At 35.6% G+C, this 72089-nt stretch overlaps 1 protein-coding gene across 1 annotated transcript; it reads left to right on the top strand.

Annotated features, from left to right (window-relative positions):
• The first annotated feature begins 20634 nt into the window (after positions 1-20634).
• On the top strand, positions 20635-47539 carry LOC126967589 (uncharacterized). Its single transcript, XM_050812124.1, has 4 exons — positions 20635-20774; positions 20865-20943; positions 29166-29348; positions 46104-47539. The coding sequence occupies exons 1-4, from the start codon at positions 20764-20766 to the stop codon at positions 46491-46493; spliced, it is 663 nt and encodes a 220-aa protein (XP_050668081.1). The 5' UTR covers positions 20635-20763; the 3' UTR covers positions 46494-47539.
• Positions 47540-72089: the final 24550 nt, after the last annotated feature.

Below are 72089 nucleotides of genomic sequence, written 5' to 3'. Positions count from 1 at the left end.
TCGCGTGGTTAGTCAAATCCATAAACACGTGTCTCAACAATAGGAGACTTTAAAATATGTAGCTAAACGGAACAAAACCTAAAGTGGTTTCTAAATTTGCCGCAAGATATTTTAGCCGCATTTCACCCAGTGTCCATATATTTTAACTTTAGGAACGGGTTATATTTATGAGGGTTTTGCATTGAAAGAGGTTTTGCATTGATATATTTTGAACCAAATGTTGTTTTGCCAGATAAATTTAGTGGCTCATTTAATGAATTGTCAAACCTATGTAATGAAATGTCATTGACTGAATTATTTGTATTTCGAATATACAGCGTGGGGCTACAACGGCGACATTGAGTAAACAAACGGGTAGAAGTACTTACCTAAATGTAATCATAAAAATAAGTCATAAAATTTAAGGATCACCAACAAATGATCAAACTTATATTAAAACCTTCTCTGAAACATGCATCTTATGGTATAAATTTTATATATATTATTATTCCGATCGGTTCTGTAGCTTTCGCAGTATAACCGAATTTCGTAACCTTAGCACGTTTTCGGGTTGACTCAGAGTCCTTACATTAAGGCGAAGAGTAAGCAGAAAACATCCAAACGAGGTGTTTTTGGACAAGTTTTTTGGTGAAAATATAGCATTTCGAGCTATGAACACTACATAATCTGGTTACACATATACTTAAGTCTTATTTGTAGGTTTCTAATGCTTGCTGTTGGTTATAGTTTTCACTCCAGAGCCTTTTTGATCTACCACTTTCCCTTGCAGTTAAACAAGTTTTTTGGCATGGCATGACTGATTTTTTTAGTACAACTCTCAGAAAAGTTATTCTTATAGCTTGTACTTTTTTGTGTAGGTATATTTATTCAGATTAGTAATGAATAACGAGGATTGTAAGCATATAAACTGTTTTCCACGCAAGAATTTTGAAAATATTGGCTTTGTTACATAGATGGCAGCCCGGAAGCCGTGAACTCATATCGCTCAAGGACGCTGGCATTTAGTGTCGCCTTAAAAGTGCAGTTAATATTTATTAAGATATATTTAATTTATATATTTATTAACCATAGGGAGTGACAATAACATAAATTATTGCAACAACACAATATGGTGAACGTCATGCAGCTACATCACTTCGTAAAGAGGCTTTGACATGGGAATAAAAACTTATAAGAAACTCCTACCCTACCTTTTGAATCATATAGCAACTTAGCCTACTAAATATAATATTATTAATTTTTAATTTATATATAATACACAATTTGTGGCCTGCGGAACCAGACAAGAACCATGCATAATTACAATCTATATATAATAATTTACTATACTATCATAAATTAATTAATGTTCAAACAGATAAACTTGAATTTTCCAATTGATTACTATCCTCTCTTAAAATATTAATGAGGATTTTAATATTCCGCCAGACTCCATAACAACGCTATTTTAATTCAATATTTAATGAGTTTACAGTGAAATTATGACCAGTCCTGTCAAACCTAAACCGGGTCAGGATCGTTTTAAAATTTCGTTTACGAATTCGTTACGTGTTCTCATAATATTTCACGACTTATACTTTATGGTTCATTAAACAACACAGTGTAGGAAATTAAACGTCTCATAATATCAAAGGGAACTAACGTACGAGGACCGGCTTTCAGAAACTTGTAAATATTTATACGACAGGTATATTAGCGAAGTTTCATACCTAATTGAATGAGTTTCAGCGGGTTGTGTAATAGATAAAGTTTATTGATAAACTGTTGTTCGTAACACTGTATTTCGTTAAATTATTAACAGAAATAATATATCCAGACGTACACCTATTAGCTCACGTTAAGAGATCTTGAATAATATGACGTGTCACAATAACAGAATTATTAAATATGAAACTTATCAAAAATCCTGCATGAAATTGTGCCAGCTGGACACCCTGCCAGAATGGCTCAAGAAGTGTCGGCTATCGGTGATCGTGGGCAAAACGGACAGGACATTTCGTGGTCCCCGACGGTAAAGCACCTCGGGGTCACCATCGACCGCCGGCTCAACATGAACGAGCACGTCACGAAGACCATCGCGTCGACAAACGTCGCGATGGCCTTACTTCGTCCAGTGCTCTCCTCAAGCCTCCCTGAGGGTGAAGGTCTTGGTGTGGCGCCTGCATTGTACGCGCTCGTGAATCTAACTAACCGGAAAAGGTTGCAAATCGTGCAGAACAAGATCCTCCGCCGCATCACGGGCGCACCATGGTACGTGAGGCACCAAACAATCCAGAGGGACCTAAGAGTCGAGGGCTTGGACGACTTCACTCGTCGTCTCGCCGTCAACATGTTCGCGCGTGCCGACTCGTCCGATCTCTATCATCTACGAGATCTGGCCCCCTGGCACGCGCGGCCACCTGACAGCCGCCGCTACCCGCGTGATCTCGTGCGGGACGAGGATGAAGAGTGACGTGTTTGCGCGCGGCTGATCGTCAAGGCCCGCGCAAACCGGCGACAATCACCGGACCTGAGCTGAGGGAACAGGCGCTCCCTCAGCTCCAAAAAGATGACTACAAAGGGGGGCATCCGCTCCCCCAACAATATACCTTAAATTAAAGAAGACGACCGCAGAGAGCAACCAGCCCCAGTGACCCGTCCGTTTCAACGGGCGGCGAGTGATCCCTGCTGCAGGGGACGAAAAGTCCTGATCAGCATTCCCCCACCGCGCCCATGTGGGCGCGGCGAGAGAATACCACGACGTTTTATCTACCGTGATGGCCAAAAAGACCGTAGTGTCCACAAGTTCCAATCTACTAACTATTATTTGTATGTGCCACCTATTGATAGGTTTAAAGTCGGTAACAAGCCAAATGTAATAGTAGGTACCTACACTAGCCACGCGTAACTTTGGGCGAGATAGCTTCGTCTAGAACAAAACAACCCAAGTGGGCAGACGTCGTTGATAATTACAGAAAGCAATCTGCTTATAATATTAAATTTTATTTTGTTTTGGGCTTGGCACTGACTTAAAACCGATCAATATGTAGCACATACAAATAATAGTATTTTATTAATTTTAAAGGTATTAGGTTTCTATAACAGTTGTATTTAACTAACTATATTAAATTATTTTATAATTTTTAGTTTCTAAAGTCATTTCTTTATTACTCATATATTTGTTCAGTAATACAAAGTGTGAAACCAGTTTTTTTTAAAGAAATAATAATAAATTGTTTCTTTTTTGCGTGCGCATAAGCCCTGCTTATCAATTTTGAAATCGGTTAAATAATTGTCTTGAAGATTACTTCGTACATCCTAATTTAAGGCGACACTAAATGCCGGCAACCTTGAGCGATATGGGTTCACGGTTCCTATGTAACAAAGCCAATATTTTCAAAATTCTTGGGTCGAAAATGTAACATTTTAACAGGCGCAAACTGCTTAATTGCTTACAATCCTCATTATTGATTACTAATCTGAATAAATGTACCTACATAAAAAAGTAAAATCTATGAGAACAACTTTTATGATAGCAGTATACTATACATATGCATGATGCTGAGAAAAAACTTGTTTAACTGCAAAGAAAACTGGTAGTTCATAATAGCTCTGCAGTGCTAACTTTAACCAACAATAAGCATTAGCAACCTACAAGTAGGACTTAAGGGTATGTGTAACAGGATAAAGTAGTGTTCCAAATCCTATATATAGCCTATAGCTCCAAATCCAATATTTTCACCACAAAACTTGTCTAAAAACCTTGTTTGCATGTTTGAGCGAAGCGAGGTCAACCAAGTCTGTGTACAAAACAAAACAAAAATATTAAAAAAATCTTTTGGAATTAGCGCCTTATTTGGTCACATGAGAAACTTGTGCTGATTTGCAAATTCAATAACTAAGAACCTGGCAGTCGAATCACTCTTGAATCTTGATTGATAGCAGTGTTACAATTAAAACTTATTGTGATTTGATCAATCGACTCAATTTTTAAATAAATATAAATAGCGCGTGCTAATTTAGAATAATTTGTAAATCATGTTTGTTTTTAATTATAATAATTGAATTCAAATTCAAATATTTTTATTCAAAATATGATTGAAAATCACTTATTGAGCGTCAAAAACAACTACCCATTCAAAAGAGACTGCCTCATAGCTGAGAAGAATGGGCGCAAGAAACTCAGCGGGCTTTTTTTAAATATAAAAATATGGATTACAATGTGATATCGTACAATAAACATTTATAATTAAAGAGCCTGAGGGTGTTCGCTTTATAGTGGTGGTGTCATTAAGAAAATCGTTTATGCTATAGTACCTTTCCCACACAAACGTTTTTTAACAATTCTTTTAAATTTCGTAACACATTTGTTTTGTACATTTTCTGGGATCATATTGTAGAAGCATATACATCACCCAACTAAAGACTTACTAACTCGACCCAACCGAGTAGTAGGCATAACAAGTTTGTTTGTTCCTCGTATTAACATTATGAATGTCACAGTTTCTACAAAATTCCTCAATGTGCTTATGTACATACAGAACATTATCAAAAATGTATTGAGAAATCAAGTCGAAATTCAAAATTATGTCTCGTCAATAGAAAATTTCGAAAGCTTTCTATAAATTCGATTTTTTTTAAATCGGCCCAGAAATGGTCGAGAAACAATTTAACACAGAAATGAATTGGAGTCACTCGGTGGGAGCTCCGCTCAGCTTCGCTTGCCCAATAATTTATAAACTTCGGAACATGGACAATGGTTTATACAAAACAACAGTGTCTCCATAAAGAGATCTTAAATGTATTCCAGATGTCTTAGCGGCTGTAAAACAGAGTTGAAGAACTTTTGAATCTCTGGACAACTTTTTGAATTTTAGCTGTAACTTAGACGACTACCCAAGTTGCTTAAATTGATTTCCGAGGGCGAACTTTAAATTGTAAAAAGTTTTAACGACAGCGATTTTTACGTGTCATTCCAATTACTTAGTATTTGCATAAATTTAGGTAAAATATATGTGATAACATCTTGAAGTGACTATACTTTTAAATTGCTTAAAGTTATATTATAAAATGTTTTTTTTATGGAATGGGAGGACAAACGAGCATACGGATCACATGGTGTTGTTGGTTACCAGAGGAATCACAGAAGCGGTGCCGGCCTTTAAGGCGGGTGTACGCGCTTTTTTTTGAAGGTGTTCATGTCGTATTGTTCCGGAAACACCGCACAAGGAAGGTCATTCCGCAGCTTTGTAGTACGTGGAAGAAAGCTCCTTGGAAACCGCACTGTGAACGTCCGCCACACATCCAGGTGGTAGGGATGATATCCTAACTTGTGGTGTGTCGTGCGAAGGTGTAATGCGGCGGCAGGAATCAGGTGAAATAGCTCTTATGTTTGAAATGTCTCGATTTAATCTGAACGTTACAAAAAGTATTTAAAAGAAAAACTAATTTTCTTTTTAAAATAAAAGAACATATAGACATTCCATTCTATTGTTTCTTCTGTGGCTTTCAAATCTTTGAAATACTTATTAATATTAGAAATGAGCATGCCATTTGGTTTGTCTATTGGTTACCGCTAAAAGGGCTTGACCAATTGTTTTTCAAGAATTTTGGCACTCTCGTTTTTAGAGATATTCTCATATAGAGTTTAATACCACATTCTTAAATAGATTCTAAATTTAGTTATATTTGCCCTTAGTCCACGGCAAGTGTGATCTTCACTTTACGTTAGATATTCTAACGGCCAGGTGCAGTATTATAGCTAACCGTTCGAGTACCGCCTCGTTATAAAATTCTGTTTGCTTTGTTCAACTCTCAGGTTGTGGCTTCATCTATTTACAGAAATAATATATCCAGACGAGCACCTATTAGAACCTTGAAGATTACTTCGTACACCCTAATTTAAGGCGACACTAAATGCCGGCGACCTTGAGCGATATGGGTTCACGGTTCCTATGTAACAAAGCCAATATTTTCAAAATTCTTGGGTCGAAAATGTAACATTTTAACAGGCGCAAACTGCTTAATTGCTTACAATCCTCATTATTGATTACTAATCTGAATAAATGTACCTACATAAAAAAGTAAAATCTATAAGAACAACTTTTATGATAGTAGTATACTAAACATATGCATGATGCTGAGAAAAAACATTATACATGGTCGGATATGGTACAGGCTGGATACGGTAAGACACAAGTTTGCGCGTTTACCACAAAAAAAAACCCGTTTATCGTATCACCGCTCTTCGACAACACTTCCCTTAAAGCTTCGCCTAGTATCGGAATACTGGGTCTCGAGTGATTGGCAATTACGTAGCCGTCTGGAGGGCAAAGCCAAATTGACCAAATGGAGGGCAATACTTCAAGCCGGCCCACATTCTAGCGCTCTATAAAGCGCAGGTCCGGCCACACATGGAGTATTGCTGTCAGCTCTGGTCTGGCACACCCCAGTATCAGCTCGATCCATATGACCGCGTGCAACGCAATTTAGCTAGAATTGTCGGGGACCCAGTGCTCTGTGAACGGCTGGATCACTTGGCGTTGCGTAGAGACATCTCTTCATTGTGTGTCTTCTACTGCATTTATCGCGGGAAGTGTTCCGAAGAGCTGTTTCACCTGATTCCTGTCACCGAATTCCACCTTCGCACGACCCGCAACAAGTAAGGATATCATCCCTACCATCCGGATGTGTGGCGGTCCTCCACAGTGCGGTTTTCAAGAAGCTTTCTTCCACGTAATACAAAGCTGTGGAATGAGCTCCCTTGTGTGCGGTGTTTCCGGACGATACGACATGGGTACATTTAAAAAAAAAAACGCGTAGGTACACTTTCTTAAAGACCGGCAACACTCCTGTCATTCCTCTGGTGTTGCAAGAGAATGTGAGCGGTGGTGATCACTTAAGGCGCTATAGTCCTAAAAAGTAACTTTTTTGAAAATCTACTTAAAATACTTCTACAAATACTACGGTTCCAATTATTTGACATGTTTATCTTCATTTCTTTATCTAAATTATCTCAGTTTCGAAAACACGATTACGAAAAAAAATCTCGATAGATTTATTTTTTGAAAAATAGTCTTTTTTATTTGAATTGTTTATATTATCATAAAACTATGAAAGCTATAAACACAAAACTTATTTATTCGATAGTTAATTAGTATTTATAAATTTTCCTTGTGGGTTTTATCAATACGCTTTGTGAATTATTTTATATTAATTTTTTTCGTTATAAACCAAACGCGACGCCTTGGTTGCATGCACGCTCATACAAGCAGTACGCCCGTGACCACTGTCAAGGAGGGTACTGTGTTCGTGTCTCTCGGACTCACATTACGTAAGATTTTAGCAAACAAGTACAAAGCGGTTATCATAGTAAAAAAATAATGATCATGCGACAGCGTATTTGTTGAAATATATAGGTAAATGGAAGTCGGAAAGTACTAAAATAAAATTTACAGAATATTATTTTGAATATTATGCCACGCGGGATATTTGTATGTATGTACTTTAGGGAAGTTAGAAATTCTATATTGCTGAAATCATAATTATGAGCGGCGGCCATCTTGGATTTCAATAATAATCACAGAATCGTTATCTGCACCCTCGAGAACCTCGGATTCGATACCCATAATACTGTAATCATAATTTTGCGCGACGGCCATCTTGGATTTCAAAATAGATCCCAAAATCGTTATCTGCACCCTCGAGAACCTCGGACACGATATCCATATTGCTGAAATCATAATTTTGTGCGGCGGCCATCTTGGATTTCAAAAATTATGAGTTGACGCCGGTGCTAACGCGTTTATTCCGGCACTCTTATTCTAAAGGCGTAGTCCCTGACTCATGGAAGTCCGCCCTTGTCCATCCGATCCAAAAAAAAGGAGACAGTTCGGATCCGGCAAACTACAGGCCTATTGCTATTACCTCCCTGCTCTCCAAAATCATGGAGAGCATAATTAGCAGTCAGCTCTTGGTATACCTAGAGGGTCACCAGTTGATCAACGACCGACAATACGGGTTTCGCCATGGCCGGTCGGCAGGTGATCTTCTGGTATACCTAACACACAGATGGGCTGCGGCTATTGAAAGCAAGGGTGAAGGCCTGGCAGTTAGCCTGGATATAGCGAAGGCCTTTGATCGTGTATGGCACAAGGCGCTCCTCTCCAAACTTCCATCATTTGGGCTTCCCGAGAGCTTGTGCAAGTGGACCTCCAGCTTCCTCACTGGGCACAGCATACAGGTCGTTGTCGACGGATATTGCTCGAACCCGAAGCCCGTGAATGCTGGAGTGCCCCAAGGCTGTGTGCTGTCTCCCACGCTGTTTCTTCTGCATATCAATGATATGTTGGACACCTCCAACATTCATTGCTATGCGGATGACAGCACTGGTGATGCCGTATACACGGGCCATGCAGGTCTCTCTCGGGAAATCGTCGACCAGTGCCGGGAGAAACTTTTGTCTTCTATCGAGTCCTCTCTTGAGAAGGTCGCGGAATGGGGAAAATTTAACCTTGTCAAATTTAACCCCCAGAAGACTCAAGTTGGCGCGTTTACCACTAAAAAAACCCCATTTGTCGTGTCACCGCTCTTCGACAACACTTCCCTCAAAGCCTCGCCTAATATCGGAATACTGGGTCTCGAAATCACGAGCGATTGCCAATTTCGTGGTCATCTGGAAGGCAAAGCCAAATTGGCTTCAAAGAAACTGGGCGTCATTAATAGAGCACGGCAATACTTCAAGCCGGCCCACATACTAGCGCTCTACAAAGCGCAGGTCCGGCCACACATGGAGTATTGCTGTCATCTCTGGTCTGGCGCACCCCAGTATCAGCTCGATCCATTTGACCGCGTGCAACGCAGAGCAGCTCGAATTGTCGGGGACCCAGTGCTCTGTGAACGGCTGGATCACTTGGCGTTGCGTAGAGACGTCGCTTCATTGTGTGTCTTCTACCGCATTTATCACGGGGAGTGTTCCGAAGAGCTGTTTAACCTGATTCCTGCCGCCGAATTCCACCTTCGCACGACATGCCACAAGTTAGGATATCATCCTCACCATCTGGATGTGTGGCGGTCCTCCACATTGCGGTTTTCAAGGAGCTTTCTTCCACGTACTACAAAGCTGTGGAATGAGCTTCCTTGTGCGGTGTTTCAGGGACGATACGACATGGGTACCTTCAAAAAAAGCGCGTACACCTTCCTTAAAGGCCGGCAACGCTCCTGTGATTCCTCTGGTGTTTCAAGAAATTGTGGGCGGCGGTGATCACTTAACAACAGGTGACCCGTACGCTCGTTTGTCCTCCTATTCCATAAAAAAAAAAAACAAAAAAATGATCACAGTATCGTTCTCTGCACCCTCCAGAACCTCGGATACGATACCCATAATGTTGTAAATATAATTTTGCGCGGCGGCGATCTTGGAATTAAAAACGAAACCTGCACGATTCACGGCTAGTAGGGAAGATGTTCTACTTACTAGCGGCCGCGTGCTAAACCTGCACGATACAAGGCTAGTAGGGAAGCTCGAGAGTAAGAAATACTCTTCCTCAATCGGTGTCAATCGCTCTCTCCCTTGAACAAAAACGTCTCAAATTTCTGTGACGTTCTTTTCCGTTTCATTTCTAAAAAAAATTACCCTCATGCGCCTAAAGAAGTTTCACTTCAAAATGCATAAAAATATCACAACAATTCGTACTCTTGCGCAACCATTTTTATAAAATATTACGCGGTCCTTCCGGGGTGGGGTCGTTGACCCGCTTCGCTCGGCTAGTGTCTCAGCCATGCCCGTGTCGAACGTATATATATAGCTATAGATAAATACGTTCGATTGTTTTGTGCCTAAAGTGTTGAGAAAACCTCGCCTTAACACCAGGTGACCCGTACGTTCGTTTGTCCTCCTTTGCCATAAATATTAAAGGTGGACCATCCGACGGTCCGGTGGGCGTGGTTGGATTGCTCGCCCCAATTGGCCCGCCGTCGCACTCGGTACGGTCCAGACGGTTATAATACTAATTTTTGTGCAATGGACAATGCGACATATATCGAATATAGTCCGGTATAGAACCGCGTGCGATGGTTCGGCCGAACCAAATCCGACAATGAATAGACACTAACGATTGACGGCGAAATTACGCTATGGAACGAAAGAGAAAGAGTGCACATAGTAAGTCTATTTAAGTTACAACAGCCTACATGAGAAAAAAGTGTAGAAGGGAGACGAACACTTTTTATGAAAATTAGGGACTAGACGAGCAGTAAGCAGTAATTGATACGGCCTGCCCATTACAATTCAAATTACAGGATAATTGAAAAACCCAGAAATTCTGAGCGGCACTACAACTTCGTTCGTCATAAGTTGTCAAGTCTCATTTGCCCAGTAATTTCACTAGCTACGGCGCCCTTCAGACCAGAACACACTAATGCTTACACGTTACTGCTTCACGACAGAAATAGGCGCCCTTGTAGGCTCCCACTGGTAAAACATCTCTAATGGAGATAGAAAAAGATAGTGAATGTATTGCTACGGTAACCGATTTTAATTAACAAGTATTAAACAGTCAGATATAATGCTTAGTATTAGGCCCTTAGTATTATGAATATTGATCGCATTATCGGGCTGTCAGATAGTCTATTAAACTAGTAACTATATTCTAAGTCTGTGTTACAGATTGAACGTAAGGAGATTCTAAAGTCTGTTTCAAATTGCTTCTTAATAAATTACAACTAGTAGTTTTTGGTCAAAATATTCATTACCTAAAAAAAAGACAAAGAAAACGCGTTTTAAATGAATTTTCATGTATTTAATATTATCCAATATTTTCACAAAAAAATAAATCTCAGTTTTCACGTTAAATTCACACTTAAAAATAGCAGATATAATAGAAGGTTGGTTCATTTACTAGGACTCATTGAGACTTGGCATGGCAACCCTATACATATAAAATAAATTGGAACATTGGTCACAAAAGAACTTTAGCGATCCCTAACGAGGATGCAATATGTAGTACGAGATGAAGGCGAGGGCTTCAAAATACACCCGAGTAGTGGAATAGCACTTTCTATCTAGCTAAGCTAGGCGTAGTGAATCACATGAATACAGTGTGTATACACGTTGTTGTCATCGCTTTTTCTAATCTTAATATATATAAATTTCGTTACACGTTGTTTGTCCGCGATGGACTCCTAAACTAATGAACGGATTTAAATGGGGATTACTTCATGGAGTGCAGTTAGGTCCAACTTGAGAGATAGGGTAGTTTTTATTTCGATTTGGGACCCATAATTATTTTTATTTTCAATATTTGTTTTGTATGGACATATTTTCTATGAGAGAATGTTTTGACGAACGGTTTGACAGTTCTGCTATGAAACAATTTCATTATAGCAACAGGGAGAATTTTTTACGAAATAATTCATGATGTTTTGAAATATTTTTCACAAGTTCATAAAAAACAGTATTTTCTTATTATCTACAGAACAACGTCTGTCGGATCAGATAGTTTTTTTTTATAATTTTAGAGACTATTTATAAAAATAATAAGATACCTATGTTTGAAAAACGGACTGCATTGTATTTTTATTCGAAAAAGAAAATCCCATATTGTTTACTTCACATATTTTTTATTTTTATAATTTTTTAGTCTCAATATAGAATCATGGACCAGTTGCAACCCTATTTGAAGGATGTAGTTGCTAATACTATGTATAAATAAAATATAATAATATAATGATGCTCCACTTAAAGACACTTTTAATTTTTTTATAATATTAGGGAGTACCTATTTCTAAAGATAATAAGATAGTTATGAGTGTATGCATTGCATAAATAAAAATTTATTCAAAAAGCTAATAATCTGCATCACATATTTTTTCGTTTTGTAATTTTGAGTTTCAACATGACCTTACCAACATACAAAGATCTTTCTACTAAGTGTTTAAAAACAAATTTTTGGATACTTCTCGTTTGATTTAAAAAAAGTTATACATGTTATTTCACTGATTAAGTAACGTACTTTCGATGTCAGTTTAAAGTTTTTTGTTATCTGTAATAGTTACGACATAAAAAGAATTCAAAAGGAATCAATTCTGGGAAAATAAATGCTCTTTATGTCTTTTAATAATCGCCGGGTCACACTTAAAGATTACACCCTGTATATGAAGCTCCGGAGACAAAGCAGAATTTAAACGAAATAGTCCCCACGAACAAAAAAGGAACAGTTTGTTTCTGGCAGACGTGCGAAGAAGTTATGGTGTCAGAGAGTTGGCATCGAAGCTTGGGCGTTATGCCATAAGTCAATGGCACATTAGGAATCTGTTCCTTAACCTACTTACACTTAACTGACATTTTATTTATAATATCACACTCTATTATTCAGCACCTGCAACAAGAGACAACTAGACGAACTATGACGCAAATAATGTATTTATGTGTGCGTTTAAATAGATAGGATGATATAACTGACCTAGGTTTATTAATGTTGAGATTTATTAATAACAATTGGGGTTACACTAATGAGTTGCATGGAGTTAGAAGTTCCCTGTTGCCTGCTTGTAACAATTCCTAATAAGTAACTTATGGATGTCAAAAGTTTTCTTTTGTCTTTACATTTAAGCTACAAAAAAAACCACATACTGCTTTATCTTTATGATTAACTTTACACCAACTTTCGTGTTTTGGAAAAATCGGTTTAAAGCAAATCGTAAAAAAAAAAGTCTTTTAAGTTCCTAACATACGAAATCCGAAAATCATTACAACTTAATATAACAAAAAGTCTTTTCATCACAAAATGCTAACAGCTATCGTTCCAAAACACTTTTCATAGGTCGTTAATTTGAAATATTTTATGTTGTAGATTATCATTCACAACACAACAAGCGCGTCTTCTGAGATATATTAAAGTCAGCTGTAAAAGAAACCATTTGTTCAGCAACAAGAAGTGACATAACTTATTAAATTTTCAACATTCTCACTGACACGAGTTTAATTTACATTCCGTGCTCCGACGGAAGACATATTATTAATGTTAATTCTGTTTTATTTCCACGATACTTTTGTAGGGGAATAATAGAATATTGCTGTTTGTGTACAGGCAGGGTTTTTTTTAGTTTATTGGCCAATACAGAACAAATACATACATTTTTATGAAATAAGTACCACGAAAACCTCACGGGTTTATCTGGGTACCTAGAGCCATTCAATTCTTTTTTTCCAAATCCTATTCTTTTTTCAGGAAGTATCTTTCTAAGCGAGTTTTGATTTTCGTGGTATTTATGTACATTTCTTGCAGCTCTTGGTTCTTAAAAAAATTAAAACAAGGAGATGATTTCCCTCCGTGTGCATTATTGTGTTTGTTTCAGTCGTTTTTTTTTAGATACGAGATTTATGATACGATTTACATGGTTCTTCTTTAGTTTGATGCGGAATGTTTGCCCTTTGGTCCCATACAAATTGGACATAATTTAGCCCAGTACTTTTCATTTTATGAATATTTTTGTTTACGTGGATGATATAATTATAGTTAGTGTACGGCCTTTTTAGGAGTTTTCATGTAGGTTGATTATATATTAATATTAAGTATTAACCCGTGTCCCGATAAGTGGGTCTTAGGCTACCTGTCATTCAAAGCTAACAAACATTCGTCACGATATTTCAGTGTCTCAGAAGAACGTGATACAGAGTTTCGAACAGCATTTTTTCGGAGTCGATTTCTTTTTTCTGTTCTCATTTGCGGCACCTTTTGTAGGCCTACCCATACTTACTTAAAAAAAACCATTCAATATATTTATGACAATAAAAAGCAACCAAATCTTATAGTTTATCTGCTGTTATCTACAAAAATCCTACTGTAAATTACAAAACAACCTATTACAGACACTAAAAAGTAAAAAATAAAACTACGTTTAAAAACCGACTTTAAAAACTGAAAAATAAAAAAATAACTTAATAAATATTTAATTTAATACTAGTTTTATGCAAACCCTAATACCTTTAATATTAATAAAATACCTTTTGATAGGTTTGAAGTCGGTGCCAAGCCAAATGTAAAACAGGTACCTACACTCGCCACGCGTGATTTTGAGTGGGATAGCTTCGTCTAGAACAAAACAACCCGACTGACTGGTTCCATCATAAAAATATTCAGATGTGATGTTCGAATCTAAGAGTACCTAATTCTAAGGGATCTTATTTTTTTACAAATCGTTTTTAGTAATATCTATATGTCGTCCGATTTAGTGTAAATTTCCACACGTATAAATACCAACGATAATGAGTTATTTTTTTATTAAGAACTTAAATTCAAAGTCAAATATTTTTATTCAAAATAGGACATCAAATTACTACCACCCATTCGACAAAGTATACAAGAGAGCTAAGTTGGTACATAATAATTATGCACGAGGCTGTGGGTTGCAGCCCGAGCCGTAGGCGAGGGCATTAATCAGTCGAGTGTCTAGTGAGCAAGTTGTTCACGAGTTTCATACGCACTTTTTCAACACACTTGCAAGGAACGTGCATTGCTTAAATCGTTTAATTATTAACACAAATGTACAATTTTCAAAACGTAAGAAACAAAAGTAAGCAGCTAAGTACTTTTATTTAAATTTTGCCGGTATTATTAGGGTCTCGATTGTATTTTAATCAGTATTTCTGGCGGGATTAAATCTTTCAATTGTTCTACTTCTATACAAACCTTGACATTTATATTAAGTTTATATTATTATATTAAGTTATTTATCACAAAGCAACAAATACGATACAAACAAAATATGAAAATAATGGGAAATGGCGCGCAAGTTTTTATTTTTCACGCGACAAATGTAAGGTGATTGATTATATAATATACGCTATACAGCCTACTTCAAAATTACAATTTTAGTGATAAATTGCATAATTTTTTTATTAAATTAGGTGTTTAGTGGGGCGATGCATATGCTTTTACAATAAGATCCCAGTAAATGTTCAAAACAAAAGTATTACGTTATTCAAAAGAATTGTTAAAAAATGTTTGTGTGGTAAATGTTACTATAACATATATGAGTTTCTTAATGATACCACAGATTGGGAATGGAGTGACCGCCCTCAGGCTATTAAATAATAAGTTTAATCGTACAATATTACTTTGTAAATATATTTTTTCGATGAAAAAAAAGCCCGCTGAGTTTGTTGCGCCCGTTCTTCTCAGGTCTGAGGCATTCATTTTGGAATGAGTGGTAGTTTTTGACTTTCAATAAGTGATGTCACATCCTATCTATCTATGTATCTATCTTCTATATATATAAAAATGAATTGCTGTTCGTTAGTCTCGCTAAGACTCGAGAACGGCTGGACCGATTTGGCAAATTTAGGTCTTGAATTATTTGTGGAAGTCCAGAGAAGGCTTAAAAGGTGAATAAATAGGAAAATGCTGCTAAATTAAATAAAAACAACTAATTTGTTTTTCTTTTGATGTGTCCATACATAATTTCTATGAGAGAATATATTGACGCACGGTTTGACAGTTCTGCTGTGAAACAATTTCATTATGACAGCAGGGTGCATATTTTACGAAGTAATTTTTGATGTTATGAAATATTGTTGACAAATTCATAAAAACAGTATTTTATTTATTATATACAGAACAACGTCTGTCGGGTCAACTAGTTTTGAATAAAAATATTTTAATTTGATTTTGAAATATAAATAATTAGAAAATAATACAGTTTTGTTCGTCTTAATTTGGGTTTTTGTATTAATTATTATTATCTATTTAATCCAAAAGTGTAAACATATTTTCAGCGGCATTGAATCTCTTTATTGTTACAAAGAAAAGGGTATTACCCGGTTAAATTAAAAATGTTCTGTTTACTCTCATATAATTTGTAATTAGGTAAAATATATATGACTTACATTAAGGATTGGTCTCCGCTGCGCTCCAACTAGATACCGCACTACCTAAGAACAATAGCTTTTTAATTATGGCGAATATTAGAAGCTTGTGTGAGTGGTATCTTGACACTCAATGGCAGCTTTAAAATTTTGTAACGTAGGCTTCGTGTTATTTTACATTGAAATTAATAAAATACTTACTGATAATACATGATCCCAGTGTCTTTCTTATTAAAGTGAAACTTTTATAACATCGTCTCAAACATTTTCGTGTGTGTGTTGCATGTCGCGTGACGTTCGGGCGGCGCCTATAGTTCGGAGCAGCTGACCGTGTAGTGTATAGTTTGTTTTTGTTAGTGTTTAATGTAAATGTTGTTATTTATTAAAGTGAAACTTTTATACAATATTTTTAACAAGGGCTAAGACACAGAGTTCAATAAAAATATTAGTTGGAGACTTAGTCTACTTTTATTACTTCGCATTATCATTCCAATTTTCCAAGTATAAAATTAAGATTGATCATTAGCAAAAATTTTTAGTTAAATGTCTGTAATGTGAAAAAAAGTTTCGCTTTTACCGTGATTTCATAAAACCACACAATCCTTTTTTTCTTTGTAGTATTATTTTTACAAAGTTTTACTACGCAACCCGGCATTTTAGTTGAAATTATTAGCAAAATATAACGGAACATGTGGCACGTTAACGTCACACACTGTTAAATATTCTTATTATATTTCTTATAAATCTTTCTCTAAAATATTTTTCCTGTGTACGGACATAAACACACGCTCACACTCACGCACATACGCAACCACACACATACATACACAGACATACATACACACACACACGCATACATACACTTGCAAGTGTAATCAGACCACTTTTTTTTTCTAATATTACATTTTATAAAAAAAGATAGCTTAAGTAGGTAATCGGGGAGCCACAATACATCCACTCCCACTCAATACCTTAGGGAGGAGGGGATGGCTGAAAAACAGCGCTGCATGGAAACATAAATCCATGATTCCATGTCAGGTGAAGCTGAGCCTTTTCCTTTTGCCTTTTGTTTCATCGCGTATCCTAATTGTTTATTTTATATTTGTAATGATTTGTATGGCAATAAAGAATTTATTATTATTATTAAAGACTTGCTCGAGTACGCCCACTTGAGCTTTGTATTAGTTGCCGCACTATGAGACCAATCCTTAATCTAAGAGATAAGAATTCAATTATTTAACAGTACATACGAAACCTTTTTTGTTGTAATTAAAATCTATTGGTGTACTAGCTGACCCGGCAGACTTAGTACTGCCTCGATCGATAAATAAAAGACCTAAACTTTTGTATAAAATAAACTTAAAACAAAACAAAACGAATCCTTTTGTATAATAAAAAAAAACCACTAAAAAAACCCCATTTGTCGTATCACCGCTCTTCGAGAACACTTCTCTTAAAGCCGCGCCTAGTATCGGAATACTGGGTCTCGAAACCTCGAGCGATTGCCAATTCCATGGCCATCTGGAGGGCAAAGCCAAATTGGCTTCGAAGAAGCTGGGCGTCATCAATAGAGCACGGCAAAACTTCAAGCCGGCCCACATTCTAGCGCTCTACAAAGCGCAGGTCCGGCCACACATGGAGTATTGCTGTCATCTCTGGTCTGGTGCACCCCAGTATCTGCTCGATCCATTTGACCGCGTGCAACGTAGAGCAGCTCGAATTGTCGGGGACTCAGTGCTCTTTGAACGGCTGGATCACTTGGCGTTGCGTAGAGACGTCGCTTCATTGTGTGTCTTCTACCGCATTTATCACGGGGAGTGTTCCGAAGAGCTGTTTAACCTGATTCCTGCCGCCGAATTTCACCATCGCACGACACGCCACAAGTTAGGATATCATCCCCACCATCTGGATGTGTGGCGGTCCTCCACAGTGCGGTTTTCAAGAAGCTTTCTCCCTCGTACTACAAAGCTGTGGAATGAGCTTCCTTGTGCGGTGTTTCGGGGACGATACGACATGGGTACCTTCAAAAAAAGCGCGTACACCTTCCTTAAAGGCCGGCAACGCTCTTGTGATTCCTCTGGTGTTGCAAGAGAATGTGGGCGGCTGTGATCACTTAACACCAGGTGACCCGTACGCTCGTTTGTCCTCCTATTCCATAAAAAAAAAAAAAAAATACTTAAAATGATTCTTATTTTAACAAAAAAAAAAAAAAAGTGTTATTTACCCGTGTTTTAAGGAAGCTTATTTATTATCTCCTCAGAATGTTAGAAAGCTATAGAAGGTCTAATTAGTTATTCATTTTAAACTATTATTTTTATTTGATTTCTAAAGGACGGGGGACACATCAAAGGAAAATCAAAATTGTTGTTTTTATTTCATTCCGAGTATTTTCATATTTATTCAACCTTTTAAACCTTCTCTGGACTTCCACAAATAATTCAAGACCAAAATTAGCCAAATCGGTCCAACCTTTCTCGAGTTTTAGCGAGACTGAGGAACAGCAATTCATTTTTATATATATAGATTATATTATACTGTGTTTAGATAGATAGTAACGTAATGATTTATCTTTAGCTTACTTATATTATCAGATACAATGAAGGGAGAATGGAAAAGTTTACAAATGCCTTAAGACATCGTTTCACTTTCCTGCCATTGAGTTTTATTACCGTCGACGATTTCATTACGGAATATAAACAAGCTTTTACTGCGACTCTACCTTTAAATACTTAAAGTCGTAGACTGTAAATGAAAATTTCTATAACAATACAACTTTAATTTCAGATTGTGTTTAAAGATTACTTGCGTACAACAGACCTATTACCTAATTTCATTAGATTGAAATTCTCACTGAAACTGCCTTTGTGTTAAGGCCAACAAAACAAATTTACGTTTTACTCTAGTTATTTCAATTTTTTTTATTTTTTTTATTTATCTTTATAAATATATTAAGAGATCGCCTAGAACTTGGTAGTAGGTTAAGGGAATGACACTTATGAATTTTTAAAAGTTTTCTTTTGAAGTTATACTTCTTTAGGCGCGTTATGAAAAAATGATGAGAGTTAAATTTTTAAGATGCGCGCGCATCACTGTAACACAAAATTAACAGGGTGAAGGTCCGTAGTCATAAAACTTTCTGACGTTTGTGACATTCGTTATTTTTTTTTGGTTTCTTCGTCCATTATTAGGATAGGCAAAGGGTTCAAGCCCTTACAGACGTTTTCCTTATTTAATAATTAATTGCCAAAGCCATCGTTACAAGATTTTTACAAAATTGTTCTTTCTACTAATGTAGAATAGCAAAAGGATGAAATAATTTTAAGGATTTTTGCTTTGTTCGGCCATATAACTTCTTGCGTGCATACATAAGTACGCACACACACTTTTTTTTACATAAATCACCCCTTCAGAAAAGAAAAGGTTTTAGGTTTAATGAGAAGAAGTTGCAAGAAACTCAGTCCCACTCTTTTAAATCAAAATTTACAGCTTCGTCATTTTACAAATCATTTCAATTACAATATATGTAAAGTGACGTAACAAAAATACTCAAACGTCAAATACACAATACGCCTCATACGAGTAAGTAAAAAAAAATTGTAATGTAAATTAATAAGAAACAGTTATTGAGTACAGTAGTTGCATCAATACCCACTCACCATAAATAAATAAAGAACTATTCTCAAACATTATGTTTATTAAAAGGCATAAAAGGCATTTATTTTCTCAAAATTGATTCCTTTAGAATTCTTTTTGATGTCATTTCTAATAACTACTACATACTACAACCGCTCCGCAAACAAATGGCGCTCTGAGAGAGAAGAAGCGGCGCAAGAAACTCTCCCAGCATTCTTTTTTTTGCGCTCTTTTCAATAAAAATATACAATATTGTACAGTCATTTCTATCGCTATAAAGAAATCATAATCTAGTCCCAGGCTATCCGAACATTTAGATATTCAGCAGTGGATTTACGACAGAGCCATTTTTTTATAAAACATTTAAATTTATTTATAGATAATGCCTGAACAGTGGCTGGGACTTTATTATAGAGGTGTATACATTTACCCTTAAAGCTATTTACATAATAGCTTTAAGGGTAAATCTTTAAGTCTTTTGAAGCCTACTAGAATTAGTTACAAGCCAATCCCTTATTTCTAGTGTTATAATAATGAAAATCACTATTAAGAGCAAAAAGGTGACGATTTTTGTGAACGTATATTAAATTTTCATAAATGTACTGACAATGAACAGTAACATAATATTTATTTCTTTAAATTTTTCTTTGAGAGACTGTCTATAACCAAGCTGATATATAGCACGAACAGCTCTCTTTTGCAGAGCAAACACTATATCAATGTCAGCAGCATGACCCCATAGTAAAATGAGTTAAAATTACAATTGTTAATTCAAAATTTTAACTCCTCGTTACCATAACTTGTGATATAACTGATAAATATTTTAACAAGTCAGATAATGGAACCCACAAATTTAGAACCAAAGGCCAAAACCATAAACCAGCTAAATGCAGAAACCGCAAATTCTCACTCATCGCATAAGCAGTTATGTTCGCGATTTTCGATTGTGGTTTTTGCCGTACGTTTCACGTAAAAATTGTTTATAGTTTGCGAGTATGGTTAGCGTTGGATACTCAATAAAAATGCTCTGGTAAGTCTCAAGCTTCGATATTTACGATCTCAATGATTAATTCTTGAAATTGTATTGTTAGCTTCGCGAAATTATATACGAACTTATAAGTATCTATATTGTTAAACGGATTTTTAACGGCCGGCATAGACAGTTACTCGGCTTCATAATGTATTCGTATTTTCATGCAGTGATCTGACGTCTGTAATTCAGAGTACGCGCAAACGCATTCATTCTCTGGCGAATCTTTTGTGCGTTGTTTATACAAAGTGAATTAATGAATGTGAGGTGTGTACGTGTATTTAAATTAAATCAGAATTATTCTTAGATTTAATTATTTAGTATTCAATGTTAATTCGATTTTCATTTTCATAATAGCGCGATGAAGTTGAAGTTAAACAACGAGGTAAGAGGCTCTGTCAGCTTGCTTCATAAACCGCCTGTTTCTTCTGTAAAGGTAATTAATTTAACTTTTCTATATTAATTTTTCTTATTTAATGAACACACACTAAAATTATTAGCACTCCTAACATAGATGTAATAATTTTATTTAATCAAAAATACAAATTGACGAATTCATTGAGATGGATATTACTTACCTACGTTCTAATTATAATTAAAATTAAAATCTTATAAAAGCAACAAGAAAATTCTGAATTAAAAATCAGTTTAGTATATTAGCTAGTCGTTTGAGTAATTATCTCTTCTAACATGTACAATTTTTTCGCTGTTTTTTAATGTTTTTACAAACTTACTGTTTTTTCATATCTTTCTACTTTGAATAAACTTGCTTCTAAATAAACTTTACAGATTGTAGCAGTATAGGAGTGACTTAGGAGTTGAACTATCTATAAATTGCTTTTTTTTTATTAACTCGAGTGTTACACATTTAAAAAAAACACTTTTAAAGGATACAAAAAGGCGTGTAACGTCGGGTAACTAAAATAAAAATGTAATTTTTACGCAAAAATGTAATGTAAAAACATAGTTAAAATTAAACGCGTTTTAATCCTTTAAAAGTGTTTTATTTAAATATGAATAAATTTTTAAGTCTAGCAGTCAAAAAAAATCTCAAAATTGTATTCCTTAGAATTCTTTTTGATGTCAGTTCAAACACTACCACCGCTTCGGAAACAAATGGCGCTCTGAGCGAGAAGAAACGGCGCAAGTAACTCTCCCATCATTCTTTTTTGCGCTCTTTTTAATAAAATATACAATAATATTGTACTGTCATTGTAATTGCAATAAAAGAATCATAATCTAGTCACAGGCTGTCCGATCACTTAAATTTCAGCTGTGGAGTAGAATTTACGACAGTCCAGTGTTTATTCAACCTTAAATTTTTAAATACACTAGCTGACTCAGCAGACCTTGTATTGCCATATAAAGTAATAAAACATTTTTGGGGTGTAAAAAGTAGATGCAACCGATTCTCAGACCTACCAAATTTATCGTACTACAAATATTGTAAGTATTGATCCATTGCCATCTTGCAACCCTATAGCGGATTTGTGTATGGAACAGAATAATATAAAAATCGCGATACAAAAATAGGGATTGATAGAGACATTAGCAATATGTATCATAAAAAAAAAACAAAAAATTGCGCCCAAGAAAAATTTGGGCCACCCTTAACATTTAGGGGGATGAAAAATAGATAGTAGCCGATTCTCAGACCTACTGAATATGCATATAAAATTTGGTAAAAATCAGTAAAGCCGTTTCGGACGAGTACGGTAACTAACACTGTGACACGAGAATTTTATATATCTATATATATAAAAATGAATTACTGTTCGTTAGTCTCGCCAAAACTCGAGAACGGCTGAACCGATTTGGCTAATTTTGGTCTTGAATTATTTGTGGAAGTACAGGGAAGGTGTAAAAGGTGAATAAATAATATGAAAATGCTCGGAATTGAATGAAAACAACATTTTTGTTTTTCCTTTGATGTGTCCCCAGTCATTCAGAAATCAAATTGAAAGAATAGTTTAAAATGAATAACTAATTAGAATCTTTATATCTTTCTAACTTTCTCAGGAGTTAAAGAACAAATTTTAGCTACTTATAGTTGGTAGATTAATTACAACTATCTATCAGATTATTTTTATGTAGATTGATAAATCTTAAGTTTTGTACAAATTAAATATTTGAACGAAACCATAATATTTGATAAACAACTATATGTAGATAAATCATATTAAACTTTTTCTAGAATCTATTATTTATACCCCAAAAATTATAATTATTGATTTTTTTCTTTTTACTTTATATGGCAATACAACGTTTGCTGAGTCAGCTAGTAAGATATAAAAATCGCCGTGCACCTCCATCTTCATCACACAAGCGTGGAAAGCGTTATTTAACATGAAGGTAGACTATTGAAATCGAATACGATATTTCTAAAATTACCGTTACATGTTAATGAAAATTCTTTATTTAATACCAATAAATAGTAGTGAAAAAAACTAAAATACACGCTATTTATAGAGAACCGAATTAAAAAATATTGTTTTCTTTAAAAAAGTGTGTTTTTTTATGTTTTTTAAACTAATATTTGCATTTTTAAATTCATAATTCTCTTTTGTATTCGAAAATTTCCTAATATTAGATGAATTGGTTAAAGATAATGGTTGAAATTTAAGATTAACTCAAATCAATTCCTGCCTTATAGACGAAAGTATATAAATTAACAAAAATCTTATTTTTTTTTGTATTGTCATCAGTCCTCGATAAATCTATGGCCGTTGAAAGTGGGTCATAATCAAAGTGAGTCGGTAACAAGCAAACATACATATAGGTGAAGCTTATAAAAAGCGTGTAAAAAATTCTGAAAAGATCCTGTAAACTCTAAAGGAACATTATTTCTCAAATGTGTTTTTATGCGAACTTCTATAGCTTTCAAAATTTTTCCATCAAATGTAACTTATGGTTCCCGATATTTATGAAAAGCATTGACGAACATGCTTTTAAATTGTAGATTTACTCCAAAAGCTGTGACAAATTAACAGAGAAACATGTTGAATGTATAATAATCAATTTTTTGTATTTTTAATTTAGGATTACAAGATTAAATGAGTTTAGGATGTGTCATCTATTTTTGTTTGGTAAAATTAATTATAAGCAAGTATTATAAGCCAGATTCCGTAACTATTTCGTTGGTTTACATATTTAGAACTTTTATTTTATTTTTAAATTTACATATTTTTTTTTACTTTATTTTACTATCAACTGATCCAAATAAATCAAAACAATTTATTGAAAGTAGGTAACTATATAAATACACTTTTTAACGGCTTTAAAAAATTACAATAGAATAATTAAATACATTATCGTGATGTCGAGTTGTATTATAAAACTTTAGAAATGCATCACTACATATTATAAAACAAAGTCCTCCGCCGCGTCTATCTGTTTGTCTGTTAACGATAAACTCTAGAACTACTGCGCCGACTGTTGTGTTGTTTTCACCAATGGATAGCGTGAAAGAGAGAAAGAATTTTGGTATATAATTTGATTAGTATTGTTTATATATTTTGTATATATTAACAATATTAATTGAAGGTGTCGGAAAAAAAAAGCATCCGGGAGCTTTCAACGAAACGCTGTTTAAACCCATTGATATATAATAAAGTAATGTATGGCGGAATTGAAGTAGACCAAAATTATAACCGAATAGTACCCTAAAGAAAGACACCGAAGCAGAGGAAGACAGACAAAGAGATGGGAAGATGATTTTCAGAAACCAGCGGACCCAGAATGGTTTCGAATAGCAAAAGAGATAGACAAGTGGAAAGCCTTAGAGGAGGCCTTTGTCGAAGGAGAACAACTGATTGTCAACGATAGCACCTAGTTAGTTTAAGTTAATGATATTTTGTTACCTGTATTAAACTTTATATATATTTTGTTAATTAAGTTAAAAATAACAGCAATAAAGGCTTATTTTATTTTATTTCTGGTGGAATTGTGTATCTTACATAGTTCAACAGAAATATTTTAATACTTTAAAAATTTGCAATTACATATAAAGCGGTGATGTAAAAGTTATTAACAATCTACATATTATAAAATCATTAATTCCCGACGGCTTTAGACTTCATTATTACCGAATACTTAGGTATATTATTATTTTTCTATTGATAGAACAGCGTCTGTCGGGTCAACTAGTTACAAGTAATAATTTTGCTACACCATCAATTTGTTTGGCCCTGCTATGTCACGTTATGTAATGTAGAATATTTCATAGAAAAAGTACCTAACAATTTGTTGAGAAAATTTCTTGAAGCATGGTGTCAAGCTCGGCTAACTTTCGTTATAGTTAATTCTAGTCGAGCTGACTACGGTAGAGCGATCAGTCAGAGAAAATTTTACCAGAGAAATTTATGCAGACCAGTTCATCTCTAGCGTGTCTCATGCCTGAGTATGCATGCCTGGTTAAACATATGCAGCAGTTGTTGAAACTTAGAAAAAATTCTTCAAATAGTTCAAAACAAAGGCACCTTAAATGAACAAAACTACTCTTCAATGTAACTCTATGAAATGTGTGAACTGAATAGGTTTTTCTCATCAAGACCTTTGGGGGTCTGTATCTATGATGAGACTAAAATTTCCTACGCCGTGTTTGTGTTTTATATACATATATAGATATGTTGTAAATTAACTTATGTATACAAACAATAAACATACTTCTATTATTTACGTTTTGAGGAAGTTTTCGCTTCTGCCATGTTTGTGGGCTTATGCCTACACTCTTTTTTAATTGGCTGCTATAATAATAGCTTTAAAATGTATTTACTTAAGAATATTAGTATTTTATGTTTAAGCTGCTATAATACGAGATTAACAATGCATTAACTTATGAACTGATGAAGCATGACGTCTACCATGTATTGTTGCAATTATGTTATTGTCACTCCCTGTAAAAATTTTGTATTAAAAATATAAAAAAAAAGTTATTCTTATTGTGTAGGGAAAAAAAAATATTTTTAATCACCTGAATTTTATTCACTGCTTACTATTTCCCTACAGGAAGTTTCACACGCTTATGAAGTGTCTTAGACTTATATCATGCTCTCATTTCAAAAGCGAGACTCTTATCCGTTCTCGTACTCTTCCCATTATAAAATAAACAAAACCAGTAAATTAAACTGTAAAATCCAATAATGTAACTAAGTACGTACAAAATGAGGACACACGGCAAAATGACACAGGCGCATACCAACCTGCCTTTCATTCGGGTGTCATGACTGACGACAAAAACGTGTAAGTTTTTTGTAAATCACAGATGGTTTAATTTATTTATCTTTTATTTTTCATTGTTTTACCTCAAGTTTACATTTATTGCAACGCTAAGCACTTGTAATTGAATAGATTTTTCCGTGAATAATATGCATTTAGCAATTTTTATTGTATTTTGAATTTTAATTACCCAATATGGCCAAGTATTCTTAAGGTATTTGAACTTTCTACAAAGATACATATAAATGTTTTTCCATTGAATGGATTTATAACATATTATTCTGCAATCTTGTCACATGGGTCGGCTTATCTGAGCCAAAATGTTGTTTTTCTTGTTCCAAAGTTCCACACTTTGTTTCTTTGTAATAGAGTTCTTTGGGAACCTGTTAATCGCCATTAGAAACTTGTATTATGATATGATATAATAAGATTGCGGTAGAACACGTAAATGATTCAACCATACTATGTTTAACTAGATAGGTTAAGCTCACTGGGTTAAGCAAATGATTATACATTTGCTTAACCCAGGGATCTTACGCATATTTTGTTATTATCATTTTTCTGTATTTCCACAGACTTTTGAAGCAAGTTCATAGAGTTAAATTTAAAACGTATTCAATTCAATATTTTTTTATTTCTTACAGATGAATTTACATCACAAAATAACAATTACAATCCATACAAAAGTTCAAATATAATAAATTAAGAATAATACCTATAATTTTATTAAGTCTAGGTAGTATGCATGCCATTTACCTAATTACTATATACCACTATTATTTACAAAAGAATTTGCAACAAGTTGAAATCGCTATGAAATATACAAAATTTATTAAGTGAACTATTTGCTCTGGAAAAGAATTAATTTTGGCGATAATTTGTGTTCACCATTAAAAAGAAATTCAGGGTTTAGTAAGGCGCCATGGTTGCCGTTAATTTTTACAGTTATTTTGACTGATTATAACTACTTATACATTTGTGGCCAGGATATGTATGTTCCTATATCTGTACCCTAACGTATTTGTGTAAAATTGCTTCAATTTTCTGTAAACGCGGCCAGATCGAACTCTTCTAAGAGCAATGAATCGGATATTTTTCCACATTAATTTAATTATAAACGATTTTAATCCTAAATAGTATGTTTTTCGTGTTACTTGAAAAAATCGATTAGAATTTATAATTATGTAAATAATATTCAGAATTACATTGATATTTCAGTAGTTTTTAAGAAATTGGATACCGAAGCAGTATCTATACAAAGGCCTCTCCCGAAGACTTCCACACGATCGATCTTGGCCGACCTGTAATTCCCCTTTAAATATTAAGTTATCAAGGTTATCTATTATAAGTTATTAGGTTATCAATCCATTAGATTATGGGGTCCGACCCATACTTCGTCTACCCAAGACACTTTTTTTTTTACGAGAATAAGTATCTACCCGAATAACCCGATATGCTATTCGGACAAGAAAAATTAAATCAATATATATATTTATATTTATAATTGTAACTGCGTTTTTAGATTAGTATTTCCGTAAAAGTATTTTCATATTATTCAAAGTCAAAGTCAAAATCAAATAAACGTTACTCAAATAGGCTTAAACTAATCGCTTTTGAACCATAACTACAATTATTTCTTTTAAATTAATGAATTTACCATATGTTCGGAAAAGGTTGAGTTCGTGAGAAGAACATACAAGAAACTTAACTCTTTTCAATCAAGTGGTGTATTTGACAATGGCTGTTATATACATAACAATATTATTTCAGCTATCCCGTTTAGTGACCTTTTCAGAGCACCTTTTCGGGGGGACTGCGGTTTACAGGAGTCGAGATAGTCTTTGTCATAGTTGTCATTGTAAAGTCAAAATGCGCCATTTGTTTCCTCGGAGGTGGTAGTTGCTGTAGACCGATGGTTTATGAAATAATTGACTGACAGACTTTGGCTGAGATCTATTTTAAGTGCTCCTAGACTTTGCTCAAACTTTACATGATATACAAGCCAAAAAAAAGTACAAATTAAATTTTCAATTATGGATACTCAAAGTATCGTTAAAAATAATTCTTAAATGTTGTTTGTATCGCTCAAGAAATAATTCTTCAATTTATTTACTGAAAAACAACTCTTTAAAGTCGTAACACAAAATAAACTTAAAATAAAACTTATTTTTTTCCACTCCATTAACTGCTGTTCTGTTTGGTGACGTCAGAATACTCAGCCAAGAATTGCTGCAGTGATAGCAATTCTATACGTCAATTACCCGATAAAAATTTTGTAGCACCACATGTGCATATTAATTCCCACATGAATCGTTCTCGAAAATAACCAAAAATAATATGTATTAGACAGGTTAACCGTCAAAGTGGCATTGGTGGCACACCGCGCGTTGCGCCTATAGGGACAAGCGAGGCCAAGGTCACCGCATGACGCAACGGGTTCGGGCTACAACATAATAGCAAAAACAATAGTATACAATAGTATTATTATTATATACATTTTGATTAATATAATTAAGTCTCAATTCGAATGCTCAACCTCCGTCGAAATGACACAAAAAATTTCAAGTAACATCTGTGATGTAAGAATGATAAATTTGTTGAAGTAAAAAATTGTTTAGGCGCTTATTGAGCTAAAGCAAAGTCGAATCGACTATAGGATAAAAATCAGTCAGAACAAAATTCAGAAGAGTAATTATACACAATAATCATGTGTCATCAAGGAATCAGTGTTACCCATACCTCAAGCACGAATCAAAATTGGTTACGCAAAAACAAGGAAGAAGCCCATCTAAAAGAGTGGAGAATGAGTAAAGTATGCTGGCAAACAACGAATGCAGTTCCGGTGACATCAAAGATGTTTTGCCGCAAATTTTCGTTTTGATCAGACTACACAGGGACAGAATAAGCAAAATTGTAGGCCACTGTCCCCTAAAGAAATATCTATTTATCATAGATGTTACAGATAGCCCCTTATGCAGATTATGTAAGGAGGCAGAAGAAACGCCAAGACAAGTAACTACATATAGAATGCAGAAGTGCGACCATCAATGGGCACAAATTATCCGGTCTACAGCATCGCTCCCTGACGCCTGTAGCAATATAAAAAGGCTGCTAAACTAGTATGGGCTGGTTGGAGTAAGAAGACGAACGGACAAGATGAATGGCCGCATCAAGAGGCTAAGTGCGTAAATAGCCCAGTATACTAAGTAAATAGTTGCATTTCGTAGAAATAAATCCTTTTATGGTTGTTAGTGCAAGAAAGTTTCTTCAAAATGGAACTGTGGATAAAATTTTTTTTGGCAACATGGCGGCTTTTAATCCCTAATGCCTGAAAGGCAATTTACAGCTAGCTGATTTGTGTGTAGAAATACGACTCATCTATCAGGGCCTGCAGTAACCTCATTAAGGTAATATATTAAATTATTTTTTTTCACTTTTCAGGAGGAAAGGCGTCGTACTGGCAGATACATAGCAATCCTTGTTGGAATTTGTCTTCTGTTGCTGGCCATCTACCAAGCTTGGGTTCGACGAATTCCTGTGATAGCAAGTTTAGTAGTTCCGGCTCTTATCATGTTCATTTATGTCGGATGGGTCTTATACACAGCTTCAAGGGACAAAAAACGGGTAAATATATATTCAACATAGCCCATAGATTAAGTGTTTCAAATTTTCTTCATTACTTGTGGTAGTTTTAAATTAAATTTAGTAAAAAATGAACGTTCGATATTATTTATTTATTTAGAAATACCAACATTTGTTTACATTGATGCGTTATATATTTATAATACAGACTAAATATAATGTGCTTAATGTAACAAACAATTACAGGTATCTACCACATGCTTTAATAATTTTCACAAAGTAAATATGAGTTTAAGAGGAAAAAATTTATATAACAAGTAATAATGGTTAAATGATTTGGTTTTAAATTATTATTATTTAAGATTATTATATATATATTATGAAACTAAGAAACATAATTATTATGACTACATTTTATTCACTAAACTGACATACAAATAATTTACGAACTGTATGGACAGAAGTCGTGAAATTAATATCGATGTAATCGCTATATAATATGTTTACCATCTTGCACAGCCTGGAGTAGTAGAGGAATAGGAGAGTTCGCTCCAAACATACATCTTCCAACCGGTGGAACTAGCGGAGTAATTTGCTTCCGGGGATATCTACTAGGGACACGAAAATAATTTTATTCAGAAGCTGAGGACAGTCAATCTTGTCATTTAAAAGTTTTAATACAAAGATAAGATCGATTAGAGTTCGCCTGTCTTCTAAGGAAGTCATTTTGAAAAATACGAGTCTATTAGCATAGGTAGACAGACTTTTTCTTGAAAGTCCGTTCGAATGAATTAAATGCCAAATAAATCTTTTTTGAATTCGCTCTATTCTTAACATGTGTGTCGCATAGTGAGGTCTCCAAACTACCGATCCATATTCCAATATGCTCCGTACCAATGAGTTGTAAAGTGAATTTTTTAAAAAGTTGTCACGAAATACTTTTATGTTTCTAATTAAAAATCCTAACATTTTAGATGCCCGAGACACTCTATATGGATATGAAGATAACATACTCTATATGGGGAACGAAAGTTAACTTAGCATCAAAAACAATGCCTAGATCTTTAACTTGATTTAACTTATGAATAGAAGTCCCATTAATGCTATAATTGTACGCTACGTTACTGCTTTTCCGTGAAGAAGTAATAAAGTGGCACTTATCTGAGTTTAATACCATACCATTATAATGGCACCATAAAGTAATGCTCTCGAGATCTGATTGAAGTCTGGTACAGTCTTCAATTGAATTAATTTCTTTTAATATTTTCAAGTCATCGGCATAGAGATAAGGTTTTGATGATTTAATGGAATTGACGATATCGTTAATAAAAAAATTTAAAAGTAGGGGCCCTAAATCCCAGCGGTACACCAGATGTAATAAATTGAGGAGAGGAATTGAAGCCATTCACCACCACAAAAAAGTAGCGACTAGACAAATATGATCTAAACCATTCCAAAAATATGTTGGATATACTGTATAGCTGATAATTTGGCGATCAAGACACACTCGATCAAAAGCCTTACTGAAGTCAGTATATACAAGGTCGACCTGTTTCTGTGCATCCAGTAATTCGGTTATAGTTTCACAAAAATCTACGAGATTGGTTGTTGTTGATCTTGAAAGTACAAAGCCATGTTGAACTTCATGTTAGAACAATTTGAAGTGATTTTGTAGAAAAGGATAAATTAAGGATTCTAAAATTTTGGCAAATGTGGACAAAATGGAGATTGGTCATATATTATAATTGGTTTCAAATTTTTTTTAAAGTTCAGAAGATAGACGCGAAAGAAGAAAAACGCATATATATCTTCAGAAAAAGTTCTTGAAATTAAACGGTTTCTAATACGTCCAAGAAACTACATAACTTATTGAGTGCAGACCATTTCGAAGAAAATTTCACATTATTGAAATTTTTTCACTAGAAATTCACCGAAACTGTATTTAAAAGATTCATTGAATTTGTTTTTTTATGGCCTACTAAAACAGCTTTAATGTTAGTAAAGTATTTTTAGATTCATAAAAAGTAGTATAATATTTATAGTAGAAATTTTAATAATAGCCTAAAACAGGCAGTTTTGTTGATTGCAATAAAATTCTTGTTTTTAACAAAATATTTTAAAGACACCAATTTTAAATCTTTTACATAATTTTTTTAATCATATTTTTTCCTGCAACTTTAGCAAAATCGTTCCTAACAATTTGAAGAGCTTACTCATTTTTAATTTAAATGTAAGCGTCCTCATGTCCTTAGTCCTGTCTGAAGCCTTCGATATTCCGCTTCATTTCGTCGTCCGTCATTGGTTTTTAAAAGGTAAGGGACCTTTCTAAAAGCCTTATATGACCTTTAAAAAATTTCTGTAAAAATTTTTCGAAAGAGGATCTCTGTCCTCAGTTGATAGAAAATGCTAGATTTTCTTAAACTTCACCTTATATAAAGAATATATTTGTTTATTGGAATAAATTATCACAGATGTTTTATCTGTAAGACCAAGCTTTGTTAGTAATGTGCTATTTCATTTCATTTTATATTCAATTACCACCATTTTTAGATACATAGTAAAAATCTGAATTGTACTAATATGATTCTAGAAAAAAAATTCTAAAAAAAAAATTCTAGCTGTAGTTTGTGGCTCAATGATCTACCAGATGTGTGAAATAGTGCTTATATATTATAAAGGAGATTGAAACGCTTCCATACATTCCTGGGCCCAAGTGATAACAAGATGAAAGTAGCACCATTTAAAAGATAACATTTAAATAATTGAAAATTTAGCAACATTTGTCAATCTAGGAGCTGAGTAATCGAAGATATAAAAATCATGTCTTAAACTATATGTTGACAGCTCATCTATTCTAGGTTTATTAAATGCCAAGCTGCTAAGGATTTATCACATACTTATATTAGATGGGTAGATAAAAAATACCTACCTATCTACTACTGTAACGATATTTTTTTGCATTATAATATAAGACAATTAGTAATTAGATAATATAATATAGTATACCTAAATTAAAATATAGTTTTATTTGCTCAGATAAAACAGACTACTAGAGACAATTACTTTCCTTGGAATTCAATTATTCGGTAGGTAGTTAACAAGTCGGTAACTCAACGAATACAATAAGAAACGAAGTGACAATGACGAAGAAACGAAATGATCTGTCAGACTGTCATTGTCAAAGTGAAGTTAGCGTTGAGGAACAAGGATTTCACTAGTATCGATTTTTTATGTAAATCGATTTATTGATAATAAAATAATTGCTCAGTGCTGTTTTTTTCCTGAGAAAATAATATATTTTATTCATAATAATAATTCGAACATAAACTATGCACTTTACTAATATTATTGAAATGAAACAACTGGATCTTAATGTTATTTTAATCGATTAAATATTCATTCGATTACTTCATTTTACATCAGAAACCATCAGGACCAAAAGTCCCATTCTCCTTTACAATATTATTATTAGTCCCGCCGGCGTTGGTTCACGAGAATTCCGCCGGTGGTTAGGGCGACAGACTGAGGAACTTCCGCACGATGCGTGCCGTTCCCAAAACAGCTGCTTTCTGTAACTTACCCTTAATCCAGTTAATAAGCAAGAGCCTTTTGAGATGATGGTGGAGGCTCTTTGCTATTAGACCATTTACGGAAACGACTATTGGAACAATTATTGTTGAATCAACATCACCACATGTCTGTAACCTCGTGTGCCAGTTCTAGGTATTTCGACAATTTGTCTATTTCATCATATTTATTACTACAATAGTGCAGAAGTTCTATTTTTATAAAGCCGGAATAGATTAGATCTATTAACTGTCAATATACAAAATGATGACTCTATCTGGTTTGAAATGTAAACAGAATGGTTAGTCATTACCGTCTGCCAGATTAGCACAACGTAAACATCTAGGTACCTTACCGTTATCGATACCATCTTCTTTGACAGTCTGTTTACAACGGAGATATCTGAGTAAAAATGTACTGCTCTTGTTCTGTGCTTCTGCTAAATAATGATTATTAGGTGTATGGATGACGTCATCGGAATAAAAAACCTTGTTTTTCCCGCAAATCTTTATCAACATTTTTTCGTGCTTTCCTTAACCGGATATGTACATACATACTATGTTTGATAGGATGTATAAATATTCTACTCTGGAAAAATCTTATGCTTTTTTGACGCGATCGATAATGTATAGAATTCTGAATCTGATATAGTAATTTTAAAACAGTAGTCCTGGCAAAACCTGGTGAGTATTCATTTCGTGAAAACTTAGAACTTTTTGTATTAAAATTTGAAATTGCATAATGTTTACAAACAATTAAATTATTAATTTTAATTTATTTTTAAAATTATTTTCAAAAATAAGTATATTAATCAAACAAAAAACACTATATCAACAATGCACAGTAGATATATAAGCATTGAACTTTTCACTAAATCCATTCAATTTTCACTTATCAGATATACACAAATTTTTCTGTTTAGCTAAAGATATACTGCTTTAAGCATTTCGGTAACGTGAACACACAACACACGAGATTTTACCCATCCAAAAAGTGCGTAACTTTATATCTTTACATTCATTTTATTAGCCTTATTGAAAAAAGTCATAAGTTAGTATTGTTTGCAGATGACACTTCACTGATATTTAAAGTGAAAAGATGTTATATATATATAAATGATATTCTGACATCGTATACTGGTTTAGCGCTAATAACCTAATGTTAAATAGCAAGAAAACAAAATATATAAAATTTACCGTAGCAAATGTCAAAAATGTGAATGCGACTGTTTTGTTAAACGGAGAGGTGATAAAACCGGTGAAAACTGCTATATTTCTTGGCATTACTCTGGATTCCAAAAATGGGGCCCCCATATTAAATGATTGGCTAATAGATTTAGTTCTGCAGTATATGCGGCTAAAAAGATTAAGGCAATTAACTGACATAGTGTCATAACCATAATGTTAACACCAGGAACAGACATAAACTTATAATGCCTACTACTTGGCTAAGTCGAGTACAGTCTTTTGTGGGGCGATGTATATGCTTTTACAACAAGATCCCAAAAAATCTTCAAAACAAATGTATTACGAAATTCAAAAGAATTATTTATAAACGGTTGTGTTTTAGTATAACTATAAATGACTTTCTTAATAATTCCACAGCTTGGGAATGGAGCGAACGCCCTCAGGCTATTTAATAATAAGTTTTATTGTACGATACTAGATTGTAACCATACTTTTTTTATGAAATAAAATAGACCGCTTTACTAAATATTTACCTTTATTATTTATTACCGCTTTATTAAATATTAAGAAACTATTCGAAACATTAACCCATAAGGCCGGCAACTCTCCTGTGATTCCTCTGGTGTTGCAAGAGATTGTGTGCGGCGTTGATCACTTAACAACAGGTGATCCGTACGCTCGTTTGTCCTCCTATTCCATAAAAAAAAAACTATTCTTGCAACGTTCTTCTCAGGTTCAGACCTGGCATACTTTTTGGAATGGGTGGTAGTTTTTGACTTTCAATTAGTGATTTTATATCCTATTTTATGAATAAAAATATCTGAATCTTAATTTAATCATTTATTTATCACGTGCACCAGTCATGAGGATGTTAGTGACGCGAACCCATACGATTTTCCCCTACCAAAAAGTACCCAACGCGTTTAAAGAAGTTTTCACTCCAAAAATGACAAATTTTGTTTCTTTAACTAAAATTAGGAAGTAATAACCTCATTGTTTACCATCCACATAATCCATAATTCAAAGTCAAGATAAACAAAGATATAAGCTGAGTGAAGTGTGTTTATGTTTTCCTTCCCTTTTGTTTATAATACTCGGGAAGAACGCAAGGTTAAGTTCACAAAGTCAAGTGCGAGTCTTGTCTGCGAATTCGCTTACATAATCTTACAATCTGACATATTTGTAGTCAACTTTTGATGGTAAGGTAATAATGCTTGGAAGCAGTTACTTTTTTGTTATGAAAATAAGGGACGAGAAGAGCAGGACGTTCAGCTGATGGTAATTGATGTGCCTTGCCCATAACAATGCAGTGCCGCTAAGGATTCTTGAAAAACCCTAAAATTCTGAGCGGCACTACAATTGCGCTCGCCACCTTGAGACATAAGATGATAAGTCTCAATAGCCCTGTAATATCACTAGCTACGACGCCCTTCAGACCGAAACACAGTAATGTTTACACATTACTGCTTCACGGCAGAAATAGGCGCCGTTGTGGTACCAATAAACTAGCCGGCATCCTGTGCAAAGGAGCCTCCCACTGGTAAAAGGTACATCAATATTTTCAATTCTCATTAGGCCAGAGAATCAAAATAACAGTTACCTTTTCCTGTAGGTAAAAAAACGGCACTTGCATTGTTTGACATTTAAAAGATCTATTTTTAACCTTAGATTAAGGATTGGTCTCCGCTGCGCTCCAACTAGATACCGCAGGCGTAGTCTAGTCAAAGTGCAGCATCTAATACGACGCCTAAGTGGGCTTCCTCGAGCCATTCTCGAACATTACATGTGGTCTTGACGTGCCACATGTACTGTTAAACTTTGCTAATAATTGAAACTAAAATTGTTCCCGGGTTGCGCACTTAAATTCGTAAAAATAATACTGCAAGAAATAAGAATGACACTGGTCTATCATCAGTAAATATTTTGTATTTTATTAATTTCAATGAAAAATAACACGAAGCGTTTGTTACAAAATTTGATAGATGCCATTGAGTGTCAAGTTGCCACGTATACAAGCATCTAATAGTTGCCGTAATAAAAAAGCTATTGTTCTTAGGTAGTGCGGTATTTAGTTGGAGCGCAACGGAGACCAATCCTTAAGGCGACACTAAATGCCAGCGACCTTGAGCGATATGAGTTCACGGCTGCCGGCCCGCCATCTATGTAACAAAGCCAATATTTTCAAAATTCTTGCGTGGAAAACAGTTTATATGCATACAATCCTCGTTATTACTACTAATCTGAATAAATTAACCTACATAAAAAAGTACAACCTATAAGAATAACTTTTCTGAGAGAAGTACCAAAAAAATGCGTCCCGCCATGCCAAAAAACTTGTTTAACTTTAAAGAAATGTGGTGGTTCAAAAAGGCTCGGCAGTGTTAACTATAACCAACAGCAAGCATTAGCAACCTACAAATAAGACTTAAGGATATGTTTAACAGGATTAAGTAGTGTTCATAGTTCCAAATGCTATACGTTCACCACAAAGCTTGTCTAAAAACACCATGTTTGCGTGTTTTCTGCTTACTCATCGCCTTAATCTAAGATTGTTATTTTAACTGCCACTTCGAAAACATTTGAGATTTAATGAGAAAAATTGAAAATAAATAATGAAAAAAAGAAACACTCTTTTTGATCAATAATTAAAACTTAAACATTTTAGGAATATTTTAAATACAATATTTGTTAAATAACGCTAAGTACTAACATACGACTGTACATAGATTTCACTCGTTACATCGTATTGTTGACAAACTTCACAATAATAATTATACTGGCAGTTATTTTATGATGATGGACTTTGCAATTTTGGATCCAATTCACTTGGATCGCGTTAACTCTATTAAAATTTTCAATTTCAAATACCACCCATTTCAACGGTAGTGAGACCTTCTAACGCCTTTAGTGAATACAAAAACTTTGGCACATGAGAACTAGTGCATCTACGTAATTGTGTAGTAAGTACACTTTTACAAATTATCAATTTTACTATGGATAAAAAGATTATGAGGACTTTTTTGTCTATGCGGTAGTATATTCTTAATCTATGGTCACAGCAAAAAAAGATTCCCTTTTCCATCTTGCTGTATCTCCGTTAGAGATGTTCTTGTCTCTCGCATCTTTTTGTACGCGAAGCGTTGATGTAGTGGTCTACTGTAGACATGTCAAAATCAGCAGTTTTCTTGAAACTGAAATTTGTATTTATTAATAATAATAATCCTTATTAAAATAGGAAAACAACCACTTTACAGCTTCTTAATCTATACAATTAATTAAACACAATATAACTAATAATTATTCAAAGTTAACTTTCATTATTATAGGTAACTTAGTAGCTGTCATTAAACTGATTAACCCTATCGTTTCGTGCTAGTAAATACTGTATCACGAAAGGATAGTACATCTCGTCATCTATCAGCGATAATTTAGGTGCGTGTACTTGAATTTAACAAACTTATAAAAACTAGGTACTAGATTGTATTCAAATTCGATCATGTGTTTTATATTTACGTTATGACTGCTATGTGTAACTGTGTGTAACTGTGTAAAGAATGGTGAATGTGTAAGGATGTCTGTATGTGTGAAGGGTGATTAAAGGAAGAAAGGTGATGTGTGTACTGTATTTATGTACGCATGTATTTATATCACTCTTACAGGTTAATATGAGTGCACTTATATCAAGTCATTGCATTTTGTTCACAGGCTTTTTAATTTGTGAAATATATATATATATATATATTGACACGAGAGTGGGTCCGGGATTGGAAATAATACTCAGCTTATGGGAACGAGTCTTTATTTGCGTTCACTTTTTCTGAACTTGCACTTCGCTTCGCTCGGTCTGCCGCTATTCCTCTTGTGGGCGGCGGTACCTCCAACGCGTCACCACCGCACCGAACACTCTCTTCTATCTTCTTCTTCTTGGAACACTTCCACTTTTCACTACTTCTTCTTTTCTTCTTCTTCTTCTTTACACTTTCGAGTCAGAACTAGAACTGCCGTAGGCCACGCTTAGTACGGCTTATATACCGCAGGATCTGTTCTATTTTCAAAATGATTCTCCCATTTCATGTTTATATTTAAATTATACTAGAAAATTCTTTTAACTATTTTACCCTGCTTACACATTTTCCATCCCTGTTTTCTGTTCAATTTGATCCTGAACTTACTAGAAATTTCCATTAACTTTACAAAACCAAAAAAATTCCATACACTGGTAGGTGTATCGAACCCGGGTCTACAGCGTCTAGAGTAAACACGCTACTTTTACGCTAAAGCTACGAGTATTGCTGACGGAGCTGTTGAAATTATCAATGTCTTGAAGTTTGACAACTCTCGTCATGTACGTTGCTGCACGATATGACGCTTGACAACTCTCGTCATATACGTCGAAGCGTTGCGACAATATGTTAATGAAAACACAAAGTATACTAGCGTACCTACCCATTTATCCATTCTGGACACGGGCCTGTTAAGCAAATTAATTGACTATGCTGCAGGTTGGTAGCCGATGTCGGTTAGGTAAACAATCCAACGAGCTTAGAGCACGTGCTACTTGATACTCGATACCGTAATAACCTAAAATTCGATGCCACCTAACCGTCGATTAATTGGATTGAGCCGAGCCCGATGTTAACGACATTACTATTAAAGCTCTACTTTACATATAAGGTATATCTGTTTACGAAATAACTGAGGCTCAGTAAAATTGTTTTTTAATTTGATACTATTATTAAAAGAGGCAAAGTTTGTGTTGTCGGGGTAATCTCTGGATCTACTGAAGATATTTTGAAAATTCTGTTAACAATAGAGAGATACTTTTTTTTTCTGTATTATATATAGGCTATTTTATAGCAATAGCAATGACACTACAATATTATATTTTTCATTAAAAAGAGAGCAAAAAAGAATTCTCAGAGAGTTTCTTGCGCCGCTTTTTCTCTCTCAGAGCGCCATTTGATTCCGAAGCGGTATTAGTATCTAGTATATTAGAAATGACATCTACAAGAATTCTAAAGGAATCAATTTTGAGAAAATCAATGCCTTTTATGCCTTTTTTTATGTATTAACCCCAAAAATGAAAATTCATTAGTAGTCGGGTTTGCAAAGTAGGTAAGTCGGAGAAAAAATAGTCGAACGAAAATGTTTCTTACGAACACCGCCTTAACGATGATAATATAAATAATTGCATACACAGGTAAATGCGTACGAAATCGCGGGAATCAGCTAATTTATTATATTCTTAGTAAGTGCACCAGTGAGAGGCTCCTGTACACAGGATGCCGGCTAGGTTATAGGTTCCACAACGGCGCCTTTTTGTGCCGTGAAGCAGTAATGTGTAAGCATTATTGTGTTACGGTCTGAAGGGCACCGTAGCTAGTAAAATTTGAGCAAATGAGACTAAACATCTTATGTCTCAAGGTGACGAGAGCAGTTGTAGTGCCGCTCAGAACTTGTGGGGTTTTCCAAGAATGCTGAGCACCGGCACTGCATTGTAATGCGTAAATGAAACCGTGTCGAAAAACATAAAATAGAGCTCTCTTAGAGCGCCATTTATTTGTAGATGAAGCCACAACACTCGAACGCTTTAGTCGGCTGAGGGAGATTGGATTTTTCACTTCAATCTTGTAAAGGCATAAAAGGCATTTATTTTCTCAAAATTGATTCCTTTAGAATCCTTTTTGATGTCATTTCTAATATATTATACTAGTGTAGTCTACCGCTTCGGTTACAAATGGCGCTCTCAGAAAAAGCGGCGCAAGAAACTCTTTACTTTCCTAGCATTCTTTTTTTGCGCTCTTTTAAATGTAATATAAAATATTGTACTGTCATTGCTATTGCTATAAAATAATCATAATCTAGCCCCAGGCTGTCTGATCACTTAGATATTCAGCTGTGGATTAGTAGGATTTACGACAAAGACATCTTTTAATTTACATTTATTTAATAATGCCTGAACAGTGGCTCGGACTTTATTATAAAAGTGTATGCCTACCTAACTAACTTATATAAAGCCTACTAAAATAAGTTACAAACAATCCCTTATATCTAAAATCACAATTAAGAGCAAAAAGGTGACGGTTTTTGTGAACGTATATTAAATTTTCATAAATGTACTGACAATGAACAGTCATAATATTTATTTCATTATAATTTTCTTTGAGAGACTGTCTAGAACCAAGCTGATTTATAGCAGGAACAGCTCTCTTTAATTTGAATATAATTTGAATTTAAGGTCTAGGCAAAGAAATTTATGTTTAATATAAAAACCAGCACCAATCGGAAAATATTCGAGATATACACACTTTCATGGTGCCACGGAACTTTGAAATTGGCAGGAGTTCTGTCGCCAGCGTACTAATTAAATTACCGAGTGACGGTTGCATCGTGTCACGGAATTCCGCTGTTCTCGTAAAGTATCCGAATTGTAGTCTTAGAGATATAAACTTCAATACCTCTTTGTACACATACATACATATGTTTATATAGGGTGGTTCTTTGAGAAGGGCGGTGATGGCCAACTCGAAAACTACGATACTTAGAGGATAGTCATTAAAGGAGTCATGCCCTCGATGTATAAGAAACTAATAACTGCATATTTAGTTTTTTTAATTTCTTGAAGTTTTGACGGAAATCGACCCGAATGATTTTTCAAAAAAATTACATTCTCTATTGCTGATAAGGATCAATCTTTGCAAGAAATGTTGTTCAAGAAATAAAAAAAAAACTAAATATCCAGTTAATAGTTTCTTATAAATTGAGGGTATGACTCCTTTCATGACTTTCCTGTAAGTCACGTAGTTGGCCATCACCACCCTACTCAAAAAACCAGCCTGTATAAAGAAGTTAAAATTAGTATATTGTCCGTCAGTGGCTAAGCTGCCACAAAGCGCGCGGCGCCCATGCCCGTCTTAAGTCGCCGCCGTTACCGACGCCAATTTCAACGGGCTCGTGTTACAATCAAATTTATTGCTTTTGAAGTGTTTCGGCTAAAAAACGAACGTCAATGCTTTTGTTATTAAACAAGCTAGCGCTTTGTTAGATTACATAAACAATAGATACTGCGTAATTTAAACAAATTTCGTTTAAAGTCATGCACTTTTTATGATTTTTTTTAGGGATACCAACAGATTACATTTCGATTATTACAATGTAGTAATTTTTTATAACTAAAACATACTTCAAAGTTACTAATTAGTAATAGAATAGTTACTAAAACACCATAGATAATACAAAAAAGAATTTTTAAATCGACTGCTACAGATAATTTTAACGGCTGACCTTATTTTCACGGCTTGTCGTATTTTACACAGATAAAGTTTTAAAATTAAATATTTTTACTTTTATAGTCTGTTAAATTACCTTTCTTGTGATATATCGTGTAGCTTGTCTTACTTTGTGTATATTTAACGAAAAAATATCTGCTACCGTTGAGGGGCAAGCAGACATAATATGTCTGATTGGCACCTCGCGGGATGATAATAACTACAAATCTTTTTTTCAAAAAGAAAATACAGCATTAAAGTCGTTTGGATGCTACAATGGCATACTCAGATCAGATACACACGTTATATTTATAACATGCCTTCTTTAATAAATCTTATCCGCCTGAGATTAAGAATTGTGAAAAGAAGTCGGGCCTGCCTTAAATGTTTTGGTTGGAATCAGAAAATGATTAAGTTAGACATAATATTAGGGGTTAAAGTTTGGAATTTCCATGTTCTACTGAATAATCAAACATTATTTTTCCAATTTAATTAAAAATTAAAAAATTCTTTTTTTTTATCAAAATAATTACCATTATTATTACATTGCTGTCATCTAATAGGAAGGTTATTTATGCCTTTGCGACAGGACTGTGGTGATCTAAATTCGACAAACAGTGTGAAAGCATTATGTACTACCAGGAGGTAGTACTTCACAGGAGTGAAGAAAACTTTTTATCACGTAGAAAGTTGTCCAAATCACGAAAAAAATGCTAGTCCCTTGGAGCAAGGTCTGGCGAATACGGAGGGTGACGAATGGTTAGAGTCGGACATTTTTCATGAAAGTCCGTCATTTTGATGTCTAACATACTCATATACACTAACCGATTTTTATCAGGTGTTAGCAACTATGTGATTTATTTCTAACGTCGAAAATAAATAATAAACTCATAAAATAAAACGATATTCTTTTGACACATGTACTCTTTACTTATATATATCCTACTTTATTTATTATTTATTTAAAACATCACAAAATCCACAGAACTTAAATTAGGTTATAATAATACTATTTTGTAGGACTTACATCTAATAACGGATTTACAATATTTATAATAAGACATGATATTTGTGCGTGTGTGGTTTGGTGAGAGTGTGTGTGTGTTTGTGAATTACTCTAAATTTAACCTTCCTTTAGATTTTTACTAGCACTCCTTTTAAACCAGCCTTTACTGTTATTAAAAAGTTCAGTACTGTTGAATTGCTTATTATAGCTGCATAGAGTAATACTTTAAAAGGGAACGTTATAACAAAATCACTGTATTGTTCATTAGTATATGAAGAATCTTCAATCAGACACGTGTGGATGTAACATGAACTGAATGTCATGAATGCATTATATCCTCTCACGTAATGAGCTTTACGATCACCCGCTGAATGTTCACTTAAAAAAAGCGGCCAAGTGTGAGTCGGACTTGACCATGAAGGGTTCCGTAGCAGCAAGTAACATAATTATACAAATGATTTGAGTTTTCTTTAGTGTTAATTCCGCCAATATTTGTCTTTAAACAATTCGACACGTGTTTATGCACGAGACTCTCGTGCCAGATTTTGGCGAGACAACACGTCCTGAGGATGCCTCGTGTAGAGGCGAAACACGTGTCGAATTGTTCAAAGACAAATATTGGCGGAATTAACACTGAAGAAAACTCAAATCATTTGTATAATTATGGATTTCCGCAAAGTAACGCCTACTTCAATAAAAGTAACATAATATACAAGTTCTTGTATTTCGTTATAACGATTTATGATGTATTAAAAAAACTACATACTAGATCTCGTTTAAACCTATTTTCGGTGGAAGTTTGCAGGGTAATGTATATGGGGGGGGGGACACGTTTTACCTCTTTGGATGTGTCTCTCGCGCAAACTGTTTGGAAAAAAATTATTAGAAATTTCAAGGTCATTTTATTATTTAACTTTTATTGAGTAAGAGTTTCGTTTTTAATAAAATGTGTAATTGAGAAAGTTTTATTGAGTATTTTTGAAGTACTATCCATAGAAACCACACACGTATGGGCTTGATTACAAAAATTTTGAATTTCAGTTCTAAGTATGGGGACCCCCTAAATTTATTGTTTTTTTTTTTCTATTTTTGTGTGAATATATTAATGCGGTTCACAGAATACATCTACTTACCAAGTTTCAACAGTATAGTTCTTATAGTTTAGGAAAAAAGTGGCTGTGACGTACGGACGGACGGACAGACAGACATGACGAAACTATAAGAGTTCCGTTTTTTGCCATTTGGCTACGGAACTCTAAAAAACAACAACATTTACTAAAGCGTAGAATGCAGTTATTTTATTAAATATAAATGATTTCGAATGGAATCTTTTGTTGAAAGAATTTCTCATATTCCAAGAATGATAACGCTCAGGAAAACAATTATAAATTCTTGGAATATTGATAGAAGTTTTGTATAAAGGAAATGCCTTGTAATAAGCCTTTTGCTACTTGATAAACTCCTTTGTCTGTATTTTCTACTCGTTTATATAATTCGTATATCGATATATATATAATATATATATATATATTTGGTTTGTGTGCATCTATTGCAGATTATATTCTTATATTATCTTATTATTATTGCATGGATTTGTAAATGTTAGTGTGTAAATAAATTTTATTTTAATACCGTTGATTGTATTCTGTGCTCTATTATTTTGGAGATGATTTAAATAAATATCAATGCGGCGCTACCGTACAACAAACAACAAATGTAGGTCTTTAACTAGTCTTTGGAGTCCTGTCCCGAACTTCGTGCCACTTCTTCTCATTAACTGGGGATGTCTATGAGCGATTGCATCCCCACTGCCCATGAAACACGTGAAAAAAACAGCCCACACTTCTTTGACATTTTTTACGACACTAAGCGACGGGAAGGGCAGCAAGTTCAGCTAATGGTAATAGATACGCCCTGCTCAATACAATGCTTACTGCATTTCAGGATTCTTGAAAAAGCCAATGATTCTGAGCAGCACTAGAATTGCGCTCGTCACCTTGATACATAATATAATAAGTCTTGTTTTCCCAGTAATCACTCGCTACGGAGCCCTTCAGACCGAAACACAATAATGCTTGTACATTAGTGCTTCACGACAGTTAAGCTCTGTTCAAACTGAGGCGAATAACGCGCGGGAAGCGGATCGCGATCGCAATTCGCTCGCTCACTAAGGCTCTCAAACTGACGCGACTCATTTTTGGTTCTTCAGTCGAGAAACATCATGTGAGATCAAACAATCCCGCTAGGCATCCCGCTCTTGTTTCGCTTCAACTTGAGCGACTACTCGCATCAATTTGAACACGTCCATACAAGTTAGCTGACACAATCGGCGCAAGCGACTTCCGTCCCGCGTCCAGCGCGATAGTTGCCTCAGTTTGAAGAGAGCTTAAAGGCGCCGCTGTGGTACCCATAATCTAGCCGGCATCCTGTGCAAAGGAGCCTCCCTCTGGTAAATGCCCTAAGTCGCCTCTTACGACACCCTTTGGTCTAGGATTTCCCTATTCTTTTTATGCTCTGTGGGAAGCACAGAGAAAAATAATCGTTGGTAAAGCTAAACATAATTAAAAGTGTGTTTCAGCCTTATTTCTGAATCACAAAAGATACTACAATTCTCGTCTTTGTACAATTTAAACGCACTGTGTATTTTAATTACTCCTAAACGTTAAATTGAACTTTGGACATTGGCAACACAGAAAGCAATACCATTGGGATTATTTCGTAGAATTTAACGATAGGTTGAGCTTGAGAATAGGAAGCTGTTCTTCACATCCGTAATATATCGTCGCTTTATTGCCGACTATCTGTTTATTCTGAATTGTACCATAAACTGAATTCATTGGTATCTGTATATACACTGTGTTTGGTCGATTGAGTTTAATTGTTTATTGGTTTGCTCTTGAATAACCATTCAAAAGCTCGTTCGTCGTATTAAAATTTATTTTCATTTTTAATTATTGAAATAAATAATGAAGGTAATTGAAAGCCATGAAACCATTTCGTGCATAGGTAGGTTCTGCTAAAAGTCATCACTTCAAATTTTTCGTTGCCGTCGTTTTCTCCTTTTTCCACTTCGAGGATAAAACTCAGTGATCAATTTGAACCATTTGGCTTCCCTACTCCAAAATGTGAAGTTTACTGGCTGAAACGCCTGTTATTTCTCTGAAATATGATATTTTTATTAATTTATTTAAAATGATTGACAATACTTCTTTTTATTCGTCTTTGGTACACTTTTGGAACTTTTCTTTTATTACTATTTTTTTATTGAAAACACAGGACGAGGCGAGCAGGACGTTCAGCTGATTGTTGTTCAATTGATACGACCTTCCCATTAAAATGCAGTTCCACTCAGGATTCTTGAAAAGCGCAAAATTTCTGAGCGGCAACTACAATTAACTGAACGTCCAGCTCGTCTCAACCCTTATTTTTATAAAAAAAACATTACTGCTTCACGGCAGAAATAGGCGCCGTTGTGGTACCCAAAAATCTAGCCGGCAAAGGAGCCTCCCACTGGTGAACTATGTTTATCATCCATTCTGAAAGTCATAAATTTTTATAAATGATATGTTCTCATTAATAATAACAACTAAAATAAATTTTTTGTTAATTAGTTCCGTACCTACTCCATGATTCAACCTAAATATTAATTTTGAATGCTATTTTGATATAGATCGATCAGAAACAAGAACTAGTGCAAATAGTGAAGATAGAACTTCAAGGTGAAAATAATAAAGTATTGTCATACTGATTTAATTATTTATAATTACAGTTGCTGGATGCTGAAGCCGCATTAAACGCTGCAGCCATGGAAACAATTGACAACATTTCTAGTTCAGACACTTCTCATAACAACATCGAGATATGTTTAATATCTAGTAAAGAAAGCTCCAAGCCATCAACCCCTGATGAGAGCACAAAGGCATGGATAGATCCATTTAATAAATGGGATAAGAAACGAAATCAAAATACCATCGTAAAGCCTATAATATTACTCAACGATCAACCTATTGAAGATGTTGACGAGAAATGGGCGCAAGTTTTAGATAATTTGTACAGCAATGATAAATTAAAAACTTACCAGAGGCGGAAACGGTTTAGAAGAAGATTCTGCAGGCGAAAGCGGTTTGCAGCATTTAAGAGATCCTATTCCATTGGTTAGCTAGTAATAAAATATACAAATTTTTAAAAATAAAATAAAAGATAACCATTTCTAAGTAGATACTAAATGTGTAATTGAAAAACACAAAAATTTCTTGGTCCCACCTATGTATTGCGTCGTAGTTAAAATTATAGTTGTTCAGTATACTTACCGTACAAATTAATTTAAAGCCAATTTGAAAGTTTGTGTTATATCATTTGTTTTTATATTGTTATCCTACGTTACTACTAATAAAGGTCATAGTTCATTAGACCCATCCGGCATCGCACCAGCAACGTGGATGCCGCATTGTCAAACATAATGAATCAGAGATTTAAAACGGACCAATTGTCACTGCGAAGAGGCGCCTAAACTCTCGGTATTATATATATAGTATGTATAGTTTGAATGAGTCTGTCAATGACATCTGAATCCTCGCATCACGCAGCAGACATCGTTTTTACCATTTGTACTCATGCAAAATGATTGTCTATTCATGTACGTTCACCTCGTCCTAAGAAAATACAGATGTCTTATAGGAAAAACTATATTTTACTTCATACATATGGGCTGTTTTATATGACCAAATTCACTCTCTAATTGTATTGTCTTGGTTTGTGAACTGAAATTTATCAAAAGAGGATATACTATGATCGATGTTTAAGAAATAGAAATCGACGAATCGGTGTTGCCAAATACACGCCCGAGCGTCGTATAAATAGACGATCCGTGTTAGTAGGAAACGAGGCAATTAGACTAGATAGGCGTTCCGGTGACGCTAAGCAGTTGATGTTGCGTGTGCACATCCATACAAAAAAATGCAAAGAATAATAACCGCACGCGGCGAGACAGTGCGGGGTGGATCTAGTGAGATACGACCTTAAGGCACTTAATATTCTGATGTTGAATCTCGTTAAGTACACAAAGTCAGACTATGCTAGATTATATGGTTTTGTTTTATATACTTGTTAGTTTTCTTTTGTAATACTGTCACGTAAAGTTTATATTTGATGAACCTACGTGGGTTTGATACGACAGTGCAAATACAAAGTAACTTTATATTGTAATGTATTACTTTGTGTAAAATTCCTACAATTTCACCGCAATGCAGATAATAACTACTTACGAAGTTATGAAATATGGACAACACAATCTTTCACTCGTAAATTGTCTCTTATTGGATGTTGCTACATAATATAGTTCAATAGTTCGATTTTTGTTGGTCCCAATTTAATGATTGATATAATGATAACTATTTAATTTTAATAAGATTTCCGTGACTTGTTTGTGCTTCATCCAGGAAGTGATTATCAGATCTCATGATCTCATTCAATTTACAAAGTAAATGGGCTCTGAGTTTTTTTATGAAGATAAGGGACGAGACGAGTTCAGCTGATAGAAAACTCCCAAAACTCTGAGCGGAACTACAGCTGCACTCGTCACCTTGAGACATAAGATGTTAAGTCTCATTTACCCAGTAATTTCACTAGCTACGGCGCCCTTCAGTCCGAAACACAGTTATTCTCACACATTAGTGCTTCACGGCAAAAATAGGTACCATTGTGGTACCCATATTCTAGCCGGCATCCTGTGCAAAGGAGCCTCCCACTGGGCTCTGAATTTGTATTGAAGCAAGACAATGCACGTACATTTTTATTTGTGTTTGCCTGAAAGCTAGTGTCTCTATTTGGCATCACTTTCTGCTTTGTCGATTATCAAAACAACCCTGAAAAATAATGAAGAAGTTTTGTTTTCAAAAGTTAGAAGGTAGTACAGACTGGTAGAACGTAACATGCAATGAAAGAATTCGCCGTCAACATTGCAGCAATGTATCGTGAAAGGAAACACTCGATGTTACAAATTCTGGTAGTCTGGACGTTTTGCGTGCGCGATGTGCATTTTACGCGCACGCTACGAGTATTACAAGTCGCGCATGGAGTGATCGGGGATTTGTCGGAGTGCGCAGTGTGCTCATAGCCGGTATGGTGGGTTATGTTGGGACCTACGCAAATACGAACTGAACCAAGTATAAACGCAGCTATAGACGCAGCTTTCAAATTCAAATTCAAATATTTTTATTCAAAATAGGATGTGAAATCACTTATTGAAAGTCAAAAAAACTACCACCCATTCCAAAGTGAATGCCTCAGGCCTGAGAAGAATGGGCGCAACAAACTCAGCGGGCTTTTTTTTTCATCACAAATATGTTTTACAATTAAAGTAACATTTACAAAGTAGCATTGTACAATTAAACTTATTATTTAATAGCCTGAGGGCGGTCGCTCGATTCCTAATCTGTGGTATCATTAAGAAAGTCATTTATGTTATAGTAACCTTTACCACACAAACCTTTTATAACAATTCTTTTGAATAACGTAACACTTTTGTTTTGAACATTTTCTGGGATCTTGTTGTAAAAACATATACATCACCCCACAAAAGACTTACTAACTCGACTAAGCCGAGTAGTAGGCATCATCAGTTTATGTCTGTTCCTGGTGTTAACATTATGGTTATGACAGTTTCTGGCAAATTCACTTATGTGCCTATGAACATACATTACATTATCAAGAATATATTGAGAAGCAACAGTCAAGATGTTAATTTCGTTGAATTTTGCTCTCAATGATTCCCTAGGACCTAGGTTATAAATAGCGCGAATAGCCCTCTTCTGCAGCACAAATTTTGTATTAATATCGGCAGCGTTGCCCCATAGCAATATACCATAGGACATAATACTATGGAAATAACTAAAGTATACTAGTCGCGCCGTATCTATGTCAGTTAGTTGTCTAATTTTTTTAACCGCGTATGCTGCAGAACTAAGTCTGTACGCCAATCCTTCAATATGGGGACCCCATTGTAATTTGGAATCTAGAGTTATGCCAAGAAATATAGCAGATTCCACCGGTTCTATCACCTCTCCATTTAACAAAACATTTGCATTTACATTTTTGACATTTGGTATGGTAAATTTAATGAATTTAGTTTTCTTGCTATTTAACAATAGGCTATTAGCGCTAAACCAGTACACGATGTGAGATAAAGTATCGTTCACTTCGTCATACATAGCTTGGTTTCTTTTCACTTTGAATATCAGTGAAGTGTCGTCCGCAAACAATACTACCTTATGTTTTTCTCTATAAGATTAGGAAGAGGAACGGTCCAAGAATAGACCCTTGTGGTACCCCCACACTGAGAGGAGTCCCAGGAGATCTCCTGCCATTCACGTCAACCCTCTGAATTCTATTGTTTAGATATGAAGTCAGAAGATCGAGCGCAGTTCTTTTATGCCATAGTGGTATAGCTTCCTGACCAGCGTTGAATGTTGAACACAATCGAAATAGATTTTCAGCCTTAGATAAATCACAGAAGATGCCTAGTGCATTCTGCGATTCCTCCCAGGCATCAAAAATATTCTTGATCAGCTCAACACCTGCATCTGTTGTTGAACGTCCCCTAGTAAAGCCAAATTGTTTTAAATGAAGTAACTTATGAGAGTTAAAGTAAGTAAGCACAGTTACAGTTTAGACACAGCTATAGATGCAGCCATAGACGCAGCTATAGACGCAGCTACGGACGCAACAATAGACGCCGTTATAGACGCCGTTATAGACGCAGCCATAGACGCCGTTATAGACGCCGTTATAGACGCAGCCATAGACGCCGTTATAGACGCCGTTATAGACGCAGCCATAGACGCAGCCATAGACGCAGCCATAGACGCAGCTATAGACGCAGCTACGGACGCAGCCATAGACGCCGTTATAGACGCAGCCATAGATGCAGCTATAGACGCAGCTATAGACGCAGCTATAGACGCAGTCATAGACGCAGCCATAGACGCCGTTATAGACGCAGCCATAGACGCAGTCATAGACGCAGCCATAGACGCCGTTATAGACGCAGCTATAGACGCAGTCATAGACGCAGCCAGAGACGCCGTTATAGACGCAGCCATAGATACAGCTATAGACGCAGCTACGGACGCAGCCATAGACGCAGCCATAGACGCCGTTATAGACGCAGCCATAGACGCAGCTATAGACGCAGCTACGGACGCAGCCATAGACGCCGTTATAGACGCAGCTATAGACGCAGTCATAGACGCAGCTATAGACGCAGTCATAGACGCAGCCATAGATGCCGTTATAGACGCAGCTATAGACGCAGCCATAGACGCAGCTATAGACGCAGCTATAGACGCAGCTATAGACGCAGCTACGGACGCAGCCATAGACGCCGTTATAGACGCAGCCATAGACGCAGCTATAGAAGCAGCTACGGACGCAGCCATAGACGCCGTTATAGACGCAGCTATAGACGCAGTCATAGACGCAGCTATAGACGCAGTCATAGACGCAGCCATAGATGCCGTTATAGACGCAGCTATAGACGCAGCCATAGACGCAGCTATAGACGCAGCTATAGACGCAGCTATAGACGCAGCTATAGACGCAGCTACGGACGCAGCAATAGACGCAGTTATAGACGCAGCTATAGACCCAGCTATAGACGCAGTGATAGAAGCGGCTATAGACGCCAGTTAAAGATTCTCAGGTTTACGATCGCACCGGGAAAGTTGAGAGTATGCCTAAGTCCACACTGATGAAATGCTCCTTTCACGTTATATTTCATATATTGTTCAGTCTGTACCCGCCTTAGAGTTATTTGATGATACGTATTTATGTATAGGAGGAGAAATGGGGGTATCACGTAAACATCTGATCGTAGTTAAATGATCACCGCCCATAGTATCTTGCATCACAGGAGTGTTGCCAACCTTTTAGTTTTTAGGCGCTTTCTTTGAAGTCCCCTTTTCGTATCAAACTTAAAACGCCGCGCAATAATGATTGCAATTAGCAGTACTGGCGTCGCCTTTATACGGACTTTTGAAACATGACCTTAGGCCGCATCCAGATATGGCGAAAGAAGGATAAGAAGCGAGAGAGAAAGAGTATGTGTGGCGAGGCGACTGAAAGAGTAGAGAGTTCGTTCGCTGAGTTTCGGTCGTTGTATGTACACTTGAGTTGCGTTATTATACGGTCATTCTTCTCAGTGTTTTCCCTTCTGAATTGGTAAAATAAAAAAATAATAATACGTGTGAGAGAACAATATATTCATAAGCGGAAAGCTTATTTGGCAGGCTGGATTATATTAGTACAAATGCTGCCCTGGCAAACGCTGTTTTGCCACATAAATTAAGTACCCCGCGCCCGCTCATTGTACTAAGTGTCATATTATGTAATGAAATGTCATTGACTGTAGTATTTGTATTGTGAATATGTATTGGTTTTCTAAGTCAAAAAATATAGGATCTGGATAAGTAATCACCAATATGTCATATACTAAAACCGTCTTCTTCTTTCGAAACACGCTGCATCTTATGATTTAATACTATTCCGATCGATTCAGTGGTTTTCGCAGTATATACCGAACAAAAAAAACGTCTCTCCATTTATGATCCATGTGATATTACAATTTCACTGGTGATATTATAGTTTAACGGTAGATTGTAAATCGACTTCATTTCTTATAATTTAACGGCCTGCTTTTAGTAACACTGTAATGTCACGGTGGGATATAAGTGGGATGTTTTGCAGTGGAATCTTGTAGAATATTACCGATCGATCTGCATCGCAGATGGTGGATTCTGTCTACATTATAAACATGTCGATCCACGGGCAAAATCCAGTGAAGGGGACTGAGTTTCACAAACTTAGTTTAATGGGCTGATTCCCCCATAAATTGCATAAAGTCTGCAGCGTCTCGGAAGGCGGACACCGTCAGTATGGCTTCAAACCCGGCGACCGTGGTGTGCAGCGCCACGGTCGCCGGGCACCTGTGAAATGCCTGATAGGGCGTATGTCGGGATCCAAGAGATATGCGGCCAGTCACTGCATCTTCTAGTGCTAATCAGTCGTAGCGGACTTCCGCCCCACTGGTAACAAGGACTGGAAGACGAGAGAGTGGGTTCGTGTATGCGCAAATACTTACCCACTTTAATATATTCCCGCGCTGATGACCCCTGGCTCATTACTGGACGGAGAGTGCAAGTCCTGCGGCGATGAGGACTGTCGGTGGGCACTGAGCAGGTGAGTTTGGTCCCTAGCTAGATCTTTGCACGTACGGTGGTTGGGTGGTGATGGTCGTATTGGAAATCACTAGAGGCGAGAGAACTGGTACGGCAGCACACCCGATGATAAAGCAGCCCTATTTAGGGATCGCACTGCTTTCCCCAATCCGGGGAGGGGCCTAGAAAAGGTGGCCTACACAAAGCTCGCCTCAATGCAACCCAGGTGGCTAACCGCGGTCATCTGGTCACCAATTAAAAGCGGTCGAAAGAAACATAAATTAAATGCATTCTTAAATTTAGCTGCGTGGAACGTAAGAACGCTACTGGACAATGAAAACAACCTCTGTCCTGAGATGAAAACTGCACTCATAGCGCGTGAATTGTCCCGCTATAACATCGACATAGCCGCACTCAGTGAGGCACATTTAGCGGATAGCGGTGAGCTCTGTGAGGAATTGGGTGGATATACGTATTACTGGGAGGGTAAACCTGCAAATGAACGAGCCGCAAATGGTGTTGGATTTGCGATCCGAAACAACATCGCTAGATCGCTAGTGGAGCCTCCAAAAGAGATCAATGACAGGCTCATGACACTACGACTCCAGAAGGCTCCCAGGAAATACCTACATCTTGTAAGCGTGTATGCGCCTACTATGACAACACCTGATGAGGACAAACTTCAATTTTATGAGAATCTGCGTGATGTTTTGCTGGGGATTCCAGATTGTGACAAGTTGATTCTGCTGGGTGACTTTAATGCGCGTGTTGGCACAGATCGCCTGGAAGAACGTACTGGGGAGACATAGAGTAGGTAAGTGCAACACCAACGGTATTGCTCTCCTGACGTTATGCTCCGAATTCAACCTCAGCATAACAAACACATTCTTCAGGCTACCCGATAAATACAAGACATCTTGGATGCACCCACGCTCTGGGCACTGGCATCTTCATGATTACATCATTGTACGCCGGCGAGACCTGAGAGATGTACTTATTACAAGAGCAATGCGTGGTGCCCAAGGCTGGACTGACCATCGTCTTATTAGATCCAGGATGAAGCTTTACTACAAGCCTCCGCGTAGAGCAGAACACAGGATTCCAGCTCGACTTGCTTATGCGGGTTTGGTGCGTGATGAGGGACTGTGTCGTGAGCTAGATGCGGAATTTGAGGCAGCAAAGCCCAGCACTGATGATATTACCTCAGTGGATGCCAGGTGGCGTACATATTCCACGGCTCTCTATGGTGTTTCTCAGCGAGTTATTGGCACACCACATAAAAAACATCAAGACTGGTTCGATGATTTTGATGTGGAAATACGGCAGCTTGTTGAAAACTATCGTCTCGCTCTAAGAGGAGTCATCAGTGCAGGGCAGCGCAAGACTCTTCAGCAGGATCTTAAAGCAAAGATCCGAGAACAAAAGGATAGTTGGTGGCGCCGTAAAGCCGAAGAACTACAATGGTTAGTTGACACTAGCCAAACAGCAAAATTTTTCGAAGGGCTAAAATCCGTTTACGGACCCCGCGCTAAAAGGACTGCCCCTGTTTACTCGCGAGATAAAGCTAAGAAGTTGACAGATCCAAATGAGGTTCTTCTTCGTTGGGCTGAACATTTTAATGAAGTGCTCAATCCCGGTAGTCAAGGAGCAGATCTGTCTTACATTAATTCACTTGAGAGCTTGCCATCTGCTTCGGGCTTGGATGACCCGCCTTCGTACGCCGAGTTCGTTACTGCGATCAACCGTTTAAAAAATGGTAAATCACCTGGTTCGGACAGTCTGTCTTCTGAAATTTTCAAATATGGTGGACCGAGTATCAGGTCCAGACTTTTTGAACTTATCAAACTGATTTGGGATGTTGAGATGGTTCCACAGGACTGGAAGGATGCTTGTATTAGCAAGCTATATAAAGGCAAAGGGGACCTCTCCGATTGTGGCTCGTTTAGAGGCATTGCATTGCTTTCCACAGCTGGCAAAATTCTGGCGCACATCATCTATAGTCGCCTTAGTAATTTAGCTGAATGCTTCCTTCCGGAGACCCAGTGCGGGTTCAGACCTAAAAGAGGTACGGTTGATGCCATCTTTGTAGTCAAGCAACTTCAAGAAAAAAGTTTTGAACAACACCGCGACCTCTATTTATGTTTTGTGGACCTGGAAAAGGCCTTTGACAGTGTTTCTAGGACCGCCCTCTGGATTGTTCTAGAAAAATGTGGCTGTCCTGCAAAGTTCGTCAATTTAGTGCGCCAGTTCCACGAAGGCATGACAGCCCGTGTGCGTCACGAAAACAACTTTACATACCAGTTCCCGGTCACTAGCGGTGTCAAGCAAGGCTGTGTAATGGCTCCGACCCTTTTCGCTATCTACTTCGCTGCAGTAATGAATGACGCTCTTAAAAGCTATAATGACAAGATTACCATAAATGTCCGCATGGACAAAAGCGTTTTCGACCTCGCACGTCTCAGAGCAAAACGCAAAATAGACTCTGTTTCAGTAATAGATGTTCTGTATGCCGACGATGTCTGCCTTATGGCTGACAGTTTGAACGACCTACAGAGTTTTTTGGACAAATTAGATGAGTCCTGTCGTAAATTCGGCTTAGTAATCAGTGCTTCTTAGACCCAGATTCTAAAACAACCTGCGAAAGGTAAATCTGCGGACGATGGTGTTGTATACCTACGAGGAACACCACTGCCAGAAGTAGGTACCTTCCGGTACCTTGGAACTATTTTGCGCAGTGATAATCGTCTAGAGTCTGAGATCTCTGCGCGAGTCGCCAAAGCAGCTGCAGTTTTCGGTGGTCTTAACCGACGAGTTTGGAAATCACATGACCTGAAACTCCACACAAAACTCGCTGTCTACAGGGCCATAATCTTACCATTGTTGCTCTATGCCTCGGAGACCTGCTGTCTTTACAAGGGAGATATCAGACGCCTTGATACCTTCCACATGAAGTGTCTTCGGGCGATTCTTCGGGTGAGATGGCAGGATCGTGTGCCAAACTTGGAGGTTCTACGTCGAGCTAAGCTCGCTGGAATGGAGTGTATGCTAATGAAAGGCCAACTACGCTGGTGTGGACACCTTGTACGCATGGAGTCTTCCAGATTACCAAAAAAGGTATTTTACTCTGAGCTTAGCTGAGGTAAACGAAAGCCTGGAGGACAGTTTCTGCGTTACAGGGATATCTTAAAACGCCACTTGACTGCTATTGGCATGTCTAGTGAGTCATGGGAGGAGCTTGCAACGCAGAGGTCGGAGTGGCGAACTGCTGCTCAACACGGGTATAAAAAACTTTGAGCGTTCCCGTCTTGAAGACCTTGACGCCAAACGCCTGATCGGAAAAACTCGACCCAAGCCCTCCTACAACTATACTCGCAATTCAAGTGGGTCTCTTTACTGCGCTTCTTGCAATAGGACCTTCAAAACAAAATTTGGTTTTGCGAGTCATGCTCGCGCTCATGCAAGAGCCCAGACGAAGACGAGCTAAGGGTGTCGCTGTCGACGGATACGTCTGGGAGGACATCATCATCATCATCATCAATGTCACGGGTACACTATAATAATATTATAATTAATCTAGGTTTATCAGAAATGAAGTTAGCAGTGTGAGACGTCGAGCGTTTTGATTGGTAAATTATTTCGGTTTAAAGAACTTTAATTTCTCATTAAGACTGTCGTCACTTACATGAGAACCTAAAATCATTGAGTGAGAGGCAAATTTGCTCATTGCTGCTTTCCGGTTTTTTAAGGCGGTGGTCATACGCAATTTCATACGCAATATGCAAAACAACAATAGAAAACATCGGTGTGTATGAAATTTTACGCCTGAAATTATTATTGTTGAAACAGTGGTGAACAAAGGTTAGGTTTAAATGTAGCCGATTAGGTTCTGGCACTCGTTGGCCGCTGCCGCGGCACGCTACGCTCGGCTCGTGGGTTGTAGTCAACAGTCTAAATTTGATTTTAGGAGCTACTAGTGAACAAAGGCCGAGTCGCTTACATAACAATTACTTAATTACACTAAAAATATTGACTATGTAATAAATATAAGAAACAGACCAATCAGAGACGGCCTCGCAAACTAACGACCAGTAAAATTGTCAAAATATCATTGTGTTACAATATCACTATAGTGTAACCTTACTATGTCACTAAAACCAGGTTGTTAAATTATAATATCACGGCTTTGACAATATACCTGCGACATATATATATTTTATCGCTTATGTTGTTACTTTAATAAGCCGAACTCCATTGCACTATGCAATGGAGTTCGAATAAATGTACTCGCATACATAAATTTGATAAACGGAAGCAAATTACGTGGCGGGTGAAGATCGAACCGAAAGTACCGTGGTGAGACTCAACGGTGCTATCTATTGCTCCATTAACACTTTTAACACTTTTAAACAAGGTGAAAGCTAATTTTAAAGCTGAGCAAGTTTTAATATGGAGGATTTTGTGATCGTCATGATTTTTTTTTATGGAGAAGGAGGACAAACTAGCGTACTACGTACGAGGGTCACCTAGTGTTAAGTGACCCTCGCCGCCAACATTCTCTTGCAACACCAGAGGAATCACAGGAGCGTTGCAGGACTTTAAGGAAGGTGTACGCGCTTTTTTTGAAGGTACCCATGTCGTATCGTCCCGGAAACACCGCACAAGGAAGTTCATTCCACAGCTTTGTAGAACGTGGAAGAAAACTCCTTGAAAATCGCACTGTGGAGGACCGCCACACATCTAGATGGTGAGGATGATATCCTAACTTGTGGCGTGTCGTACGAAGGTGGAATTTGGCGGCAGGAATCAGGTGAAACAGGGTCCCCGACAATTCGAGCTGCTCTGCGTTGCACGCGGTCAAATGGATTGAGCTGATACTGGGGTGCGCCTGATACTTAGGACAAACATTAAAATATCTATTATCAAATGTAAAGAAGGTCTTGTAGATGGAGCCCGAGAGTTGAACAAGACATACCAAGATTTAGCGTCGATGCGTCTCTCGTTTGGGTGGCTCATTTGTTAAGAGTGCTCAGACGGAACCCGAAAGGCGTGGGTTCGAGTCCCGCGACATGCATAAATTTTGGTACAAATAAACACAATTGTATATTTAAACCCAGAAGAGAGGGATATCACTTAGAAAATAAGAAACTGTTAAGATATATTATCTATTCCTCGAACAAGTGTTGAGCAAGAGTTTTTCACTTTCTGCTAATGTTTGGATAAACAACTAAACAGACTAGAAAGGATTGGATACATTGATAATTCTGTGATTTTATTGTATTCGCCATTTCATCATCTTCATCATTTCAGCCGGAAGAAGTCCACTGCTGGACAAAGGTCTCCCCCAAATTTCGCCATGACGATCGGTACTGCACTGCCCTCATCCTACTCCGGCGATCTTGACCAGATCGTCGGTTCATCTTGTGGGGATTCGCCATCTAGTCCCATAACATTTTTGACATAGTTTCGCCCAGTACTTCTCATATTATGAACATTTTTGCTTACGTGGATGATGTTATTATAATTTGTGTTCTGCATTTTTAGGAGTTTTCATTAAGATTGATTATATATTATTACTAGCTGCCCCGACAGACGTTGTTCTGTTGATAATAAAAAAAAGTACTGTTACATAGGAATTTGCAATAATATTTCAAAACATCAAGAATTATTTCGTAAAAAATGCTCCTTGTTGTTATAATGAAATTGTTTCACAGCGGAACTGTCAAACCGTGCGTCACTAAATTCTCTCATAGAAAATAAGTCCATACAAAACAAATATTGAAAATAAAAAGAATTATGGGTCCCAAATCGAAATAAAAACTATCCTATATCTCAAGTTGGACTAAACTGCACCCAATGAAGTAATCCCCTTTAAAATCCGTTCAATAGGTTAGGAGTCCATCGCGGACAAACAACTTGTCACGTAATTTATATATATTAAGATTACTAACCCATTTGCCGATAAGTAGGTCTTAGGCTACATGTAATTCATAGCTAACAAACGTTCTTTACGATATTTCAGTGTCTCACAAGAACGTGAAATAGAGGGAACTATATTGCTTAAGACACGCGGGTTTATGGGTAGGTAACATAAAAAAATTACCATATAATTTTTGACAATTAGAAGCAACGAAATCTTATAGTTTACCTGATTAATGACACTAAAAAGTTAATATGGTGTATATCGCACTAGAGCGGTGCTGCACTGTGCGTTGCGGCAGAGTTGCCTTCGAGATAATCTTTTGACGTGCCAAAAGACGCCACGACCCACAGCACAGCGTTGCTCAGTGCGACACAGCAAGCGGTGCGTCGGTTCAGTATATGTACTGTTCATTCGTAAAGAATTTTTTAATACAGTTGCTCAAAAAGTGGCGTATTGCAGGGACGTATAGCGTTCGGGATGTGGGCTATTACATACTCGAGCTTTTTCTTTACCTTTTCCGAACTCGTGCGTTCTCATCCCCAACTGTTAAAATAATGTCTATTAAAAAGAAAAAACCAACGACGAAGTTTTTGTGATTTATGCAAATACTTCTTTTAAATAGAAGCTAGTAATTTGTTTCAATATCAGATTTAATGATTTGATTCAATGAGTTAGGTTAGGTTTTATTTCATTTCATCTCATTAAATTCTATTTTCATTTCATATCAATAAAAAAATTCTACTGAAGACTTGGCTGTATGGGCATAGTTCCCTTTGCTTACCCAATATGGGTGAAGATATAAAAAAAAAACTCTGCTTATATTCTTTAACGGCTGGCGCCATTTTAGTTAGTTGAGTTTATTGTGTTATTATTATTCTACTAAATTGCTTCATTTTTTCTGTCGTGACTATCGACCCTCACCTTCGGCTGCACCTCGGCTCGGGTAGACATTTGTCGGAACTCTTTGCAATGACAGGCTTTCCGCACTCGTAATGAAATATACTATTGTCTCCTAAATTCTGATGCAAGCGTGAAATCGTGCAGAATTATTAATAATATTTTTAATATTTTTTCTCTGTCAAAGTTCGTTCTTATTCTGACATAACGAAGAAATAATGACCAAAATCTCGTCTTGTAACGTTGCTCGCACGCGATGTGATATAATATTTACAAAATAATCGCACGAAACGTCACTATCACGTCAAAAACATTACACAGTTATTCAATTATTATTTCTTCAATCTACTGAATACTAAATAGCTAAGCTATAAGATCTCGGCAAATAATTTATTATTACAGCCTGACAGAGTCGATTCGCATTCCATATAGAAAGCTTTCTCGTGTCTCCTCTTGTATATATTACAAAAATATCTCTACTACGTAATAATATTAACGAGCTTATGTTTAAATAAAATTCAACGATTTTACCTTCATGGGAACATGTCTCCAGTTCAAGAAAGGTGCGTGATATATTAATGAATTTTAATTGTATCTCCAGCTTTATTACATATTATTATACAATTTGTTATTTTTATACTGGTGAAACCACCTTACTTCTGGGATTAATCAAATTAATTAATTTGTAAACAAAATTTAATTTTATTACATAATATTCTTTGAAAAATATTTAAGTTGTTCTTTGGATATTATATTTTTGCGCGGATGTTTTAAATATTAAAAATTGTGTAATTTTTTTGGCAATTTCTCAGTAAATTCTTTCTCGGCACAATTTTGTTTAATTTTTGTCGTTATAAATGACATCACACAAAACCTTCTATCCTCCACTCCGTCTTTAATCAATGATGACTTAAAATTTGCAAGAATAGAGCAGAATCTAGAAGACACCTCAGTGTTGCAAACTGAATTGAAAAGACTTACTGAATAGTGCGTTCAGAACTTTATTAGCCTTAATTACAAAAAGTATTTTTATATGAATTACACCAGCAAACTTTTTTTTTTATGGAATAGGAGGACAAACGAGCGTACGGGTCTCCTGGTGAAGTGATCACCGCCGCCCACATTCTCTTGCAACACCAGAGGAATCACAAGAGCGTTGCCGGCCTGTAAGGTTTTTGAAGGTACCCATGTCGTATCGTCCCGGAAACACCACACAAGGAAGCTTATTCCACAGCGTTGTAGTACGTGGAAGAAAGCTCCTTGAAAACCGCACTGTGGAGGACCGCCACACATCCAGATGGTGGGGATGATATCCCAACTTGTGGCGTGTGTTTTTGTGGATTGTGTGGTTATCAATTTTTTTTCAGATTCAAATATTTTTATTCAAAATAGGATTCAAAATCACTTATACGTACTTATACTTACGTCAAAAACTACCACCCATTCAAAAGAGACATTATATCTTTATTCCCTTTTTTCTTGAAATTATTGTACTTTGTTATTTATCGATTTTCGTTTCTGTAACACATGAACAAATACGAGAGTGGAATGAAAAAGATATATTTCCGGTTCAAGAGAAGGGTATCAACGAGAACAATAAATTATTATCCAATTGATCAGAACGTCATTGATCACAAAGACAACTTTATGTGTCTACATTCAATCGAGGCGTATAATTCACAACCCTTTTCAGGGTTCTGTACTCGAAGGGTGGCCAACTGAAACTTATTAATTTACTAGATTATATTATTTTTTTATAATTTCTAATATAAACAATTTGTTATGTTTTAAACTGATAACCCTCACTTCTGAAATTAATTACACAAATAATACTGAAAACCAGGACTCGAACCCGCGACCTATCATGTTCTGTGCGGGCGTTCTTTCCTATTTGCCAACTATTAGCTAGCTATTGAGCCAACCGTTCCAGTGACGTATCGTTGATTAATCTTATATGCTTTGTTCAACTCTCAGGTTGTGGCTTCATCTACAGGATCTATAATAATCTGCTCATCGTTAATAAAATTTTGTTTTTAGTTTTATTTGTGTAATTTCTAATATGAATAAACTAAATTAAAATTATCTGTACGAGGAAGTATACCAAGAATACTGGAAGTATTTCCAAGTTGGACAGCTAAGTTGATCCGTTAACCGAGATAGCTGCCATCGCATCGCTTGGGTTTCCCTTAGCCCTATTGAAACATTAAAGGTATTAATTAGTTAAACGCAATTTTATTTCTAATATTGTATTTTCGTTCAAAGTGAAGTCCAAAACTTATATTTAAACAGAGGATAACCGTGAATTCCACTCCTACTCAAATTGACGATTTTAGTAATAAGTTTTCATCAATTTGTGGACATGTAAATATGTATATATCTCCATAAATAACAAAAAAAAATTACTACATTCAGATTTTAATTAACTTAAATTTCAACAGTATTTATTTTTCTGGTAGTTTTATTATGAAGATTAGTATTAGTTTAGGTCTATTTTATAAGTATTAGTTTTATTATTTCTTTAGTTTTTGTGTGTATTTTTTACTACTCTTCTGCCAGCAAAAGGGTTAGTAGAATAGAAGTACTTTGGAGGATTCTAAAGAACTCCAAATGGCTCTATCCTGAGCAATTTGTATCCAAAAAAATATTTTTTATTCATCCTCCCATCTTGTCATAGCTGCCTCTATTCCTTTTTCCAGACAGACTGCAAGTCATAATAAGAACTAATTATTTAAAATAGATATACATAATCCCTCCCCCATAAGTCCTTCCTGTAAAATTAATGATTTTTGACTTAACATACTCTTACTCTGGGGTATCCGCTATTGATGTTTTAATACATTTTCTACTTTTGGCATTTCAATAACCGATATCTGGATCGTTTTGGTGATCTAATTATTGTGATACCATTACGTTAAATCAAATCAAATCAAAATCACTTTGTTCATTGCGGTCAAATAAATGACACTTATGAACTTCTTACCTTTTGCCACCATTTCTTATTAATCCACAGATGCCACGATTCTAATTAATCTTAAATTAATATGAAGTTGTCCTTTGAAAAGCGCCTTTTAATTTGCTTGATCTCTATCAGTAAATATATTTTAAATATATAATTCTTTATTACAACAGAAAGCTTATCAAATCACGCCCACACTTCTACGAGATATTTCCCTGAAGCAGAATCCAATTACAGTCATTTTGTATAATTTATGTGTTATGTAAATAAAATGTCGATGCGCCTACGTGTAAGTGCTTATGAATGCTTACGTAATGTAATTTGAATAATATTATGAAATGTTATTCATGTTACGTGCGTACTTATCTATGTTGCTTAAAACAAAACTTATATATTTCGTGGTTTGATGGTATGAAATGGTATTATGCGTTACAAAATAAATGAAGCCACAGAAAATCTTATCAGTTTTGAGTTGCTATGTTTATCCTCCTAACCACAGTTAGTGTTAATTACAGAAGTTTAGATTTTCATCATCATATCAGCTACGTCAGCTACTATCAGACGTCCACTGGTGGACAAAGGCCGTTGAATTAGAAAGGAGGAGATCCGTAGGAGAACCGAAGTCACAGGGCAGGGCACGTAGTTTACTTTCTACATGTTAATAATTAAATATATGTTGGCCGGTTGAGTCCCAGAGGCAAGAAAGTCTGAGAGAGAGATGTTTTTTTAATTTTGGTGAAGTTTACAAGAACCCGCTTATAAAACTTCTAACTACCCTCATATTGGTGAGCTGCCGACTATTGCGAGCGTCAGACAGTCGGGCTCTAACCGCAGATAAGAAGAAGTGTCATAGCTTTGTACTCCTACAACCCACCTGTCACGAAATGGCTCTTTATTCATCCGTGCAGGCTTTAGCTGGGCTGAGGACCGTGGATTGAGCCGTAAGCTAATCATGTGCAAACTTAGGAAGGAATTTTTTTCCTCAGCGTAAGTTGCTTTTACGCATCCGTGAACGCCAATAGTGACACAAGAGTTTCAGTGCTACCGTGCGAGTCTTCAACACCGGCGCACAATCCGCGCCCCACATCCTGTTGAACCTCTACGAGCGCAAATCTGTAGTGTAATACAGGACGTTAGCGCGAACTCACCACAATCACCCCAATGAAGGACCTCGAATTGATTCGAAACTAATTGGTACCAACATCGATAAATCGTAAATACAGCAGATCTAAATAATTAAAGAAAGAGATTAAACATAAAATATCTTAGCCAATATCGATTTGCAACTCATTGCTCTTGAAAAGATCAAGGCGTTACATTTTTTACATCTCGTCCACCAAACTCCTTAAATAATAAGGGGCTGGTGACAACTCAAAAATAAGACTCCTATGTTACAAAATAATTTGTAGTCAGACTGATAACCGGTTTGCTGTTACATTTACTAGCACAAAGATGCAACTTCTCGTCACGTATCCAGCAAGACAAACAATTAATTATGAAACAAGAGGAACACGTAGCGTTCTGTTTTGTTATTTTACAAAGCATAACGGACTCACGTGAAACTTCCGAACAATTAGCTGGCTCCGCTTTAGGGCTTTTGTTACTTTGAACATGTTAAGAATGGGTGATTTACTCGTGCTCTTAAAGATGTCATTCGTAGTAAATCTTCATATTTAAAACATAATATTTGCTGGTACTATATGAAACTCCTATTTCAGCAGTTATACTACTTTTTGCGTCGCTTTGCTCCAACCAGCTTACTTCCTCCAGAAGTTCAGAACCTTTCTAGGATGTTTGCTTTTTTTACTAAAGCTCTGCTTACTTACTCTTCGATTTTTCCTGTGTACATTTTCGGTGTGGTAATCTCACTGTTTTATTGAATGAATAAAGTCGATTTGAGTTGTTTGTGTCTTTTGATTTTAGAATATCGAGTCATAACATTACATTGTATAATAATAACATTAGATATACACTTAAAAATACTTAAACGGCCTTACAAATAAACTTGTTATAAAGTTATAACTCATGATAAACAAAGAAAATGCAAAATGTTTACAATACCGTTGACAACACTGCCAATACAATGATAATTCTGAAGTTTTCCGAATGACAAGCTGCCTTGCAAATAAACGCGGGAAACGTTATACGTCCGAACAAACCATTCGTAAGTAAAATATCTATTTGTAAACATTTTACATATTCTTGGTTAGTTTTAACTTTATGCCAATTTTATTTGTAAGGCCGAAAGAGTGCAAGTCGTCCAATTTAGTATTCGATTTAAGATTCAGTGAATAAAACTTCCTAATAAGTGTGTTTTTTTTTGTTATATTATTGTGAGTTGCTGCAGATTGAATAATTTAAAAGTAATAAATAAATAAATTATTTACTGTCATACAGAACGTTACAGGAATAAAATGGATTAATAAGGCGATGAAACAATAGGCAAAAGGAGTAGGCTCAGTTTCACCTGACGTGGGATCATGGATTCATGATTCCATGCAGCGCGGTTTTTCAGCCATCCCCTCCTCCCTGAAGTGTTGAGTATAGGTATGTATTATGGCTTCCCTATTACATACTAAAGCTATTATATTATATTTTTTATTTATTTATATATTTAGAAACTAACAGTCTATTAAAAAGAAAAAACCAACGATGAAGTTTTTGTGATTTATGCAAATACTTCTTTTAAATAGAAGCTAGTAATTTGTTTCAATATCAGATTTAATGATTTGATTCAATGAGTTAGGTAAGGTTTTATTTCATTTCATCTAATTAAATTCCATTTTCATTTCATATCAATAAAAAAAATCTACTGAAGACTTGGCTGTATGGGCATAGTTCCCTTTGCCTACCCAATATGGGTGAAGATATAAAAAAAAACTCTGCTGATATTCTTTTACGGTTGGCGCCATTTTAGTTAGTTGAGTTTATTGTGTTATTATTATTCTACTAAATTGCTTCATTTTGTCTGTCGTGACTATCAACCATACATATTCAGGTTTACAAAGAGTTGTTAGTACTGAATTAGACCTACAGTTTCCTTAAAATTAATATTTTATGACAATTTCTTAAATTCAATCTCAAAAGTACAGCAGAGAAAAATATAATATACAAAATTAAAATAAAAAGAGGTACTAGTAAAATACTGTTAATAATAAACTAAGATTTACTAAATTACTTACTTACTTATTTACTAAATTATAAAAATGTTGTGGTTAAATAGTTATAATCGTTCAAAACTCATTTTTTCTTAGCACAGTTAGAATATTCTGTTTAAAACTGGACAAGATTTCTTTAAAAATATCTAAATCAGCAAGTTTTCCATTAAGAAGTCGACAGGTCCGCGTTATATAACTATTTCCAGCATAGCATGTCCTACTTTTTTTAACTACGAACAAGGGTTTACTTCGACAAGTACGTATATTTCTTTTGGGGACTTGAAAACTAAAGGCCTGTAGTAATAAAGGAGCATCAATGTGGTTATTTACGATTTTATAAAGTAGCATTGCATCAAAAGAGTTTCGGCGATCACTTAATTTGACAACATTGTGAATATTACATGATTCATCGTAGCTGGAGTACCTAGAAATATAATAATAAATAAACCTGAATATAATAATATTAAATAAGCCTTATAGTGTCATTTTACCCAAAGAAATTACTAATGTTTGATATTATTTAATATAAATAGAAACATTTAAATTCAATATAAATCAACATTAAAAGGCGTAACGTTGCAAAGTTGTGAGAGGAAATCACTTCAATTTATTTAAATGAATATCTCGACTGAACAGATTGCTGTGAAATGAACTTGAACAGATTGAGTCGTGGTTTTGTAAATTGCATATTTCTCCTCGGCCACCCGTGCCTGTTACTACAAATATTTATATTATTTACCTACCCCTCCATAATATTGAAGTTATACAGTGCTTTAGAAATGTTTTTAACCGACTTCAAAAAAAGAGGACGTTTTCAATTCGTCGAAATCTTTTTTTATAGGTATGTTCCGTGATTAAAAACTTTTTTGTTTGAAAATCAACTAAAAGTGTATTCTTTTTCTCGCAAATAAAGAATTTGATTCATTGATACATTATGACAATACCGACTTTAGACGCACATATTTTTTTATTGAACAGAAGGCAGACGAGCATACATACATGTACATATGATACTTAGATCATTTATACGTCTAGATAAACTAGGACAGCTATGAAAACGTGAGTTTTCAAAAAAAAAATTGAGTTTAGAGTTAACCTCTATATTGAGCAATTTACGCACTAACACAAAGTGTCATACAAATCGTGAGTGTAAGACGTAGCTTGTCACGCACACTAAACTAATATTCCTGGCCTCTTTTTATCGGTTGTCTAACAGCAAGAGACGATGCAGAAAGCCTTTAAGAAATCGTTTTATTGAACCCTATTTACTCCAAGTTAATAAAATTAAGGAGACCGTAAATCGTATAAATTATTGACTTAATTATTAAGAAATTGTCTTATAATTTACGTGACTTGTGCGTTTTATATCATCGTGTGCGGTGTCTTGTAACGATCTGGGTAAAATAAATTAAGGAATAATTACCTATAAGCTATTAAAGGGACGTTAGCAAAGAATTATCGTTTGGCCGTAAAATTCATAATGTTCGGCCTTTAATAAAAATATGAAATAAGTTCGACTCAAGTACCTATTACTACAATGACTTTTTTCTTACGTCTCAGTTTAAATTTGGAAATTTTTTTGCCAAATTCATTAAAACAGTTACATTATGAACTTTTTTCACTGTAATAAGTTTCGCCAAAATAGGTTTATGCAATCGCAATTAAAAAAAATACCTAATTACTACCTTTCTGCTAATTGTAGTATACCCGTGTATGCAATTGTTTATATTTTAATTACCACATATCAATATGACGTTATTGAATTTTTTTTTTATGACATAGGAGGACTAACGAGCGTACGGGTGATCACCGCCGCCCACATTCTCTTGCAACACCAGAGGAATCACAAGAGCGTTGCCGGCCTTTAAGGAAAGTGTACGCGCTTTTTTTGAAGGTACCCATGTCGTATCGTCCCGGAAACACCGCACAAGGAAGCTCATTCCACAGCGTTGTAGTACGCGGAAGAAAGCTCCTTGAAAACCGCACTGTGAAGGACCGCCACACATCCAGATGGTGGGGATGATATCTTAAATTGTGGCGAGTCGTGCGAAGGTGGAATTCGGCGGCAGGAATCTAATATATCTATTGAATATTAACAAATATGGCTGTATGAGCTCGAACCCTTTGCCTATCCTAATAATGGACGCGACGCCATCTTGCCGTGATCGACTTCAACTGCATTGTCGTCCAGTTACAGCGTAGTCGCGCCTTAGAAGTTTTACTTCAAAAAATAACATACTTGACAAGGTAACTAAGAAGTAATTAAACAAATTCTACGCGATTTTGATGTAAGAAAGATAAACATTGGATACGATTTTTAAGATAGTCTGACGTGTTCAGCAGAAAATGGTACAGTTGTTCTGAGCCGCCTGGAAGCGAAAACCAACTTGTTTCATTTTCATACCACTATATCACATTGAGCTTTCCAGTGACAACTTTTATGTAAAATAAACCTAAAAATTTTATAATGACGTTAGTTTTTTTAATAGTTAGATCACTGTGTATTATACTTTATGTTTGTGTTCATTTAGTTTATGTCATATTAGCGAATAAAATATTATTATTACTGAACCATATCAATATTGTCACAATTTTTTTGTTAATGGATATGTTATCAGCAAATAATACACATATATTATCAATAATATCGATGACTTGTACGTAGTCATCTCCAGTCTTGATTCTCATTTTTTTATCGACTAAGTATCTGACGGTTTTGTGTTCAATTATTTCGCAGAGCACACTAATTTTATTAACTGACTTCAAAAAGTAAGAGCTTATCAGAGGAGCTATATATAATTATTAACTGACACTAAACAGTAAATAATAAAAAAAAATACTAGATACGTTTAAAAAAACCGACTTCAAAAATTGAAAAGTATCAAATAACTAAAAATTAATTTAATACACCTTTACCTTAAATAAAATACTATTAGTATTATTTATATGTGCTACCTGTTGATAGGTGTTAAGTCACTGCCATGCCTAAAGAAAATAAAACTTAATATTATTTTTAAACGTAGTTTTTTTTATAGTCCTAAAGATATATATTATATATCGATATCTATCCTACTACCCATAGTATGAAGCTTAAAGTAATGAAATAATTTTATTGTCATCGCAATAGATATATTATTGTGCACACATTTCCAAGTAAATTGGACATCTCATAGGATGCAAAAAATACTTTCAAAGATTCCCTGCTATATACAGAAAAGGGCGAAGCTAATGTAAAGCATATACAATTACTTAGTTACGAGTGCAACATAAATCTTCTCTTCGTAAACTTTAATTCTTGCCCTGATACAAACGGCCACAGAGTAATAATTATATGCTAGCTTCAAACTAAATTGCGAAACATAATAGGATTCTATTCGTTGGATAATTGTACTCTTATGTAAATTTAAATATATTCTTACTTTAATTAAAAACGTTGACATTGTGAACACCCAATACAATACCATTGGGATTATTTCGTATAATTTTACAATAGGTTGAGCTAGCAAATTGGATTCTATGCTTCACATACACAAACAGTCTTGTTTATTCAAACTATCTATTTGCTCTGCGATGAACCGAAGTCGAATTAATTGGAAGTCATAAAAACACTGTTTTTTTTATGGAATAGGAGGACAAACGAGCGTACGGGTCACCTGATGTTAAGTGATCACCGCCGCCCACATTCTCTTGCAACACCAGAGGAATGACAAGAGCGTTGCCGGCCTTTAAGGAAGATGTACGCGCTTTTTTAGAAGGTACCCATGTCGTATCGTCCCGGAAATACCGCACAAGGAAGCTCATTCCACAGCTTCGTAGTACGAGGAAGAAAGCTCCTTGAAAACCGCACTGTGGGGGACCGCCACACATCCAGATGGTGGGGATGATATCCTAACTTGTGGCGTGTCGTGCGAAGGTGGAAACGATTTTTAGCTTAGAAAGAAGAAAGAAAGAAAATATATTTATTTGGTTCAAAACATACTTACATACACAAAAAAAAATACACAAAGACATAAACTTTGAACCAAAAGCTCGTCACAAAAACACAATAAATCAAATATTAAAAATCAAAAAATTAAATTAAATTATGAACAGAAATAAAATAAAATTAGGAATAGTTTACGACAATGTTTTGATGTTTAAAAGGTTAAAATAAACTAGAACATCAGCTGTGCTACGTAATTTTTCATATTCTTCGATGTTAGCATAATAGTAGATTGTTAACCGAGTCGAAAGAATCAATTCCCGAGGTATTTAGAGGCTTCCCGGCTATAGTCCGAGTTGGAATTGGTTTTTTTACCCGTGTTAAACACTCTACTTTTCATTTCGAATATGAGGAAAATAAAACTATTTGTTTATCTAAACTATTCATAGATAATATGTTATAATATTAGTAGTACCTATTTAAAATTAATTGTCAAATTAGGACAATTTATGTCGACTTTTTGAATTTTAAATATGGAACTCACCGCGTAATTGTTGGGGCGAATTCCGCTCAAAGAAGTTTGTGCTAAGTTCACACTGGCTGTTTAGAAAGTCACATGGCCGCAGCATTTTTTTTTATTACATTTTCTTTTACATAAAACTCTACACAGCTGACAGCAGTTCTATTTTTAAAGTTCATTCCGGCCCTTGGGTGGGTAGTAATTTGTATGAGTTTTTCCCTCTCTGTGGAGGGAAGCAACATTTTCTACCCAATAATCAGATCAAAACAACAATACTTTCCGAGTATGAGAAATGAAAAATATTATATTGTCTATGTGTAAGTTGTATAATATGATGTTACATTATAGGAAAGATCTTTTAGGAATATACACACGCATTTGGAAACTTTGCTCAAACTAATCGTTTCTTCTGCGAACTTCACATTCTTAGAGCAACTTAGTAATCCTTTGTAATCCTCAACGTACTATAGAGCTTTTCTAAGTATATAGCATATTACAACTATTTTCACAACAAATATTTACTTTATATTATTATACTAGCTGATCACGCTATTTCACTATTATGTACCTTAATTAATCTGGCTTTGTTTTCCAGTTAGTGTGACAATTTACATCATTGTTTTGGTGTTTGTTAATTAAGCTTGTTGTATATTGGATTCGATACTGACCTGCGAATGTCACGCTACAAGCAATACTAATGTACAGGGCCGGATTAATAATAAAAATAATAAATATTTATTTTAGACACACATCATCCACAATTACAATTACAATTAGTCAAACTAACTTAAGAATTACATCTATTTATTAATATTAAGATATTAATTTGTATTAAAAAAACATTCGATATCTACAGCTATTTATGGTTGTATACGTGGGTAACACTGAAAATGTTTAGAACTGACCAGTTAGAAACATTGCTAATGAAAACATTTTTGAATTTAAATTTTAGAACTCTTTGGTAACCTAATGTAGTATATTGCATTCATTTGTCATTTGCTTTTGTGAATTGGCGGCAAAACTAAAATAAACAACAAAAGTATTGGCAACTTTCTACATTAAGACATTTTTCATTTTCTAAACATTTTCAGTGTTACCTAGGTATATGATGCACATTTAACCAATATTTAAGAATGGGATTGTTCAAGTACTCAGATAAATATACTCAACCAAAAGGATGCTATCTGTAATCTAATAATTGCGAAGAAATCATTGAAGACTAGGCAAGTGCGGGGCATGTAACTAAATCATTCGAGGTCTGATATGAGATTAAAGTGTTATAAACTTAATATCAAAATACGTCTTGTTTTTCCCTGTTTGGGTTAATTTGTTTAGTTAATTATTTACAGACAATAGGCAAGTAAATTACTATGAACCTGCTTAAAAATTAAATATTTCATCGATCTTAAAAAGTCACTGTTCATAATATGTTGCAGCTTTTGTTTGCAAATTAATAATAACAATATAGTGTTCTTTTTATGAAAATATGGGACGAGACGAGTAGGACGTTCAGCTGTGGTAATTGATACGCCCTGCCCATTACAATTCAGTTCTGCTCAGGATTATTGAAAAACTCCAAAAATTCTTAGTGGCACTACAACTGCGCTCGTCACCTTGAGAGATAAGATGTTAAGTCTCATTTGCCCAGTAATTTAACTAGCTACGGTGCCCTTCAGACCGAAACACAGTAATGGTTACACATTACTGCTTCACGGCAGAATTAGGCGCCGTTGTGGTACCCATAATTTAGCCGGCATCCTGTGCAAAGGAGCCTCCCACTGGTAAAATGGTGTAATAAACATTTGTGAAAGTTGCCTTTACTTTCATTTTAACTTGCTTTTGATTTTGAAGAAAGGCGACTTTTGCTCGAGAAGGCTTGCTTGACTGCTCCAACTCCTATTCGGCTGAAATCGATATGGCAGAATGTCTATTGTAGCGATAGTTTTTAGAGTACGTATCATTATTAGTATGTTGTTTGTACCGCGTATTTACAACATTTCCCCAAAGAACGCTTTATGTATTACGAGAACGCTCAGGCGGAGGTGGATACACGGGGCCCCGATTGACGCGGGGCCCTAGGAATTGTTATTATTGCTACGTGGTTAATCCGGCACAGCTAATGTACCTCTATATTATACTGCATTGCTACGCAGTTGCTACGCTTACGGAAA

This window comes from Leptidea sinapis, chromosome 13 (genome assembly GCF_905404315.1).
Source record: "Leptidea sinapis chromosome 13, ilLepSina1.1, whole genome shotgun sequence".
NCBI classification, from domain to species: domain Eukaryota; kingdom Metazoa; phylum Arthropoda; class Insecta; order Lepidoptera; family Pieridae; genus Leptidea; species Leptidea sinapis.
Note: the sequence above shows the minus strand (reverse complement) of the source record. Positions and strands in the feature narration are given on the sequence as shown.

Excerpts from the sequence above, each read along its gene's own strand:
- LOC126967589 (XM_050812124.1), top strand. Across the intron at positions 20,944-29,165 it reads CGCCTGTTTCTTCTGTAAAG|GAGGAAAGGCGTCGTACTGG; the intron begins GTAATTAATTTA and ends TTCACTTTTCAG. Across the intron at positions 29,349-46,103 it reads CTTCAAGGGACAAAAAACGG|TTGCTGGATGCTGAAGCCGC; the intron begins GTAAATATATAT and ends TTATAATTACAG.